Raw genomic sequence first — 72,089 nt, 5'->3', positions numbered from 1 at the left:
TATTTCTCGGGCTTGGTACCTCGGAATTCAATTCCGGGCATACGCCCAAGTCCCATATTTTTCGACGGACCCTTCAGGATCGTCAAATCACGGGTCCGGGTCCATTTACCCAAAATATTGATCGAAGTCAACTTAAATTTAATTTTAAAGGCAAAATTAGCATTTTTATCAAATTTTCACATAAAAGCATTCCGGATATACGCCCGGACTGCGCACGCAAATTGAGGTGAGATAAAAGGAGATTTTTAAGGCCTCAGAACACAGAATTGACTTGTAAATCAGGTGATGACCTTTTGGGTCATCGCAGGGGTTGGCATAGGTGAATCTCTTGACGTCGCGGCATAAAATCGAGGTACCAAAATCAAGGCTATCGGGGATATCATGATGGAGGATAACATAGAGACCGTGCAAGGCTAACATGACAAATAGCTACCTTGGGTCAATTCTTGTCAACGTCGTCAGATCGAAGTCACTAGTTCTTCTCTTTGCTCAAAAGGGAAAAGGGCTTCGCGTGGACCCCAGGATGTTAACGAGCCTTACAAGAATTATAGCAATATCCACTAAGCCCGCTTTTGCTTAATACCCCGATGGCAGATGAAAAATGAGAAACAACACTTGTTCAAATGATCGCGCATCAGCAAAGGATCAAAAGGCACTACAATAGGAGGACCAACCTCCGACATTTCGGAGTCGGGGACTTAGTTCTACAAAGAGTCACCCTCTCTGTTAAGGTACGATTTTATCCTTTTGTCCATTTGACTTTGAAGCTAACTCATTACAGATTTTGAATTAATGGCATATGATCTCGGAGGCATCATTTTCTACATAAAGGCCCTAGGTTTTAAAGCATGTGTTGCACTCTTTTTCCCTTAGTCCAGATTTCGTCCCAAATGGGTTTTATCGGTAAGGTTTTTAATGAGGCAACAATTATGTGCTACATAAGGAAAACTCAACAGTATCCAAGGCTTCTTTTCAATCAACCTCGAATACTGAGGGGCATCACCCTCGGAAGCTATATTTTTTGAAAAATACTTCACGCCTAAGAGGGCCTCGATAGGAGAACTTTGTAATAAGCCAAACAGTCAAATGAACTGTGTCCACATAGAATAGTCGAGCCCCGATGACAAAACATGTACGCATATAGCGACTATTTGAAGAAGCATTCTGGTTATATAAAAAACACTTTGTATCTCAAAGAAGTTTACTATCATACGAGCTATACACTTATAATCCTATGGGAAGCGGCCCAAGGGCCAAAGCACCCCGAAATACTCGGGGATTGTCACTGACAGTCAATACATCTGAGTCATTGAAAACTCGGACTCATAAGACCTCAAAAGGGCACCCACTCGAAACAAAGACCAAGGCCAATATACTCGGGGACTAACTTTTCGAACAAGTTCGGAAAAGTTATTAGGAAAAAGTCCAAGTGACGTACCCGGAGGCTACGACCACACTAAAGACTATGGTCATACAAAGGCTACGACCAAAATAATGTGGCTCGGCGACGTCCGACTTCTACTATAAATTACAGGCCTTCAACTATTGAAAAACCGGTTAAATCAGGCTACCCTCGGAAAAAGCAAAATATAAAGGGCTTAGATAAATTCAGCCCTAAAAAATTTGAGGGCCTCAATAAATCCAAGGGCTTCGATAAAATCGACCTTCGGAAATACCTCAAGAGGTATTCAATTATGTTTATAAAAACAAATAGCTAATAAGGTCCCAATACGCCAAACCTTCGAAAAAACCCAACGGGTACCAAAAACACATGCTATGGCATAACTAAATTTTCACTAAGTTTTTTAGCTGAAATGAGAGAAAAATTACATTGCCATTTTAAAGTCCGAAATGGCCCAACTTAAAGAGCCTAAGGGCCAATTTTAAAAAGGAGTCTAAGAGCCAATATATAAGAGCCCAAGGGCCAACTTCGAAAGGCTTAAGGGCCAAAAACTTATAGTTCGAGACTCCGCTCTCATTTCGATCCAGATTCAACGTTCACAATATCCCGAGCTCACATCGGATCGGTTTAAACTTAGCTCGAAGATTAACATACTTATCGATAAAGATCTAAGGGTTTTTAATACCCCGAACCCCAGACCAATCCTCGGACTAACATTCAAACGAAGTCTTCCATAAATAAAGGCAATGTTAAATCTAGCACAAACCAAAGATGAGATAAAAAGTTCCCCTCATATTTCCAAAAGATGATAACACGAGATATGTACACAAGGGAGGCTTACAAAGAAACAAAATAAAGTAACCTAAAACTACTTCGAGGTAGCATCTTTGGCAGTTGCACCTTCAGGAGTCGCATCTTCAAAAGCATCATCCTCGGGGACTTCATCTCCGTCTCTTTCACTCCCATAGCCACTGGCTGAATCATCCTCATCGAAAAGCAAAGCGGTAACCTCTTCTTCCAAAATCTTTGCCATCTCAATATCGACTGAAAGATTGAAGCTGCGAGCATGTACCTCCTCGAGGGTTATCCTCCAAGATTGCCGCCTAGCATGTTCAAGTGTGCTTGATAGCTTATCCTCTATCGTAGAAGAGATCTACTTTACCCGAACATTAGCTGCTTCGGCATCGGCTCAATACGAAGTCATAATTGCTTCAACATCAGATTTGGCCTTGACTAGTTCAGCAATAGATCTGGCTTTAAGCTCCTCGATCTCGAGGCCCCGAGCTAGGCTCTCCTCCTTCACATCTCGAAGCTGGCATTCGAGTGAAGCTAGCTGCTCTCTCAGAGTTTCCTTCTCAAAAGCGAGATTGTCCATACCTTGTCTCCACCGAGGGTCTCGGCCTCTTTCATCTTAAGCTCCTCCTGAAGTTGCGCCTCCAAGTTGTCCTTCTGATGAAACTGCAAAATTAAAAAGTGTCAATCGCCAAAACAAACTAGTGCATAACAAACCTTCGAGAGCTGTGTTACCTTCTCAACATAATCGACACGTCCTTGGCATGCCTGCGACAACTCAACTCGTAGATCATATATCTCCATCTCTTTCTTAGCATAGAGTTTTTTGACAACATCCCTCTCCTACGAAATCTTCTTAAGCTCACCCTTGCATCGAGCAAGATCGGTTCAGGACTTGGAAAATGTCCTTTTATGGAGCACCACAGTCTTCATAAAGAGGGAGGAAAGATAGATTCAGAACAGCTAAAACAAAGGCACATGCATAAAAACAGAAAACTCACTTGTTTAAAGAGTTTACGAGCCTCATCAAAAATGAAAGAAGCATCTGGGTCGGGGCCATCTTCAAGCCCTGCGAGACATTCTCGAAAGATGTCATGCCCTTCATGGCTTGCTTCTACTTTAGAAGACCTCATATTCTGAGCCTCTTGGATTTGTCCCTCGGAGAACTCGGGGCCAGGAGGTGAATCATCCACGTTGATTACCCTAAGTGATCCACTCGGGGCATTCTCTTTTATTTAAAGAGGCTCGGGATAAGATCGTTTGGCCTCGCCCTCCAAATGGCCTCCTTGGCGAGGTACCTTTTTTCTGCACGATGGCTCGGGAACTTTGTTTGAACTCCCTTCGTAGATTTCTTCGGCTCTGGAATGAGACACATCAACCATCACCAGCTCGATGGGCTTCGAAGCACCGACATTTTTTCTTTCACGGGTTACTAGTAGGCAATTGTCGTCTTCTTCTTCATCCTGATCCAGAAGGCGTTGAGCCATTTTTGGAGATAAGGCCGTTGCATCAACCTTAGGCCTTTGAGCCACGATCTTCTTTGGCTTCGGGGGATTTTCAGATGACTCTCATCTTCATTTTCTTTCTTTAGAAGACTTCAGAACCTCTACTTCATCAGCCGGGGCCAGCCACAAATCAACGACGTCTCCAAGACCTACATGAAATCGAGGTAAGTTTCCCATGACAGAAGCATAAGAAAACAAACAAAAGAACTCACCGTGGTTTTTGGCCTCCCATCGACCCTTGGCTAGATCTCGCCAACAACGCTCCGAATAAGAGTAGGTAGAGGCCAGCTTTTGAACCCAGCTCTCTGGGTCCGGGACCCCACCGGGAAACCAAGCCGCGGTTGCACCATCGTAAATGGATTAGACTAATGAAAAATATAAAGCCGGGAAAAGAAAAGAAAGCAGGATATAAACCTGTTATGTACTCACGTTTCATGTTCCACTATTTGGGGAACAACATCCAACTAGCAGGAATTAGATCGTAGGTCCTGACTCGGACGAACCAACTCATCCAGCCACGGTCTTTGTCCTCATCGATACTAGAGAAGAGAGATTTTAAGGATTGGCGTTGCAATTTTATCAAACCCCCACGATAAAGTCGGGGACTGTACAGTCTGATCAGATGATCGAGGGTAAAAGACATCCCCTCAACTTGGCTCGAAAAGAACCTGATTAAGTAAACGATTTGCTAGAAGGAGGGGTAGATCTGGCCTAGTATCACTCGATATCAATTGGCAAAAGTCAAGAATAACTGAATCTATAGGACCTTGAGCCGGAATTGCAGTACCCAACGTAAATGGGTAGGTATATACGCTCAAGTACCCTGCTTTGTATGTAGTGATATCCTCATTGGAGGAAGGAATCACTATTTCTTTATTATCCCACTTGCAATCCTTCTTTACCTGCCTGAGCTCGGCCTTGGTCACCAAACAAACATATCGAGACATGGGCTCACATCGGCATAGTGTTGATACAGGTTTCTCGATTTTGAAATCGAATGTTATTTCGCACGGCGGGAGATGCACTCCTTAATATGAGGGGGCACTACCATTTTGCTCTTGGTCGATCGAGAAGATGAAGAAGCTTTTTCTTTCTGGAAAACTGGTTTGGAGGTTTTAGCCATCGTAATGCAGAAGCTCCAAGAAAATGAAGAGTGTTGATAGTGAAGAGAAGTGAGAGTTCAAGGAAATTGAAAAAACCTAATGAGACTATGAGAATAATATAAGAATAAAGTTTGTAAGGTTGTGAAAGTTGTCTATTTTTAGGGGTCATTTAAGCGTACCGAGGAAGCCAAAAGGCCGACCGTCAGCCGCCTCTAATTAATGTTTTTGGGAATCGCACAAAAAGCAACTTTTTAGTCACTTCAACCGCTGATGTTATGATATTGGCATCAGGACCAAGGCATCAAGGATTAATTTGTCAAAAATCATAAAGGGCAGCCTATAAGTTGAGTTCGAGCAGGGTATCCACTCAATTACTAAGCCTAAGGGCTATCCGAGTTTGAGGAATTTCTCACTCGAAAACTGTGAAAAGGCCTAAGGGCTATCCTTATTACAAGTTCGAGCAAATGCTCGCTCGACTGTAAAAGCCCAAGGGCTACCCGAGTTGGAGAGGTTTTCTCACTCGGGGACTGCAAAGAGATCTAAGGATTAACTTCATCTCGAGATCTTGCTATCACCTAACTCGAGCTCGAGAATCGCGACGTTCCAAGTTCACATTTAAGCTCATCTCGAGGATTAACAAGAACCTCGAGGGGTATTGTATTGATCAATTAAAAACCTAAGAGTTTGTTATGTCCTAAGCTCGGTATTTGGGCTAGTCATTGAAATCATAAAATCGAGTCTTTTACGAATAAAGATAGAATAAAATTCAGCATGGGCCGAAAGGGATACAAAAGGATCCTTTTATACTTCCAAGAAATGATTACAAATCATAACAACGACACCCACGAAGGATACTTATACAGGAAAAAGAAGCAAACAACAAAAGCCAAAGAACCTAATTCACTTTTAAGACCACGACCTCGAGAGCATCGTCTCCGGAAATCCTCTTCTCAGGGGCACCGTTTCTGATCTTTGGAAACGTTTGGCAAAAGACCCTCGATAAATGTAGTTATATCTCTAGCAGTCAAGATTGAGCATTCCGTTGAAGTTTTGGGCCACAATACATTAAGAAAGAACAATCAAAAGGAAAAAATCAAAAGGGGTTGCAAGATGCACGGGCAACAGTCCAAGAGTGTTCATCCTCGGAACTCTGTTCCGGTGTGGGATGCAAAAGTTAGTAGATGATATTTCTAGCTCATTCCATGGAAAGCAAAATGAATGAAGCGCCACACCAGGTTGAAGTTAAGAGAGATGAGCAGCAGTATAAAGTTCAAATATCTTCTGATACGGGAAGGATTTGGTGCCCTTCTCTCGTTGTCTCGAGCCAAAGCTTTGAAAAAGGAAGCCTTGGCGTAACTGGAAAGTTGCTGCCATGCGACCTTGTGGTCACAGATTTGAACCATAGAAATAGGTTATTAGAGGAAGAGGTAAAGAAGGGAAAGGACTAAAAGTAGATGAAGAAGGAATAAGTGTAGTTTTTGTTAGCCAAGTAACCCTTTATTTATAGAAAGCCGACGACGGGACCGGCGGCGCAAGTGGCCGACAAAAGCTGAAACGTATTTGATGTTTTGGGGAAGCATGCTGACATGAAATTTTTGATCACTTCAAGCGCCTACGTCACGAGCATGACATCATCACGAGAGGTTCGGAAAAATCGAGGTTCAAATCGTTTCTTATCATCTTATTCTAAGAAACTCGGGGATTATCTGTATACGGTAAAAATCGGAGAGCTCGATTTTGGAGATTTGGTTACACTCCGAGTTCGTGTTCGGGAAGCTCGGAATAAAAATCAAACCGTGCCCGGATAAGCGCACCTCGAGAAGCAAATTGAGGACCCGTCATGATCTGCCTCAAGGACAGTACAATTTCGAGGGCACTCAAGAAAGAGCGGAAATTTCTCAAGGACACGTGGGTCAAGGCATAAATTATAGGATAAACTCCGTATGAAATAGTACAAATCCGTACTAGGTTGTTATACAACTGTACCAATAGAATTCTTTGCCATAATTGGAAATGTACCATATTAGGATTTTCCCTTCCTATATAAAGGGGACCCCAATCATTTGTAAGTATCATCTCATTCTCTACAATAGAACATTCTGCTCTGTTTTTCTTGTTTATCGTGCTCAACAATTGTTCTTCAGCTTTATTATCTTTACTTCATTGTTCATACTTTATTGGCTCTTAGCTCACCTCGAGGTCCCCGAGATAATCGAGCTCGAGGTCTCCATTGCTCTAACTACACTGATTTTGTTCGTCAATTCTTCTTACTTAAACTTAATATTACTTGTATATTTACTGGTATTAGAATAAATCACATATCTTTAAAACCACAGATTTTCTTTAATTGTTACTCACATTTTTCGAGGTAAACAATATATATATATATATATATATATATATATATATATATATATATATATATATATATATATATATATATATATATATATATATATATGAGTTGAACCTCTCTTTGGCTAGCATTAGTATTTATCTTTTTTGTCAATTTTTTGGCTTTTTACCTTTTTTCCCTGATAAAAAAAACTTAAATATCATATTTGTCACTAACGAAATGAACTTTCCTAAGAACCATTACAATCTATTAGCATTTACTAATAATAGTTAAGAGAAGGGACTGTGAATTTACTACTTTTTCTGAAACGTTGCAGACGATTTCAAGAATACTATAAAATTATCGTGCAAATTAGCATTTAATACTCCTCCTTAAATGTTGCTCATCAGACGGTTTCAACAATACTACAAAATAATGTAGCAAATTGAAGTTACTCTTGCTCACAAATATGTTTTTGTCTTCTATGAAAAGCGGAAGAAAGAATCATGCATGATTTAAATGTCTGTTGCCAATAGGAAATTAAGTTATGATAGATATTGTGCTTTACATCAACTCTGGTTTCTCTATCCCTGAATATTCAAGGTAAGAGGTGTGTCTTTGTACATGATTGCTTTATATTTTACACTTTTCATTCCGAAAAGAACGCATGCTTATAGAAGTTCAACCAACAAATATAATTTCGAAACTATTAGTAAAAATTAAATGCTATCTTTTTAGTTAAAGGTAAAAATGTTTTAAAAATATTTTGGAAAAAAATAATGAAAAGAAGATTATTTTTTATTTCCTCAAATAGAAGCAGTGCCTTTCTTTTTGGGAAAGAGTAGTATCTGTTCTTAAAAAAATTATTCTTATTTCTTAAAATTAAATTTTACTAGTCTTACGTTATGCGCGTTGCGCGTGTACACTATCTCAATGAGTAAAAGACTTTTTAAAAAGCATATATGTAAGCACGTAATTTTTACCATATATCTAAAATACCCCTAAAATAGTCCAAATTAATTTTAATTACTTTTATAGGATTTTATGAATTTTTCTCTATTTTTATTTTTGTTGGTTTCACATGTATTTGCATTGTTTCATGCATATTTGGAGATATTTTAAATCAAATGTCAAAAAATACTTTTATTTTTATTTTTGTTGCATTTTGGCACTTTAATTGTATTTTTTGGATTTAATTACATCGTTAGATGCATGGTTAATGCATGAAAATCATAAAAATGCTTTGGTCATTCTTGTTTTTGCATTCTTAGGTTCAATTGATTAGTTAATTGATTAATTGCTAGGTAAAATAGATAATTAGGTTGGTTTCGCAAAGTTTAGGTTCAAATTAGAGTAGTATGATAAGTGGCTAAGATTGAAAGAGAATTAACTAATTAAGAAAGATAATGAATTGGGTCGGCCTATGTTACATTCAAATTGGGCCTAGAAATTCGACAGCCCAATTGCCTTCAAAACCATCTGCCCCAAATCTACACCTGATCCAGCTTTAATAATCCAAAACGGCATCGTTTGGTCAAAAGAGGTCAACACTTGATCTTAGCCATTCATTTTCTATGATCCAATGGGCCAGAACTGTGCTCTCCTTCTCTTAAAATTGTCTGAACCCGAACCCCATACCCCCAAACACCTTCTCAAACCCTCTCCTCTCATCTCTCTCAATCTCCTCCAAGAACCGCCGTCGGAAATCGCGGCGGGCAGTCTCCAAATCTATCCAAAATATCACCATATAGTCTCCTTCTCCTCCTCATTCATAATCTACCATTGATTTCCCCTAAAACGCACTCGATCTTCGTGGTTAGTAGATCTAAGAATCTACTAACCCTAAAAATAATCCCTTTTCGATTTTCCCTACATCCAGTCCTGCTAAGATCGAAACCTATATCAATTAATTTTCCTCGGTGTGAACTACTGATGGGCGGTACTTTCAGCCCGTTTCCGCTCATCGGAACTCCGGTCAACTATCCGTTAACTCACTAGAATTATAATGACCATTCCTCTTCATCTTACATTCAATTCTATTGTCGTCCAGGTCATTATCGTTACATGTAGCACTAGATCTGCTTTTAAGCATGAACCGCTGCTCGTGTAATGATATCGACTACTGACCGGATTCTTTGAAGCTGATAATGATATCTCCAAGGGGTAATCTCTTTCTCTTCTTATCTCTCTATAGTGGCTCACTGTTTGTTGGTTTAACCTTAGTTAATTGTTAACTTTGAATTATGTTGAATTATTACTTATTTAGGTTAATAGTTAAATGAATGTTCTAGTTAGTATAATTGTATGTTGATTTGTTTTGAAGTTTAGTATTATTTATTTTGAGTGTAATTGATTTTGGAACTCAATTGAGTGTGTCCATTTGATTTAGCTTGAAATTGGGCCTGTTTTGTGTGATAGATAGGCCTACTAGGTCAATTAGTCTGTTTTATCTAATAAAAATTGGAGGCCTTTGGATCAGAGCCACACGACCCAAGCCCAGAATCAGGTTTTGTCCTAAAATGGTAGTTTAGGAGGTTCTAGCTTGAAAGACTTCTTCACGTGACTAATGAGGATGTTTCTAGAAGATAGAATAAAGGGACTAACCTGCAAAAGAGAAATGAAAAGAGGTCAGGTATGAAGGGACTTAGGCAGTAAAAACAAGAAAGAGAAGGGAGTAAAAAGAAAGAAAATAACTGAAAGGAATCTCTAAATTTCTATAAAAACAGTACACTCCCTCACACATACTTCGCTCATCTCTACTCCTCTCACATATACGCACTTGGACACTTATAGAAAGCAGCCTGGAATTTCAAAATTCAAATCCACACTTGATGAACAAAAGCTCCAAAAAACCAAAACAAAAACAATAAAAAAAGGGATTTGGAAGTTGTTTTTAATTTCACTCTATTGCTATATAATTTCTGGGATCTTCAAGCTGTTTCTGGAGTGGAAATTGAAGTTGTTTTGCTGATTCTGTTGTTGTTTGCTTGAAGCTGTTAGCTGAGCTTCACTTGCTCCTGTTTTTTCCTTTTTTGGCTTATCTTAGTGCTTTCCTCGTTTGCCTCATTTTAAGTATGTGAGTCTAACTCTTTATGTTTGGGAATGTTAATGATTCTCCCTACACTACGTTTCATTTACGATGTATCAATTGCCTCAAAAATATAGTTAAGCCTAGTTCCTTGAATAGTTGTAGAACTTCTATTCTCTAGCTTCATAACTCGTTCATGACTTTCATTCTGAACGTTGTGAGATCAGTTCGTATTCAATATAGACTTGGGTTTGTTGTCCCTAAGTCTCAGTATATCTTACTCAGCATGTCATAAATAGTTGAAGTTTCAGTATTCGTAATCAGTTCAAGAATACGTGTCTCATTCTAGTCCTATTCAGTATTCTAGTATTAACTCAGTATTCCAGTATTATGTAACTTAGTGTGATCCAGTATTCCAGTATCATGTAACTCAGCGTGATTCAGTATTTCACTATTATGTATTGCAGTATGATTCTCAATTCCTAATTTTAAATCCCTAAATGTCGAACATCTGTATTTGGGCCTGAGGTCGCAATTTATGCTTTATGCATCTTTAGGCCTGAGGCCACAGTTTATGCTTTATGCATATTTGGTCCTGAGGCTGCAGTTTATGCTTTATGGATTTTGGACCTGAGGTCGTAGTTAGTATACGTATACTTGGGCCCGAGGCCACAGTTTGTGCACACACATATATATATATATATTGGGTCCGAGGCTGCAGTTTAATATTCAGATAAACATGTTGTTCATCATTTAGAAGAGAGAATATTCATATCCTTACTTCCTTTCAGTTCAATTATTAGTTACCATTTCAGTTTTCAGTTATCATATCAGTTACCAATTATCAGTTCAATTATCAGTCCAATTATTAGTTATTAGTTATCATTTCAGTGATCAATTATCAATTCTCAGTTATCAGCTTAGTTTCAGTTTCAACATTTTTAATTCTTTCTTTCAGTTGATTTACATACCAGTACAATTCAAATGTACTGATGTCCCTTTTGCCCGGGGCCTGCATTTCATGATGCAGGTAATGATTTACAGGTTGATGATTCAGAGCGCTAGGATTCTCGTACCAGCTATTTGGTGATCCCCAGTTCTTTCGGGGCATTATCATTACTATAGTCTTTAATTTATAGACAGTCAGTGTTTACAGTACTTTATTAGAAGCTTCATAACTAGAGTAACAGTTAGACAGAGTTGCATACTTTTCACGTTAAGCTATGTTGGCTACAAATATATTTTAAAAATGTAATAATATTTCTGCACTTTGATTTATATCATTCAGACTTTCAGTATATCAGCATGTGTTAGTTTATCTTCTACATTTAGTATGTTATGATATCACATGTTAATTTAGCCAGCCAGTTGGTTCGCTCGGTCACATGTAGTCAGGCATCGAGTGCCGTGTTACGTTCAAGCCCAGGTTCGGGGCGTGACAATGAAACATGCAACCATTCAAATACATGATTGAAGCGTTTAACTGCTAGATGTATTGCATCCCAATGTGCAGTTTCCTATATGTTAAATGCTTTGAATAATAATTCTGTTGCGTGTGCCCATTAGTCAGGCTTTGTTTAAGTGGTTGGTTTTGTTGGTATTTTGGCTTCCTATCCATACTTCATCGGATCAAAAGGAAAGATTCCTATGACTTTCAAATAATTTGCCTATTATTAACCTCGAGGATAGCTCGACACAGGCTGTTGCATCACCAGAGTCATCTACGACTGAAGAAAATAGAATGCTACGCATATGTATGCTAGAAATGTGGGATGCATGGTCTAGCGAGAGGGAACCGCTGAGTGCCATCCCTGGATTTCCCGAGTTTATCCCTAGACCAGGCAAGGATACTAACGTCCCTATGTCCAACCCGTTCATCCCATGTGGGTACCCACCAATGCCGACTAATAGTCCTGAAATGCCTTCTGTGGTTCGCCCCCAGGCGCTAGTTTCAAGGGCACCGCTAGTAATGTTCTCCGCAGCATCGGTCTTCATTGTATTACAACCAACTACCCAAGCCATATGTCGAGCCTCTATGTCACGACCCATTCTATTATAGGCCATGATGGCGTCCAACACCGTCGCTAGGCAAGCCAACAGTGAACAATCTCGTGATTTCCCTTTTTAATAGGTTTCCAAGTAAAATAAACTTTCCTTAGTTTAAAAGATTTCAAAAATCATAGATTTAAAATAATTAAAATGAAAGCAACATAGTGCAATCATAATCATAGAAATAAACCAAAACCACAAGTCTACTAGTGTGTGATAAGACCCGGTATCACAAGTGTGTGTGCAACTAGTAGAATATACAAAAGAAAACTACTCTAATGTCTGAAATATAATAGATAGAAAAATATGCAAAAGGAAGACTCTGGCTGCTGCAGAATGGGCTCGGAAGGCAGCTCACCATGTAGTCTCGTAGGAGTGATCAAGTGTGCGTGCCAGACTGATATCCAGATGCACCTACCTCAGATCCTGCACATTTAAGTGCAGAAGTGTAGTGTGAGTACATAAACAACATGTACCCAGTAAGTATCCAGTCTAATCTCGAAGAAGTAGTGACGAGGGGTCGACTCTGACACTTACTATGGGCTAATAATAAAATGTTAAAAATTATAGCTAAGCATGAATTTACATAAATATAGCTGAAAACTCCATAACAATAAATAATAAACAATCCTCTCGATAATAGTAAATTCCAAGTTTATTTTCATCATTTAACAATTTATATATCAAGCCAATGAACCAATATCAATTATAAATAGTTCCAAAGATTCATTATATGCAATTATGCCAAGGTCGTATGACCCGATCCAACATAAAAAATATTTAAACAGTACACTGCCGAGGGTCGAACGGCACAAACTATAGATGCATCTATCTGCTACCGAGGCGTTCGACCCGCTCCACAAAAGGAAATAATTTAACGAAACACAAATTCTCAATAACAGTCAAGTGTCCCATTAACAACATCAAGTAAGTGAAATTTAACCTTTTACTTCTTTTATTAAATTTCAATATGACTTAAGCAATTAAGTTAACAAATAGAGTGCAAACATTTGTAAATATAGCATGATATGGGTTCTAGACTACCCGGATAATAACATAATTAGTAGCTACGTATGTATTCTCGTCACCTCGTGCGTACGTAGCCACCAAAAATAGGAGCACATATTAATCAATTCACCTATGGGGTTAATTCCCTCTTACAATAGTAGAAAAGAGACTTACCTCGTCTCAAAGTGTACTTTCCGGTCCAAGATTGTGTTCAAACCCTCAATTCGGTGCCGAACAATCCAAAACTAATCAAATGATATATAAATTAATCAATACATGTTCAAAAGTTTGCATTCCTACTATTAAAGTGATTATCCAACCCCAAATGTAGGATTCCTAAAATTCACCCCCGGGCCACGTGCCCGAATTCTGGAAATTTTCGAAGAAAGTTGTTACCCATAACCCCATGAACTCACATATATGATTTTCACTAAATTCCATAATAAATTTCGTGGTTAAATCTTATTTTTATCAAAACCCTAGGGTTTTTTTCTAACTCTTAAATTTCACAAATTTACATGTTAAAATCTATCCATAATCTATGTTTTAAACTAATATTGTGTAGAAGTTACTTATCTCAATGTTCTAGGTGAAAACCCCTTTCAAGAAGCTCCAAAATCGCCCCAAAAATGAGAGAAATGAGTTAGAAATGGCTTAAGTCCCGTATTAAATGTACCGTTCTGCCCAGCAATTTGCGCTTTTGCGGCTCAATAGCTGAATCTCCGACTCTGCATCTGCAAAAAGGCCTCGTAGATGCAATCCTTCCCCTCAGCCGACTCCCTTGCTTCTGTGACCAGCGGCTCACTTCTGCGGTGCGTGCGTCGCACCTGCGATCCCAGTCTGCTCCTACGATGGCCTTCTTCGCACCTGTGGCACCGCATGTGTGACACTTGCCCCGCTTCTGCGGTCACTGGGCAGCCCACGATGGGCTGCTTTTGCGATAAAAGGCTCGCTTTTGCTAGCTCGCACCTACGACTGTCCAAACGCAGGTGCAATTACACCAACAGCTGGGAGCTTCAGCTATTGCTCCCAATTTCCAACTTGGTCTGAGCCTCGTCCTATTAACACCTGGGGCCTCGCCCGAACATACCAACAAATTTAAAATCATAAACGAACTCGCTTGAACTCTCGGAATGCACAAAACAACATCAAAACTAATAATCACACCCCAAACCAATTGGATCAAAAATATGAACTTTAAGTTCTTTAGTTTACCCCCAATGCGCCGAAACGTACTTAAACTACTCGGAATGACACCAAATTTGGCGTGCAAGTATTAAATCACCATACAGAACTATTCCCAGTCTTAGAATCTCATTTGGACCTCGATATCACCAAAACCTACTCCAAATCAAATTTAAAGAACTTTAAAACCTTCAAAGAACCAACTTTCACTATTAGACGCTGAAACGCTCCTGGGTCATCCGAAACCCGATTCGAGCATATGCCCAAGTCCGAAATCATCATATGAACCTATTGGAACCGTCAAATCTCAATTTCAAGGTTGTTTAATCAAAATGTTGACCAAAGTCAAACTTAGCCTTTTAAGGCCAAACCATGGAACCAAGTGTTCCGGTTTCAACCCGAACTCTTTCAAATCCCGAACTAACCATCCTCACAAGTCATAAAATAGTAAAAGCATGTATAGAATGTCTTATTTAGGGGAACAGGGTTCTAGAAAGTAAAACGACTGGTCATGTAACGACCCGACCGATCATTTTGAGCTTTTTCACTTTGCTCGCCAGTTCTCGGGCATGACTTGCCCTGTGTGATGGATTATGACTTATGTAAATTGTTAGTATTGGTTTTCAGGGTAATCGGAATGAATTTGGAAGAACAATTCTCAGATAAGAATTTTTATGATCTGGTTAGCTCCGTTAGGTGATTTGGGACTTAGGAGCGTGATCAGAATGCATTTTGGAGTTTCGTGGAAGGTTTAGGTTTGAATTGACGAAATTGAGATTTTGGCGTTTTCCGGTTGATAGGTGAGATTTTGATATTGGAGTCGGAATGGAATTCTGGAAGTTGCAGCAGCTCCGTTGTGTCATTTTTGACGTGTGTGTAACATTTCAGGTCATTCGGACGAGGTTTGGTAGACTTTTTGATCGAAAGCGGAATTTGAAAGTTCTTGAAATTCTTAGGCTTGAATCCAATGTGATTTTGGTGTTTTGATATTGGTTTGAGCGTTCTGAAGGTTGGAACAAGTTTGAACGAGGTTATGGGATATGTTGGCATGTTTGGTTGAGGTCCTGAGGGCCTCGGGTGAGTTTCGGATGGTTCAACGGATCAATTTTGGATTTTGGACTTGGCAGTTTTTGCTGGTTTTGTTGCAGACGATTTGTTCTTCGTGTTCGCGGTCATGGACCCGTATTCGCGAAGGGTATTTTCTGAGGCGGCAAATTTTGCCTTTGCGTTCGCGTTTTGGGTGTCGCGTTCGCGATGTTGTGATGTTTTGATTCTATGCGTTCGCGAGGCCTTTGTCGCGTTCACGTAGAGTGAGTGGGAGCAACTTGGGTCCCTGCCTTTTGTGCTTCGCCTTCGCGCAAGGCGGTCGCGTTCGCGATGGTTTGGAAAGAGGACGCTTTGCATTCACGAGCTGGAGGTCGTGTTCGCGTAAGGAAAATTTATGGTCAGCGGATTTTTGTGCTTCGCGAACGCAAGGATTTGATCGCGTTCGCGAAGAAGGTTTTTGATGCTTGGGTAGAATGTTTAAATAGCCATTATCCGCGATTTTGGGGCTAACTTTCACCATTTTTGGGCGATTTTGGAGCTTTTTGAGAGGTTTGAAGAGGGATTCAAGAGATAACACCTGGAGGTAAGATTTTTGAACTCAATACTCGATCCTATGTTGATTCTTACTTGTTTAATCATAAAATATGTGAAAAATTAAAGCCTAAAATTGGGGAATTAGGGCTTGAATTTGGAGAGTGTAAATTGGGAATTTTAAGGGGCAATTGAGGTTCGATTTTGATGTTCTTGGTATGTATAAACTCGTGAGAGGATGAGGATTCTATTGATGTGACTTTTATCGGATTCCAACACGTGGGTCCGGGGGTCGGGTTTGACCAATTTCGGAATTTTTAATGTAAATTGGATATTTTCGAGTGGGCTTTGTTCCCTTAGCATATTTTAATAGTTATGTACTGATTGTGGCTAGATTTGGAGCATCTGAAGGTTGATTTGTGAAGGAAAAGGCATCGTGGGCTAGAGTTTGGACCGGATCGAGGTGACTAATGATTGTAAATGATGTCCTGAGGGTATGAAACCCCGGATTGCACATCGTTGTGCTATATTGAGGTGACACACACACTAGATGACGAGTGTGGGGTCGTGCACTGTTGGGGATTGTGACCTAGTCCATCCCGAATGAGTTGTTTTGTCGCGTATTTGATTGAAAACTGTTTGCTATCATCTTGTTTTGGGCGGAATGCCATATTTGGGCCTAGTGCCAACTATTTGGACCCTTATGGGATTTTTACTGATATTTCCTCAATGTTTTTACTTTAAACTTGTACTCAGTCATGCTATATCCTACTGTTTTCATAACTCATCTATGTTTACTCTGTTTTAACACATTAAATGATATTTCAAATATTATTTTGGGCTGAGCATCATGTTTTACTGTTGCCCGAGTGGCTTATGTGATTTTGACTGAGTAAAGCCGAGGGCCTGTATTGTGAGGATACTTTTAGGTCGGGCTGCACGCTGCAGCGGTGATACAGTGATTATGATTATGAGGCCGATGGCCTGAGTTTTGTATGCCACGAGGTGGCTTGTTGAAATGAGGTCGAGAGCCTAGTGATGATGACACGAGATGACTTGATATTGCGCTTGGGCCATAAGGGGCCCCTCCAGGAGTCTGCACACCCTCAGTGAGCGCGGGTACCCATTGTGATGTGAGATTTAGCCCGAGGGGCTGGTGTTGTTCCATGTTGTTACCCGAGGGGCTGTTTCTGTTGGTATTTGTGCCCACGTGGCGAATTTTCTATGCTTATCTGTTCTAGTTGCTTGCATTTAATTGCTTAACTGTTAAAAAGGTTTTTTTAAAGAAGTTTAAACTGAGGTAAGATTCTTTAAGAGATTTCACAGCTTCATTGCTTTTCCTATTGGTTTTGTACTGCTTCTATACAACATGTTGATGTACTGTTTGTGATTTCTTATCGCTCATTCCTTATTTATGATTATTACTCACTGAGTTGGAGTACTCACTTTACTCCCTGCACCTTGTGTGCAAATTCAGGTATTTCTACACCCGGTATCGGGCACTGGTTGAGTAGAGGCAGAGTCATTCGAGTTTAGTAAGGTAGCTGCCCGATGTCCGCAACACTATTTTTCTCCCTCTTAATGTCATTAGACCGTATTTAGTATATTTCTAGAATTTACGTTGTATTTTAGACCTTGGTAGATGCTCGTGACTTGTGACACCTTGATGTCGGGCTGTATCTATTTCCGCACTGTTCATTTAAACTTACATTATGCAATATCTGATTAATTAAAAAGGCCTAAATAGACTTATTAAAATTATTGAAATGAATTTGCGAATTGTGTCGGCTGGCCTTGTCTTCACGAGGGGCGCCATCACGACCGGGTCCGGTTTGGGGTCATGATAGGTCGGGACGTTATATTCTCCACCTCTTAAACAAACGTTCGTCCTCGAATGAGTTTAGAATCATACCTGGAGTGCTGAATAAGTGTAGATATCTGCTCTGCATGTCCTCCTCAGACTCCCAGGTCGCCTCATCGACTTGTTGACCCTTTCATTGAACCTTTACCATGGAAATCCTTTTGGATATCAACTGGCGAACCTGCCTATCAACAATGGCAACTGACTCCTCCTCATAACCTAGGTTCTCATCTAACTGAATTGTGCTGAAGTCTAACACATGTGACAAGTCGGCATGATACCTCCGGAGCATAGACACGTGGAAAACCAGATGAACTCCTGATAGACTGGGAGGTAAAAAATCTCATAAGAAACCTCCCCAACTAGTCTCAACACCTCAAATGGGCCTATAAACCTTGGGCTCAACTTGCCCTTCTTCCCGAACCTCATGATTCCCTTCATCGGCGAGACTTTCAAGAGAACCTTCTCGTCCACCATAAATGATAAATCACGTGCCTTCTGGTCCACATAACTCTTCTGTCTGGACTGTGAGGCATATGCTCTGATACCATGTAGTCACTATGTAGTCACGGCCCAATTCTATTATAGGCCATGATGGCGCCCAGCACCGTCGCTAGGCAAACCAACAGTGAACAATCTCGTGATTTCCCTTTTTAATAGGTTTCCAAGTAAAATAAACTTTCCTTAATTTAAAAGATTTCCGAAATCACATATTTAAAATAATTAAAACGAAAGAAACTGAGTGCAATCATAATCATCGAAATAAACCAAAACCACAAGTCTACTAGCGTGTGCCAAGACATGGTGTCACAAGTGTATGAGTTACTAGTGGAATATACAAAAGGATACTACTCTATTGTGTGAAATGTAATAGACAGAAAATATGATAAAGGAAGATTGCGGATGCTACAGAACGGGCTCGGAAGGCAGTTCATCGTGTAGTCTCGTAGGAGTGATCGAGTGTGCGCGCCAGACTGATATCCAGATGCACCTGCCTCAGATCTTGCATGTTAAGTGCAGAAGTGTAGTGTGAGTACATAAAAAATATGTACCCAGTAAGTATCCCGTCTAATCTCGAAGAAGTAGTGACGAGGGGTCGACTATGCCACTTACTATGGGCTAAGCATGAATTTACATAAATATAGCTGAAAACTCCATATAGGAAATAATAAACAATCCTCTCGCTAATAGTAAATTCCAAGTTTATTTCCATCATTTAACAATTTATATATCAAGCCAATAAACCAATGATCAAATATAAATAGTTCCAAAGATTCATTATACTCAATTATGCCGAGGTCGTACAGCCTGATCCAACATAAAAAATATTTAAACAGTGCACTATCGAGGGTCGAACGGCACGAACCATAGATGCATCTATCTTCTACCGAGGTGTTCGGCCCGCTCTACAAAAGGAAATACTTTAAAGAAACAAAAATTCTCAATAACAGTCAAATGCCCCGTTAACAACTTCAAGTAAGTGAAATTTAACCTTTTGTGATTCTTTTATCTAATTTCAATATGGCTTAAGCAATTAAGTTAACAAGTAGGGTGCGAACATTTGTAAATGTAGCATGATATGGGTCCTAGACTACCCGGATAATAGCATAATTAGTAGCTATGTATGGACTCTCAACACCTCGTCCATACGTAGCCCCCATAAATAGGAGCATATATTCATCAATTCACCTATGAGGTTAATTCCCTCTTACAAGGTTAGAAAAAGGACTTACTATTACGACCCAAACCGATGTGCCACGACGGGCGCCCGGTACCTTACTCAACCGAGTACCAATTTAATGTATCTTTCTTATTACATCATCATATACACGTGACATACGGGCCTAATAGGCCAACATGATCACATATAAACTCAAAACATAGGCTGACAAGGCCATACAATCTTTTACGTACATGACATCTGTCTACAAGGCTCTAAGGATACATAATTTTCATAAAGGTCGGGACAGAGCCCTGTCATACCAAACAATACACATCTAAATCATACTGACCAAACAAGCAACTCCGGAACAAATGGAGTGCACCAACATCTTCCGCTGAGCTGATCGCCTACTTGGAGGACTCTCAGCCTATCTATCGATACCTGCAGGCATAAAATGCAGTGTCCCCAGGCAAAAGGGACGCCAGTACAAATAATGTACCTAGTATGTAAGGAATCAAAATCAGTAAATAATAGACATGAGATAAACATGGAGTAAAAGACTCGAAATGTACGTCTGCATAACTCTGTGATTCATTTTATTTTTATAATATCATGCATATGCATATAAATGTCATACCATGCATATGTATATGTGTTCATAACATTATTAAGCCTCTCAGGGCATTCCATCATATCATTTCGGCCACTGTGGGCAAATCGTCAATGTATACCAGCTGATCAGGTGGTAGTGCGTATACAACGCCGTAACATTTTCCCATATCCCATATATATATAATATACGCGTATATAATGCCATCTGGTTATGGGTAAATATACATGTATAAATGCATGAAATGCATATGAAATACGTTACAAGATTTTTCGGAATATCATAAAATCAATATGCCTTTCGGATAAACCTTATCAAATGAGACCCATGGACAGAAGATATAATAATAATTCACATGGAAAATCAATAATATAGACACCCTTAGTATTTTTATGAATAGAGTGATTTATGAAAGTTGTGCATTTGCTCGTTTCATTTGTGTCGTATAGATCATGCCAAAAAGAAAGAAGGGATAGCCTTAACATACCTGATTCAGTTCTCCAGAAAATTCCTCTAACACACGACAATCGCGATAAAACACGTGACGGAAAGACCGGAGTAGGAAAAATCCATATGATGTTCTTGAGAAAGATTGCATCGTACTCCTATAGAATCGCAAGATCCCGTTGCTAATCTTGTATGGAATTTGTTGAAGCTCATTCGTCACTTAGTGAATATGACCATATTCATCTCACGCATAATCTCACCCAACATTGCTGGTTCATCCATTCATATTCTTTCAAGTTACATTATTATTAAAGAGGCCAAGCAAAGGATAATTCCTTATGACTTATGACTCATCAAAGGTGCCACTTATGACTCATCATACATATTATGCCTATACGTGTAAATTCCTATAACCAAGCAAAGGATAATTCCTATAACCAAGTGGTCCCACTTTGACCAAGCAAAGGATAATTCCTATACGTGCAAACAAATGCCTTATGACTCATCAATGCATCTTTATCTACTTAATCATAATTATCCCCATAATTAATCAATTGTCCACATAATTAAGAATTATCTCAAATTACTTAAAATACTACTCACTTTTAGCACACCTTATACACTTTACTATTTTTGTCATGTGGTACCTTGTATGACACTAGCACACCTTTAAAGGATATTCTTATGTCGTCCATTTTATTATCGCCAGAATGCAATATGAAATTCTCATGATGTCAACCATTATCAAATCACTCAGTCCCTAATCCATGTTTAGTTTATCTTGTTTACCAGCCCATACTGATTTCTATTACTCTAGGGTCTAGCTTTTTATCTTGGTTATCGCGTTAGAGTCACAGACTTATTTTTCGAAATGAGGATATGACTTTATGGCCTATACTCTTTTGTTGTCTCAAGGCCCGGATCCTCTCGTCTTTTCCTTCACTTGACTATATACTCTGTAATATTGTTATTCATATTATTTTTTGATCCACCGTTATCACTCATTTATCACACCTTACTCATAATGCTTCATTTACTCTCTTCTTATTTTCCACTAATATTTATGTCTATCACTTTATTTTGAAAATACGAACAAGACATTCCTTTTCTTTTAGCTCCCTTTGCTTCATCTACTAGATCTTGGGGTTGCCTAGCATTCTCGCTCTACTAGGGGCAGGAGCCATACTAAGATAATATTTATCCTTTTCAGGCTTCCAGTGCCTATCTTTGTAGAACTCATATCTAACTGTACTATTTTAGAGTGCACCATCTAGGTGTCTCACAAGGAGATCCATTACCACGTTTGCACTATCCTTCGGAAATGTCAACTAACTCTACCAATCCATCCCCTATTTTGGGTTACTCTAACCTTAGCCAGATCCTAATAGCCCGTCCTTCTCTTAAACTATATCTGTTAGCTCTCATAGGGCATAACTGAGATCAGTGTGGCCGATTGTATGTACATCTGTAACTATTGAAGATAATTCAAAATGCTTATATCTCCCTTCCTGAATGGTAAATAATGATAATCTTTATTAACTGGGTACCCCGTACCCTTCTTCACCTTACTTCTTTTACTTACTGAAACTTGTGTCTTCCTTCCGATTCTGTTAATCCTTTTTACTGTAAGAGTGGATAAGTATTCTTGCCTTAGAGATCCTTACCAAAGAGCTTACACATCTTAGTATACACATGATCTGCTGAATACCTCATATTTATCCATCATGAGCATGATGCAAAAATTGAGTTCCTCTGACTCAACTCTTCCACATCTATATCTCTTACCAACTATCTTTCTAGATGTAGGTATCATCTTATTACGAATAGAATTTAGGAATTTGAATTCCTACGACTGAGCTCTACCATATGATCTAGAGTAAGAAGAAAGAGTGACAATGCTAAATGCCCTATAGTGTCACGACCCTAAACCCGGACCCGGTTGTGATGGCGCCTCTCGTGAAGACAAGGCCAGCCGACACTACCCATTTCAGTATTTAACAGTTAAGCATTAAGAAACAGTCTAAGCAGGATCAAATAAACGAAGGATTAAACAGTTAATAGCATAATTCGCGAAAAATAACCCAACATAGCCCGGTACCGGGGTGTCACTAATCATGAGCATCTAAATAATCCGGAATACTCCAAATCAAACTACAGAGTTTAATGCAGAAACTAAGAACATGGGGAAGTAAGATAGGGAAGAGCTCCGGGCTGCAAACGCCAACAGCTACCTAGAGACTCTTCGGATCCGCGTGAGCCGGAAATGATCAGCCCTCGGGAGCAAGACCAGATACGCCTGAATCTGTACACCAGGTGCAGGGAGTAAAGTGAGTACTCCAACTCAGTGAGTAATAATCATAAATAAAGACTGAAAGTAGGAAATCACGTAAGGCACAAAAGCATGCTATAATGAAGCAGTAAAACCATTAAAACAGTAAACCAGTGAAAGATAGGTAAAAATCCTCTAACTCAAATTTAACTTCATGAAAAGCCTTTTTCAACAATTAAGTATGGTAATTGACAGGAAATTAAGAAAAACAAAAAATATAAAGGTTCGCCCCCGGGCACAGTATCAATAAATCCGCCCCTCGGGCAACATCTCAGAACAATACCAGCCCATCAGGCTCAATCTCAGAACAGTACTAGCCCCTCGGGCTCCAATCTCATATCACAATGGGTACCCGCGCTCACTGGGGATGTGCAGATTCCTGGAGGGGCCCCTTACTTCCCAAGTGCAATATCAAGCCATCTCGTGGCATCATCACTAGGCCCTCGGCCTCATATCAATCAAGCCATCTCGTGGCGTACGTATCTCAGGCCCTCCACCTCATAATCAGTATCAAATGTTTCCTCACAACATAGTCCCCCGGCCTTACTCAGTCAAAATCCACACAAGCTACTCGGGCAATAGTACAACATGATTCTCAGCCCAAAAATATCATTTAAAAGATCATGTAAGTGTTAAAATAGAGTAAACATGGCTGAGTACGAAAACAGTGAAATTAACATGACTGAGTTCAAGTATAAAGTCAAAACAGTGAGGAAATACTAGTAAAAATCCCCGAAGGGTTCAAATATTTGGCACAAGACCAAATATGGCATTCGGCCCAAATCATCATGATAGCAAATAGATTTCAGTCAAATACGCGATAAAATAGTCATTCGGGACGGACTAAGTCACAATCCCTAACAGTGCACAACCCCACGCTCGTCATCAAGCGTGTGCGTCACCTCAATATAGCACAGCGATGTGCAAGTCCAGGGTTTCATACCCTCAGAGCATCATTTACAATCATTACTCACCTCGAACCGATCAAATCTCTAGCTCATGATGCCTTTGCCCCTCGAATCGGCCTCCACTCGCGTTGAATCTAACCAAAATCAGAACGAGAACGTCAAAATATGCTACGGGAATGAAACCCAAGCGAAAACAATCAATTTACAACATAAATCCCGAAATTACCAAAATCCGACCCTGGGCCCACATCTTAGAATTCGATAATTTTTACATCAATAGATTCCTTGTCTCCCCACGAATTCATATATATCAAAAGTTCTGAAATCCGACCTCAAATGGTCCTTCAAATCCTCAGTCAAAGGTCTAAGTTTACATGCCCTAGTTCTTCAATTTTTTTGGCTTAATTTCCATGATTATTTAGGTGAAATTCACATTAGAATCAAGTTTTAACTCCAAGAATCTTACCTCCAAGTGATTCCTCTTGAATCCCCTTCAAAAAGCTCCAAAAATAACCAACAATGGAAGAAATAAACTCCAAAATTGCGGACAAGACGAGTATTTAAACATTATGCCCAGGCCTTAATTCCTTCTCCGCAAATGCGGTCAAAGCCTCGTGTTCACGAAGCATAAATTGACTTTGACTAAAAATCCTCTTACACGAACGCGATATACCCATCGCGAATACGATGGTTCCTCAGACTTACTCTTCGCGAACGCACTCCCTCTCTCGCGAACGCGATGAACAACTCGACCTCAAACCCAGCTGACCAATTTCCTCTATGCGAATGCGCTTCCCTTCTCGCTAACGCGATGCACGAACATCCAGCCCTTCGCGAACGCATAGCTTTCCTCGCGAACACGAAGGCTTAAATTCCACCTTCCTCAACTGATCCTTCGTGAATGCGAGGGTCCACTCGCCAACGCGAAGAGTAAAATACTTGCAACAGCTGAAACCAAAATTTGCAATTTTCTTCAACTTAAAATGATCCATTCAACCCTCCGAAACTCACCCGAGGCCCCCGGGACCTCAACCAAAGGCACCAACATATCTGAAAACCTTATTCAAACTTGTACAAATCTTCAAAACACCTCAAACAACATCAAATCAACCAAAACACATCGGATTCAAGGTTAAGTTTCCAAAATCTTCCGAATTTCGCTTTTGATCAAGAACCCAACCAAACCATGTCCGAATGATCTGAAATTTTGCACAAACATCCCAAATGACACAACGGAACTATTGCAACTCTCATAATTCTATTCCAACCCCTATATCAAAATCTCATCTACCAAACGGAAATTGCCAAAATATCAACTTCGCCAATTCAAGCCTAAATCTACTCTAAACCTCCAAAACTCATTCCGATCATGATACTAAGTCCAAATCACCTCCCGAAGCTATCCGAACCATCAGAACTTACATCCGAGCCGTCTAACACATAAGTAAACATCCGGTGGACTTTTTCCACCACTTTTCTCACGACACCACTTTTCTCACGACCCAAACTAATGGGCCGCGATGGGAACCCGGTACCTTACTCAACCGAGTACCAACGTAACGTATCTTTTTTATTACATCATCATATACATGCGACATACGGGCCTAATAGGCCACATGATCATTTATAAACTCAAAACATAGGCCGACAAGGTCATACAATCTTGTAAGTACATGACATCTGTCTACAAGTCTCTAAGGATACATAATTGTCATAAAGGTCGAGATAGAGCCCCGCCATACCAAACAATACACATCTAAATCATATTGACCAAACAAGCAACTTCAGAACAAATGGAGTGCACCAACATCTTCCGCTAAGCTGATCGCCTACTTGGAGGACTCTCAACCTGTCTATTGAGACCTGTAGGCATGAAATGTAGCGTCCCCAGGCAAAAGGAACTTTAATACAAATAATGTACCGATCATGTAAGGAATGAAAATCAGTAAATAACAGACATGAGAGAAACATGGAGTAAAAGACTCGACATGTACGTCTGCATAGCTATGTGAATCATTTCATTTTTATAATGTCATGCATATGCGTATAAATATCATACCATGCATAGGTATATGTGTTCATAACATCATCAAGCCTCTGAGGGTATCCCATCATATCATTTTGGCCACTGTGGGCAAATTATCAACGTATACTAGCTGATCAGGTGGTGGTGCATATATAACGCCGTAACCTTTTCCTATATCCCACATACATATAATATACACATATATAATGTCATCTGGTCATGGGTCAATGTACATGTATAAATGCATGAAATGCATATGAAATACGTTACAAGATTTTTCGCAATATCATAAAATCAATATGCCTTTCGGATAAACCTTATCAAATGAGACCCATGAATAAAAGATATAATAATAATTCACATGGGGAATCAAGAATATAGACACCCTTAGTATTTCTATGAATAGAGTGATTTATGAAAGTTGTATATTTTTCTCATTTCGTGTCGTATAGATCATGCCAAAAAAAGAGAAGGGATAGCCTTAACGTACCTGAGCCAATTCTCTTGACAATCTTTCTAACACACGTCAATTGCAACAACACGTAATGACGGATCGGAGTAGGAAAAAATCCGCATGATATTCTTGAGAAAGATTATACCGTGCTTTCTTAGAATTACATCCCACGCATATTCAGATCTTGTATGGAATTTGTTGAAGCTCATCCGTCACTTAGTGAATATGACCATCTTCATCTCACGCATAATCTCACCCAACGTTGCTAGTTCATCCATTCATATTCTTTCAAGTTACATTATTATTAAAGAGGCTAAGCAAAGGATAATTCCATATGACTTATGGCTCATCAAAGGTGCCAGTTATGACTCATCATATATATTATGCCTATACGTGTAAATTCCTATAATCAAGCAAAGGATAATTCCTATAACCAAGTGGTGCTACTTTGACCAAGCAAAGGATAATTCCTATTACCAAGTGGTGCCACTTTGACCAAGTAAAGGATAATTCCTATATGTGTAAACTAATGCCTTATGACTCATCAATACATCTTTATCCACTTAATCATAATTATCCCCACAATTAATCAGTTGTCCACTTAATTAAGAATTATCTCAAATTACTTAAAATATTACTCACTTTTAACACACCTCATACACCTTACTATCATAGTCATGTGGTACCTTGTATGGCCCTATGTTACACCCCTAAGTTTAACAATATTGACTCCGTTATATAAATTTGATATGGTATTTTGAGTGGAACTTTTTATTTTGGTAAAGAAAAAATAGTTTGAAAAATATGATTTTATATAGTTATTAATATTACTACTTTCGAATATGCTTTAAATTTTACACATATATAATATGAGAAAGTTTATGATATTTTCTTTATTATAAAGATAGAAATTATTTTCTCACAAGAAAAGAAGGTTATTTTTTTTTACCATTTTAAGAATTAAGCGTACGAGAATTTTTACTCTTTATATGAGATTAGGAAAATTATAAGTTGAGAAAATATATGTAATTTTACGTGAATGTTTTAATGAAATAATAGCGTATGTATTTATTTTATATGGTACCACATGACCACGATAGTAGGGTATATATATAAAGTATGTTAAAAGTGGATAATATTTTAAACAATTTGAGATAGTTCTTAATTATGTGGGTAATTGGTTAATTATCGGGTATCGGAATATTACCGAATTAACTAATTGGTTAGTGGATAAAGGCTTAAAATCCCCCTCCACTTGACAACCATATGATATTTGATGACTCTTAAACTAAAACTTGCAAGATGGCAAAATTCCTTGGCATTAGTCTTTAAGCCATAAATATATCAACATCCTAGCTGTGAATATCTACTAGCTATGTTTTGACTCATTTTATGGATCCTACATTTTACTTAACCTTTAAAATTCATTTATCTTTCTTCTTTTCGGATTTGAAATATTTATTGTAAGAAAATTGTCAGAAAAACTAACTCTTTTAGAAATAGTGAATTGCAGAAGGTAATTAGTTGCAAAATAAAATTTAAACAAGTCATTTTCTATTTTAGAATTTTCCGAGAATCTCTTCATGGTGCACAATTTAAGGAGAAGGCCTTAGATGCTAAATAGATAACTAAAGAAAGGAATAGATTTCTACCAGGAATTATGAACTTTCATGCTAGTCTTTTGCTACCTCTCTCTCATTCTATGCTTGTTGCTTCTTTTTGACTATTTGTAATTAACAATAAAAAATCTTTTTCAACTTTTGTAACCGACCCCTTGCTCCCTATAGATTGTATTGTTCCTTTTCAGTCTGTTTCGAAATGCATTCCGCTTTCTAAATTGAAAATATTGTTCCTTAATTTAAAATTTATTCCAATTGAATTTACAAAATGCTATCCATTTAACTTAAAATCAAAATCTTGCTTCTTACCCTATTTATCAACTTTTAAAAATTTCACAATTTTAAAAGTTAAAATCCACATAAGTTTAGCATCACTATAGAGCCTTTCTCAAAGTGTCAATACAAATCTCCTTGATTATAAAGAGATTTATATGGAGATCATTTTATTATTATACCATCTCAACTTATGAGAAAAATTACTTCAGCTCTATACTTTGCTTCAGTTTCTCTATAATACTACATGATTTCAACTTTTCTCCTTGCATAACATAGAATATGGACAATGGGAGTATAATTCCAAGCCCTTTAGGGGGGGGGGGGTAAGCTGTGCACTTGATATCATCGTGAGTTATTTCAAATTTTCTATTGGCTAAAAGAAAATTTATCGGGATGGTAGAGGGTCGACCTCATTATCTGCCGAGTTTCGAACCATACGCCTCTGACCCTTGGGGATTTCTCAGTTCATTTACCAAAAATAAATTATTATTAGGATGCGACTATGCCTGCATAAGTTTGTTGATGCTGGTAGACATACCAGAAATTGTCTTTCAAATATTTGATGTTTGTTTGGTTTCAATTTCGTATAGCTTTACAGAGGGAAATTTATTAACCAAATGAAACTAAAGAAGATATGTACCTTGAGTTATGGAGAGCCGTGGTCATCCTCTAGGCCTCTTAACTGAGTGTCCCATTTTTCTCCACAACTAGCACTTTGAGATTATAATTTCTGGCTGGAGACCTTAAATAAGCAATGAATGTCAAGTAGTAATCAAATAAAGAACTTCAGGTATGTTAAGGCTATCCCTTCTTTCCATTTTGTCATGAACTATATGATACAACGAAGCGAGCAAGCACGCAAGTTTCAGAAATGATTCTATTCTTAGAAGTATTAAGTTTGCCTATGTTCCTGATTCCCCATATATCCTGCTACCATATTGTCTATTCATGGATCTCATAACATTCCAAGAGATCATATTGACTTACTTTATTATGCATTGCGTTCATTTATACATGTGCATTTACCCATGACTCAGACGACGTTATATATGTGTGTATATATATATATATATATATATATATATATATATATATGAATATAGGATATGGGAAAGGTTATGGCGTTATATACGTACCACCACCTGAACAGCTGGTATACGTTGATGATTTTCCACAGTGGCCGAGATGATATGATGGGTTGCCCTTAGAGGCTTTATGATGTTATGTACGTACAAACCTATGCATTGCATGCCATTTATATGCCATTTATATGCATATGCATGATAATATAACTCTTTCACGATTTCCAGTTTGGGGAGTGTGTGCTACACTCCATGTTTCTTCTATGTCCTTAATTAAATGTTAACTTACTGTTATGTTTCAATTTCACCTTACATACTCGGTACATTATTCGTACTGACGTTCTTTTGTTGAGGACGCTGCATTCATGCCTGCAGGTATTGACAATCAGTTTGACGAGGCCTTATAGTAGACATGGTTAACATTCAGTGAAGGATCAGTAAGACTCCATTTCATTCGGAGTGCAGCCATATCTATAAGTCATTATGTCAGAGTTTTGCTACAGACTTAAGGGTAGGCCAGTACCCTGTCCCATTTTATGTCAAATAATCTTTGAGGCTTTGTAGACACAGTTTTATTATGTACAGTATGTCAGAGGCCTTGACGGCCCATATGTATTCATGTTTTGTGAACGATGGTTCACTGATATAATAGTTGCCCACTTACAATTTTACATTACGAGTTATGGTCATGTTGGCCCATGATAGTTATAAAAGGAATAAATGAGTTACAGAGTGGTTCGCTCGGGTTAGTGCGGCACCGGGAGCCAGCCACGCCTCCCAAGGTTGGGGCGTGACAAAGTGGTATCAGAGCGGGTCGTGTCCTAGGGAGTGTACAAAGCCGTTCCTAATAGAGTCTCACTTATGGGTGTGTTGCGCGCCACATTTATAATTGAGAGGCTATAGGGCATTTAGGAAATATTACCCTTCTTTTGTTTCCAGATCGTGCCATAGAACTGAGTCGTAAAAAGTCAGTATGAAGTTTACGTCGGGTTTTGTATGCACTAGAGGTGCAGTTATCACAGTAAAACTTTAAGGCGTAATTTCCACCTACTATAACCCAAATAAAGGAATTAGATTTCGCAAAAATTATAAAGAGTTCATATAGAATCACTCAGATTTCTCAAACATTTTCATAAGCTATAAGATACATCAATTGTCGCTAATACAATTTGGTTTAAAGTAAATACTAGTATCAAGATTTTAGGCAGCCAATATTTCTCAATACGAGCAAGTCTATGTAAGTGAACCACCAAAACATGAGCACTCCCCATGTCATTTTTTAATATTTTTCTCCACCTTCCATAAACCAACTTGTTAATTAATCTTTCCCAACCTTATTGAAGATACGAGATACTCAACTACAAAAGGTTGTGAATAGTCAATACTTCATATATATTTTGGGTTTTATTTTAGTTTACAGAGGAGACCCTAGTAAAAATTTTGCAAATCTCTAAGAGTTAACATTCGAGAACAAATGTTCTAAAGGGGGAAATGTGACGACCCGGCCAGTCGTCTCATGAGTTACCACTCCGTTTCCCCCATTTATGCTTATTATTATTTTTTATCAGTTTTATATGTGATCGGATTGGTTGGCTCGGGTTCGAAAAGGTTTTGAGAAGGTTTGAGACACTTAGTCTCTTTTGAGGAAGCTTAAGTTGGAAAAGTCAACCAATGTTGACTTATGTGTTAGAGGGCTCGGATGTGAGTTTCGATGGTTCAGATAGCTTAGGGAGGTGATTTGGGACTTAGGAGCGTGATCAGAATGTGTTTTGGAGGCCTGGAGTAGATTTAGGCTTGAATTGACGAAATTGGATTTTTGGCGTTTTCCGGTTGGTAGGTGAGATTTTGATATAGGGGTCGTAATGGAATTCTGGGAGTTGCAGTAGTTTCGTTGGGTAATTTGGGATGTGTGTACAAAATTTCAGGTCATTTGGACGTGGTTTGGTATACTTTTGATCAAAAGCGTAATTCGGAAGATTTTGAAAACTTAGGCTTGAATCTAATGTGTTTTGGTTGATTCGATGTTGTTTGGGGTATTTTGAAGATTGGTACGAGTTTGAATAAGGTTATGGGGTATGTTTGTGCTTTTGGTTGAGGTCCTGGGGGCATCGGGGTGATTTCAGATGGTTAACGGAGAGTTGGAAATTTGGTTTGGCAGCTGAAGTGTGGAATTTGCTGTCATAACCGCACCTACGGCTAGGGGACCGCAGGTGCGGTCTCGCAGAAGCGAGGTTTTAGCCATAGAAGCTGAAAGGGCCTGGGAAGGCAGAAACCGCAGAAGCGGTAGAATAACTGCACCTACGATGGCGCAGATGCGGATGGGCATCACGGATGCGGAAGTGGGGGTTTATGTGAAAAACCGTAGAAACGGCATCTTGGACCGCAACAGCGGTACCACAGAAGCGGTAAAATGGATGCAGATGTGAAATGCTTGGGCCAGAAGATATAAATTATTTCCTTCGCGATTTTTGAGCTATTCCCCTATTTTTTAAGTCGGGTTTTGGAGATTTTTGGGCGATTTGAAGAAGGATTTCAAGGGAACTTCATTGAGGTAAGGATTTTGGACCTAAAATTTGTTCCTATAGTATTATTTCATGTATTAGAGCTATAATTAATGGAATTTAAGGATCAAAGTTTGGGGAAATTAGGCTTGGTATTGGAGACCTAGACTTGGGGATTCGAGGGACCATTTGTGGTTGGATTTTGGTACTTTTGATATGTATGAACTCGTGGGGAGATAAGGAACCTATTGATATGAATTTTATCGAATTACAAGATGTGGACCCAGGGGTCGGGTTTTGGTAATTTCGGGATTTATGTTGTACATTGATTATTTTCGCTTGAGCTTCGTTCTCTTAGCATATTTTGACATCGTGATTCTAATTTTGGATAGATTCGATGAGAGTGGTGGCCGATTCGAGGGGAAAATACATCACGGGCTAGAGTTTGGACCGGATTGAGGTGAGTAATGATTGTAAATGTTGTCCCGAGGGTATGAAACCCCAGATTGCACATCGTTGTTCTATATTGAGGTGACACACACGCTAGATGACGAGCGTGGGGTCGTGCACTGTTGGGGATTGTGACTTAGTCCGTCCCGAATGACTATTTTACTGCATATTTGACTGAAAACTGATATCATCATGTTTTAGGCCTCGTGCCAACTATTTGAACCCTTAGGGGGTTTATACTCATATTTCCTCACTATTTTGACTTATACTTGAACTCAGTCATGCTATATTCTACTGTTTTCATAACTCAGCTATGTTTACTCGGTTTTAACACTTAAATGATATTCTAGGCTGAGCATCATGTTTTACTGTTGCCCGAGTGGCTTGTGAGATTCTGACTGAGTATGGCCGAGGGCCTATGTTATGAGGAAACACTGATTATGATTATGAGGCCAAGGGCCTGAGATTTGTACGCCATGAGGTGGCTTGTTGATTTGAGGCCGAGAGCCTAGTGATGATGCCACGAGATGGCTTGATATTGTGCTTGGACTGTAAGGGGCCCCTCCCGAAGTCTGCACACCCCAGTGGGTGCGGGTACCCATTGTGATGTGAGATATAGCCCGAGGGGCTGGTGTTGTTCTATGATATTGCCCAAGGGGTGGATTTTGTTGACATTGCGCCCGAGGGCGATCCTTTATGTGTTTATCTTTCCTAGTTGCCGGTCATTTACCTACTTAATTGTTAAAAGGTCATTTCATGAAGTTTAAACTGAGCTAAAATGACTTTACATATCTTCACTGATTCACTATTTTTATTGGCTTTTACTGCTTCATTATAGCCCGTAATGTGCCATAAGTGATTTCATTTTTCTCAGTCTTTATTTATGATTATTACTCATTGAGTTGGAGTACTCACTTTACTCCCTGCACCCCATGTGCAGATTCAGGCGCTGCTGATCCTGCTTGCGAGGGTTGAGAGCTCCTGGTAGATTTCAGAGTTTATGAGGTAGCTGCTCGGCGTCCGCAACCCCGTGCTTCTCCCCCTTTATCTCATTTCCTTTCTCTTGTTAGTGATTATGTAATAGCTTTGTAGATGCTTCAGAATTGTAGTATATTGATAGATGCTCATGACTAGTGACACCCCGATGTCGGGCTGTGCTGGTTTTATTTTCTGCAACTGTACTATTTACCTTATCTATTTGGGATATTTATTATGTTTAAGACTTACTTACATTATCTTAATTGCTTAAAAATGAATCGGGAATGTGTCGGCTGACCTTGTCTTCACGAGAGGCGCCATCACGACCGGGTTCGTGTTTAGGGTCATGACAAGTTGGTATCAGAGCCTAGGTTACATAGGTCTCATGAATCATGGGCAGGTTTAGTAGAGTCTCGCGGATCGGTACGGAGACATCTGTATTTATCCTTGAGAGGTTGCAAAACTGTTAGGAAAAACTTCATATTATTGAAATTCTTGTCGTGCGAATTTGTTGATCCGAGTACTAAACTTTTATTATTCTATTCTCTCACAGATTGTGAGGACACGCGCTACCGGTCAGGATGGACGACCACCAGTACCATCAGCTGTGGCCACTAGAGGCTGAGGACGCAGTCGTGGTCGCAGTAGGGGCAGGGGTGTGGCCCGCACAGCAGCTAAGGCAGCACCTGCAGATCCACCAACCGCCCCAGTTCAGGATCAGGTCCTAGTTGTGGACGCTCCAGCAACACCAGCTCAGGCGCCATCTATGCCCATTGTGATTCTGGGTCTTCAGGAGGCCTTGGCTCAGATTCTATCAGTATGCACTGGCCTAGCTCAGGAGGTTTCAGTTACCACAATCGCAGCTACTTCTCAGGCCGGGGGAGGCACTCAAACTCCTGCCGCTCGCACACCTGAGCAGGTCGTGCAGGGGCTTCACACACCGGGGGCGCATCCAGCCCAGCCTGTTGCAGCTGCTCAGGAATATGTAGTTCCTGCCATGCTAGAGGACGAGTAACGTAGATTGGAGAGGTTTGGTAGACATCAGCCTCCGAACTTTAGTGGTGCAGAGGAAGAGGATGCCCAGGGTTTCTTGGATAAGTGTCAGAGGATGCTTCGTACAACGGGTATTTTAGAGACCAGCGGGGTCACTTTTACTACTTATCAGTTTTCTGGAGCTGCCTTCACTTGGTGGGAGACTTTTGAGAGGCATAGGCCTGTTGGTGCAGCACCCCTTACCTAGCAACAGTTCTCTATTCTCTTTCTGGAGAAGTATGTGCTGCAGTCTTGCAAAGAGGAGCTGCGCAGGCAGTTTGAGTGGTTGCGTCAGAGAGAGATGACTATGACGCCGTATGAGATGAGGTTCTACGAGTTAGCTCGTCATGCAATTTTTTTGGTTCCGACAGATAGAGAGAGGATTAGGAGGTTTGTTGATGGCCTCACTTATCAGCTTCGTATTCTCATGACCAGGGAGAGGGTGATTGGTGTGACTTTTGAGGAGGTTTTAGACATTGCTAGTGAGATTGAGTCAGTTTGTCGCCAGGAGCGAGAGGAGAGGGAGGCCAAGAGGCCTCGATGATCTGGTAGTTATGGTGGTGCTCCTTCGAGAGGTTAGTTTCAGCACGGTAGAGGCCGTCCGTTCAGGCATGCTCAGCCAGCTCGCCTAGGTTATCGTGGGGCGTCATCGGGTCATGGTTCTCACAGTTCTCATCAGGGCCAGTCATCACTTAGTGTCCTTCCAGCTCAGAGTTCGTCCCGTGCTCTATCAGTTCAGGGCTCTTCTATGCCAGGTGAATCTGCTAGCCATTCCGGTGCTAGGGGTTCCCTTCAGTACCCGTCTCCAGCACCCGGGAGTTGCTATGAGTGTAGAGAGATGGTTCATATGTGGAGGTAGTGTCCTCGTTGTTTTGCGGGTTCATCTCAGTAGAGGAGTCAGATGTCACGACCCTAATCCCGAACCTGATCGTGATGGCGCCTCTCGCGAAGATAAGGCCAACCAATTAAACCTAATTCACTTTTTAAAACAGTTTAACAAGATAAAAACAGTCTAAACATGATTTAATGATAATAGATAGCGGAAATACAACCCAACACAGCCCTAACCGGGGTGTCACAAGTCACGAGCATCTACTAGGGTATAAATACAACTGAAAGTCTGAAGTGTACAAATACCGACTAATGAAATAAAGAGAGAGAAAAGCGGTGCTGCGAATGTCGGCAACTACCCTGCTAAACTCCGATGATTTTGCATCCGACTAGCCAATACCCGCTACCGGGTTCAGAAATACCTGAATCTGCATAAAAGTGCAGGGAGTAAAGTGAGTACTCCAACTCAGTGAGTAATAATCATAACTAAAGTCTGTAAGGTAAGAAATCACGTAAAGCATATCAGGATGCTGTATAGAAGTAGTTCAAATCCAGTAAGAAAGCAGTGAAGCTGTAAAATCTCTTAAAACATCTTGGCTCAGTTTGAAACTTCTTCGAAAATGACTTTTTCAACAGTTATGCAAAGGAATACAAAACAATTAGTGTAGATAAGCACAGAAATCCGCCTCTTAGGCACATATACACAATTTAAACAGGTAAATGGCAGGCAAATAAGAAAAGATAAGCACATAAGGTTCTCCCCTCGGGCACAATGTCATCAAATCTGCCCCTCGGGTAATGTCTCAGAACAGTACCAGCCCCTCGGGCTCAATATCAGAACAATACCAGCCCCTTGGGCTTAATATCACATCATAATGGATACTCGCGCTCATTGGGGGTGTACAGACTCCGGAGGGGCCCCTTCGGCCCAAGCGCAATATCAAGCCATCTCGTGGCATCAAATCTAGGCCCTCGGCCTCATATCAATCAACAAGCCACCTCGTGCCGTACATATCTCAGGCCCTTGGCCTCATAATCAAATTAGTATCTCACTACTGCGGCGTGCAGCCCGATACAAAAGTATCCTCACAATACAGGCCCTCAGCCTTACTCAGTCAAAAATCATATAAGCCACTCGGACAATAGTAAAACATGATGCTCAGCCCAAAATGTTATTTGAAATATAATTTCAAGTGTTAAAGCAAAATAAACTTGGTTGAGTTTTGAAAATAGTGGAAAATAACATGACTGAGTTCAAGTATAAAATCAAAACAGTGAGGAAATATCAACAACAATCCCCGAAGGGTTCAAATAGCTGGCACTAGGCCCAAATATGGCATTCATCCCAAATAATGATGATAGCAATTAGTTTTCAGTCAAATATGCGGCAAAATCATCAATCGGGATGGACCAAGTCACAATCCCCAATAGTACACGACTCCACACTCATCTTTAAGCGTGTGCCTCACCTTAATATAGCACTACGATGTGCAATCCGGGGTTTCAAACCTTCAGAGCATCATTTACAATCATTACTCACCTCGAACCGGCTAAATCTCTAGCTCGTGACGCCTTTGCCCTTTGAATCAGCCTCCATGCACGTCGAATCTATCCAAAATCAGAACGAGTATGTCAAAATATGCTAAGGGAACAAAGCCCAAGCGAAAACAATCAACAAAGGGCACATCCCGAAATTACCAAAACTCGAACCCCCGGCCCACTTCTCGAAACTCGAAATATTTTAAATCAATAGATTCCTTATCTTCCCACGAGTCTATGCAATTCAAGAATACCAAAATCGGAGTTCAAATGACCCCTCATAAGGCCTCTTAACTCAAGCCCTAATCCTCCATTTTTAGCCCTTTAATTCATTTAATTTCACCCTTAATATATGAAATACTACCATAGAAATGTGTTTTAGGTCCAAAATCCTTACCTTAACAAGGTTCCCTTGAAATCCCTCTTCCAAAAGCTCTCAAGCCGAAGTAAAAAATGGTGAATAACTCAAACTCTCGAAATAAAATGACTTATATGTTCTGCCCAGGCCTTTCTGCATCTGCGGTCTACCCTCCGCATCTGTGGAAATCACTTATGGGACCATAATCCGCATTTGCGACTCCACAGATGCGGCTATCCTGATCGCTTCTGCGGTCCCTGCCAAATTCCTCCTCGTCCACTTATACGGCCATTCCAACGCATATGCGGTGCCGCACCTGCGGTCCCCAAACCGCAGGTGCAAAAATACCAGAAGCAGCAATATCAGCTGCTACAACACAATTCCAAATTTCTCCGCTAACCATCCGGAAACTCACCGGAGGCCCTCGGGACCTCAACCAAACATGACAACATATCCCGTAACATCATTCAAACTTGTTCCAACCTTCGGAACACACCAAACAACATCAAATGCCAAATTTGCATCGGATTCAAGCCTAAGAATCCCAAAATCTTCTAGATTATGCTTTAGATTAAAAACCCAACCAAACCACGTCCGAATGACCTGAAATTTTACACACACATCCCAAATGACACAACGAAGCTACTGCAACTCTCGAAATTCCATTTCGAACTCTATATCAAAATCTCACCTATCAACAGGAAAATGCCGAAATCTCAATTTCGCCAATTCAAGCCTAAACCTTCTACGGACTTCCAAAATGCATTCCGATCACGCTTCTAAGTCCCAAATCACCTAATGGAGCTAACCAAATCAGAAAATTCCAATCCGAGATCACATACAAACAAGTTAAATATTGGTCAAACCTTTCAAATCTCAAGCTTCAAACTAGGAACTGTTCTTCCAAGTTTATTCCGATTATCCTGAAAACCAAAACCAACGATTTACATAAGTCATATTACATTACACGGGGCAAGTCATGCCCGAGAACTGGCGAGCGAAATGCAAAAGCTCAAAATGACCGGTCGGGTTGTTACATCCCCCTACTTAAACATACGTTCGTCCTCAAACGTGTCCAGAGTTGTTCCAAAAGCCAACCAATTGCTGAATAGCCTCACCATGCACATACCCAGGGGTAATCGCACGTCACCCTATCTCACATAGGTTCGATAACATAATATAACTGAAATTTCACAATCCATCCTAGTCCATAAACCATAGAACCACATTTCCACTTCTAAAATCATCAACACGATCAGAATCTCACATTTATACTGTGAATAAGTCCGAACAAGCTGTAACAAACCATACATGCTATATTCGGTGCAATCACATGATATACCACATAACTCAACACTTGTAGTGATAAGTTCTAACCACATCAGCTGCACACAACATCCGCTTACCGATAGAAAAACTCTTATCAACTAAAGTCTCATTCCAACACTTTCATATACTGCCAATGATCACTAAGACACGCGACAAGCCATAACTATTTCCCAGATCAACCATTCATGAAGCCACTTCTTCCTTGGCAAATACCACAACAAATTTCTGAACTGAAGCTCGATACTATCCTTCCAACATGTTGAAATCACATTCGTTCGTATTTATTAATGATCCCAATGATCTCCTCTAATCCAACACATTACTCTGGTGACATGACACATCAATACAGGCCTAAGCCACAACTTGCATGATACATGTACCAATACGCAATAGTTCAAACATACTCAAATCATGAAAATAACTCAAAGAGCTGTTCCTCAAGCTCACCAGTACCACCACAACACAAGGCTGAGAACCCGTCTCACATCATAGGAACAGAACACACGAATCTAACCCGCAAGGTCATACCTCCACATAACTTCGGTGCGATGTGCGATCCTATCCAACACTGCTCCATCACCTTAGCGCAATAGTCTAGAATGACACCACACAAAGACAAACAATCTGGACCCAATATCACATCCAAAATCTAACATACCAAGCAACAAAAGATCTACTCGGGTCTCCAAATCCCGATAGTCACTAAACAGTGTCGATACACACGACTCACAACCACCACATAACCTGAATATGGGCACTTCTTGTCTCCAACTCCATATGGTCCATGAAGCAACATATCTGGTCCCAGTCCCACCGTTCGAATGCATACCACACCTCAAATACCCAACCATTCCACGAGAGATAATCTAGAATTCCTCTGTGCCACTAAGCAAACTCGAATATCAACAGTCGATCTAACAAGAAAATGCTGCAATACTACCGAAGTATCATCAACTTAATCACATTGCCCTTTTTGAAATATATGCCCTTGTCAAATCACCCCAAATTATCAATACCATTTCCTTAATCATCCGAAGACCCTTTTTCTAATTATCTGAAGCTCGTTCCTCTAATTGTCTGAAACTGCCCGCCGCCTAAGAGTTGTGACCTTCCTTTCAAAATCGAACCACAAACTTACACACGCGATTCTCAATCCTTCACAACATACAACATAACCCGTACTATCATAGGATAACCATGAGAACTTCATATCTCTTCCGAACCACAAGCAACTATGCATTCCACTAGCCAAGAACTTCCCACTGATCCCATCTAGAAGAGAACCACTATACATCCCATACTCCTCACGCCAATAGGAAAAATATACCTCTCTAACTGTGGTGGAAACCATCTAGAACTCCCCGAATCCCTTTTGCACAACACTAACTCATCAGGACTGAATCCTTCTAACTCAACCGACCTAAGCATGTCACTAAAACCAAAAAGAATTGCCGAGAAACACCTCCAGAGACTCGTTACCTCGTAAACACCCAAGGAACTAATCATATCCTTACCATACCAATTTGTCCTACTACTACGCTATCCCATATATCCGAGTTTCCCTCTGATATACCATCATCTTGGCACTTCTTCTTGCTACAACGCCACAATTCCTCAACCCAGACTCACCACGAGAGACCCACACACAAAACCACACCGTCCAAGACTCATAAGCCGCTGAATACTCTCTTAAATATTCCTAAAAGCACCACATTCAAAATACTTTACTCTGAGAAAAATTCTTGCGAATCTAAATCTGTTACCTTTACCTTCCTGATACTGATACATAGAATCCCATAATTAATATAGAAAATACCACAAGTCTTGACATCTTCCAATGAAAACTCAATTTCTAACCAAATATACAACCTTAAAATTCCCTATTTTACATGTAGAATCTTGAACACATTAGAACCATTCTCGAGAGTCATTCACTCTATTCAAATTGCAATTAGCCAGACCAAACGAACAGAACCACCCGTGCCTCAATAGCACTCTGACACCGCTGAGTGTAACCTCATCTTAGAACAACCAGGCCACTTCCTATTCTATGCACCGTGCATCTATTACCAACAACTCAAGACATTCCGTGATTCTCATACCCTATGTAGCATAATATAACCTATGTCAAAATTTTCCTTTACTCGAGCCATCCTCGGTCTGATTCACCAGCACGCCTCAAACTGGAACCAACATAGCACCTAACCGTGCAATCGCCTAATCAATAGCAGACTCCCCCACTTGGCTCGAAGCCATAGATCAACACACACTCAATAACTCATAACGATTATACTCTATTGATGCCATGATACCATAGTGAGATTAAACTCAAATCTTTTATAAGCTTGTGAAAACACAAATCATCTAGAATTTTAACTCTTCTGCAAATCTTGCATTCCACTCTCACAACAGTTACACCCACTCTCTAAGCGACCCAATTTAAATTGCAACACATATCTTTCACTCGCATATGAGATCTTCTAACAGACACATAAGGATCACACAATCTCAAAACACTTCGCAGGAGACAACCCACCTGCTTTGCCTCTAACTAACATTTCTGTATACCTTCCACCGTCATAAACTATGCGCAGTCACTTAGTCTTCCTAAGTCTGAACTCATACCGCAACATGAAATTTACTTAACTCACAACTGGGAAACATGAAAAGATCCTTCACATGCCCATAACTCGGGGCTATACCTCGAATCAAGATGGAATTCAAGCACCTAATTTTTTTCTATCCTCTAGCAGACCCTTCTCGTCGTCTCCAAATCATATGGATTCATCTCGTAGTACTAGCATACTCATCACATAGTTATCTAACCGTCACTCCCACTAGTAGGGACACTACCGAACATATGAGTTCAAAAACACTTGTTCACATAATTAGCACCTTGGTGCTCAAGATATAGGCAAAGATCCGGCCTCAAGTCCTCTAGACTAGCCCAACATCAACTCACAGAGATCACATCTCGCCCCTCGATCAAGGAATCACAAGCCATCAAGGCACATCTGATACTAAGCGCTCATGTGCGCATACGAATGCATGGAAGGAATTCAAGAGCTACTTTTCAAGCTGAATCAAGGACGCACGATTAGAATTCAAGAATGTGAAGTTTTCCTAAAGGTTTTGCAGCGTCTCGAGGATAAATACAGACGTCTCTATACCAATCCGCGAGACTTTACTAAACCCGTTCATGACTCGTAAGACCTATGTAACCTAGGCTCTGATACAAACTTGTCACGACCCTAATATCGAACCCGGTCGTGATGGCGCCTCTCGCAAAGACAAGGCCAGCCAATTAAACCCAATTCACTTTTTAAAATAGTTTAACAATATAAAAGCAGTCTAAACATGATTTAATGATAATAGATAGCAGAAATACAACCCAACATAGCCCTAACCGGGGTGTCACAAGTCACGAGCATCTACTAGGGTATAAATACAACTGAAAGTCTGAAGTGTACAAATACAGACTAATGAAATGAAGAGAGAGAAAAGCATTGCTACAAACGTCGACAACTACCCTGCTAAACTCTGATGATTCTGCATCCGACCAGCCAATACCCACTACCGTGTTCAGAAATACCTGAATCTGCACACAAGGTGCAGGGAATAAAGTGAGTACTCCAACTCAGTGAGTAATAATCATAACTAAAGTCTGAATGGTAAGAAATCACGTAAAGCATATCAAGATGCTGTATAGAAGCAGTTCAAATCCAGTAAGAAAGCAGTGAAGCTGTAAAATCTCTTAAAACATCTTAGCTCAGTTTGAAACTTATTTGAAAATTTTTCAACAGTTATGCAAATGAATGCAAAACAATTAGTGCAGATAAGCACAAAAATCCGCCCCTCGGGTACAAATACCCAATTTAAACAGGTAAATGGCAGGCAAATAAGAAAAGATAAACACATAAGGTTCTCCCCTCGAGCACAATGTCATCAAATATACTCCTTGGACAATGTCTCAGAACAGTACCAGCCCCTCGGGCTTAATCTCAGAACAATACCAACCCCTCCGGGATCAATCTCACATCACAATGGGTATCCGCGCTCACTAGGGGTGTACAGACTCCGGAGGGGCCCCTTACGCCCAAAGCGCAATATCAAGCCATCTCGTGGCATCAAATCTAGGACCTCGGCCTCATATCAAATTAGTATCTCACTACTGCAACGTGCAGCCCAATCCAAAAGTATCCTCACAATATAGGCCCTAGGCCTTACTTAGTCAAAAATCACATAAGCCACTCAGGCAATAATAAAACATGATGCTCAGCCAAAAATGTTATTTGAAATATCATTTCAAGTGTTAAAGCAAAATAAACTTGGCTGAGTTTTGAAAACAGTGGAAAATAACATAACTAAGTTCAAGTATAAAATCAAAATAGTGAGGAAATATCAACAACAATCCCCGAAGGGTTCAAATAGCTGGCACTAGGCCCAAATATGGCATTCATCCCAAATAATGATGATAGCAATTAGTTTTCAGTCAAATACGCGGTAAAATCATCAATCGGGACGGACCAAGTAACAATCTTCAATAGTACACGACCTCACGCTCGTCGTCAAGCATGTGCCTCACTTCAATATAGCACTACGATGTGCAATCCGGGGTTTCAAACCATCAAAGCATCATTTACAATCATTACTCACCTCGAACCGGCTAAATCTCTAGCTCGCGACACCTTTGCCCCTCGAATCAGCCTCTATGCGCATCAAATCTATCAAAAATTAGAACGAGTACGTCAAAATATGCTAAGGGAACAAAGCCAAGCGAAAACAATCAACAAAGGGCACAAATCCCAAAATTACCAAAACTCGAGCCCCGGGACCACTTATCGAAACTCAAATTTTTTATATCAATAGATTCCTTATATTTCCAGGAGTCTATGCATATCAAGAATACCAAAATCGGAGTTTAAATGACCCCTCAAATCCTCAATTTAAGGCCTATTAACTCAAACCCAAATCCTCCATTTTTAGCCCTATAATTCATTTAATTTCACCCTTAATCTATGAAATAATACCATATAAATGTGTTTTAGGTCCAAAATCCTTACCTTAACAAGGTTCCCTTGAAATCCTTCTTCCAAATCGTCCAAAAGCTCTCAAGCCGAAGTAAAAAATGGTGGAATAACTCAAACTCGCGAAATAAAATGACTTATATGTTCTGCCTAGACCTTTACGCATCTATGGCATTTTAACCGCATCTGTGGTTCCGCATTTTCGGTCAACCCTCCGCATCTGCGGAGATCACTTAAGGGACCATAGTCCGCATCTACGATACAAACTCCGCATCTGCGACTCCGCAGATGCGGCTATCCTGACTGCTTTTGCGGTCCCTGCAAAATTCCTCCTCATCCGTTTCTATGGCCATTCCAACGTATATACGGTGCCGCACCTGTGGTCCCCAAACCACAGGTGCGAAAATACCAGAAGCAGCAATATCAGTTGCTGCAACACAATTCCAAATTTCTCCGCTAACCATCTGAAATCACCCTGAGGCCCTCGGGACCTCAACCAAACATGCCAACATATCCCATAACATCATTCAAACTTTTTCCAACCTTCGAAACACACCAAACAGCATCAAAATGCCAAATTTGCATCGGATTCAAGCCTAAGAATCCCAAAATCTTCTAGATTACACTTTAGATCAAAAACCCAACCAAACCACGTCCGAATGACCTAAAATTTAACACACACATCCCAAATGACACAACGAAGCTACTGAAACTCTCGAAATTCCATTCCGACCTCTATATCAGATACAAACAAGTCAAATATTGGTCAATCCTTTCAAATTTCAAAATTCAAACTGGGAACTGTTCTTCCAAGTTTATTCCGATTATCCTGAAAACCAAAACCAACGATTTATATAAGTCATGTTACATTACACAGGGCAAGTCATGCCCGAGAACTAGGGGTGGAGGTCCGTCAGCTAGGGGTCGCCCCAGAGGGGGAGGTCGATCAGGTGGCGATCAGGCCCATTTCTATGCACTTCTAGCTAGACCTGATGCTATTACTTCCGATGCCGTCATTACATGTATTATTTTAGTCTACCACAGATATGCCTCTATATTATTTGATCCCAATTCCACCTTTTCTTATGTGTCATCATACTTTGCTCGTTATGTAGGTACGCCCCGTGAGCCTCTTGTTTCATCTGTTCATGTATCTACCCTGGTGGGCGATACTGTTGTTGTAGATCGTATGTACCGGTCATGTGTGGTGACTATTGGGGGTATGGATACCCGAGTGGATCTTCTATTATTGTGTATGGCAGATTTCGATGTCATTTTGGGCATGAATTGGCCATTTCTGTGTCGTGCTATTCTGGGCTGTCATGCTAAGACAGTCACATTGGCTATACCGGGTGTGCCACGGATTGAGTGGCGAGGTTTGACTGATTATGTTCCCAATAAGGTAATTTTGTTCTTGAAGGCCCAACGTATGGTTGGGAAGGGTTGCCTTTTGTATCTAGCCTTTGTGAGGGATGTCAGTGCATAGACTCCCAGTATTGATTCTGTTCCAGTTGTGAGGGATTTTCCCGATGTGTTTCCTACAGACTTGCCGGGCATGCCATCAGACAAGGATATTAATTTTGGTATTGAACTGGTACCGGGCACTTAGCCCATTTCTATTCCTCCGTATCATATGGCGCCAAGAAAGTTGAAGGAGTTAAATGAGCAGCTTCAGGAACTCCTTAATAAGGGGTTCATTTGGCCTAGTGTGTCGCCTTGGGGTGTACTGGTTCTATTTGTGAAGAAGAAGGATTGCACTATGAGGATGTGCATTGATTATAGGCAGTTGAACAAGGTAACAAATAAGAACAAGTATCCTTTGCTTCGCATTGATGATTTATTCGACCAGTTCAAGGAGCGCGAGTGTTCTCCAAGATATCTCTATTCAGGTTATCACCAGTTGAAGATCAGGGACTCGAATATTCTTAAGACAGCTTTCAGGACCCGATATAGTCATTATGAGTTCTTGGTGATGTCTTTTGGGCTGACCAATGCCCCAACAACGTTCATGCAATTGATGAACAACGTGTTCCGGCCTTATCTCGACTCGTTTGTCATAGTCTTCATTGATGATATTCTGGTTTATTCGCGTAGTCAGGAGGAGCATGCAGAGCATTTGAGGGTTGTGTTGTAGAGATTGAGGGAGGAGAAGCTTTATGCAAAGTTCTCCAAGTGTGAGTTTTGGCTCAGTTCAGTGGCTTTCTTGGGGCACGTGGTATCCAACGAGGGTATTCAGGTTGATCCGAAGAAGATATAGGCAGTTTAGAGTTGGCCCAGACTGTCCTCGGCCACATAGATTCATAACTTTCTTGGTTTGGCAGGCTATTATCACTGGTTTGTTCAGGGATTCTCATCTATCGCATTGCTCTTGACCAAGTTGACTCAGAAGGGTGCTTCATTTGTATGGTCAGATGAGTGTGAGGAGAGCTTTCAGAAGCTCAAGACAGCCTTGACCACAGCTCTAGTGTTAGTTTGAAATTAGCTTCAGGTTAATATACCGTGTATTGTGATGCTTCGAGAGTTAATATTGGGTGTGTTTTGATGTAGGAGGATAGAGTTATTGCTTATGCTTCTTGTCAGTTGAAGCCCCATGAGAAGAACTACTCTGTTCATGATTTGGAGTTAGCTGCCATTGTTCACGCGTTGAAGATTTGGAGGCATTACTTGTATAGTGTGTCTTGTGAGGTGTTTACTGATCATCGTAGCCTCCAACACTTGTTCAAGCAGAAGGATCTCAATTTGAGGCAGCGGAGATGGTTGGAGTTGCTAAAGGATTATGATATCACTATATTGTACCATCCGAGGAAGGCCAATATGGTGACCGATGCTTTGAGCCAAAAGGCGGTGAGTATGGGGAGTTTGGCTTATATTCCAGTTAGGGAGAGACCTCTTGCAGTTGATGTTCAGGCATTGACCAATCGGTTTGTGAGGTTGGATATTTCAGAGCTCAGTCGGGTATTGGCTTGTGTGATTTCTCGGACTTCCTTATATGATCGCATCAGAGAGCGCCAGTATGATGATCCTCATTTGCTTGTCCTTAAAGATAGAGTTCAACACGATGATGCCAGAGATGTGACTATTGGTGATGATGGGGTGTTGAGGATGCAGGGCCGGGTATATGTGCCCAATGTGGATGGGCTTCAGGAGTTGATTCTGGAGAAGGCCCATAGCTCACGGTATTCCATTCATCTGGGTGCCGCGAAGATGTATCAGGATCTGAGACAATATTATTGGTGGAGGAGAATGAAGAAAAACATTGTGGGATTTGTAGCTCGGTGTCTCAATTGTCAGCAGGTGAAATATGAGCACCAGAGACCGGATGACTTGCTTTAGCAGATGGATATTCAGACTGGAAGTGGAAGAGGATCACTATCGATTTTGTAGTTGGACTTCCACGGACTTTGAAGAAGTTGATGCTATTTGGGTGATTGTGGATCGGCTGACCAAGTCCGCACACTTCATTCCTGTGTGTACTACCTATTCTTCAGAGTGGTTGGCGGGGATCTATATTCATGAGATTGTTCGTTTTCATAGTGTTCCGATTTCCATCATTTCAGATAGAGGTACTCAGTTTACTTTGTAGTTTTGGAGAGCCGTGCAAAGAGAGTTAGGTACGTAGGTTGAGTTGAGCATAGCTTTTCACCCTCAGACGGACGGGCAGTTCGAGCGCACTATTCAGATATTGGAGAACATGTTGCATGCTTGTGTCATTAATTTCAGAGGGTCATGGGATCACTTTCTACCGCTTGCAGAGTTTGCTTATAATAACAACTACCAACCAAGTACTCAAATGGCTCCATATGAGGCTTTGTATGAGAGGCGATATAGATCTCTAATTGGTTGGTTTGAGCCGGGTGAGGCTAGGCTATTGGGGACAGACTTGGTGTAGGATGCTTAGACAAGGTGAAGGTGATTCAGGAGAGGCTTCGTACAACGTAGTCGAGACAAAAGAGTTATGCTGACAGGAAGGTTCGGGATGTGTCCTACATGGTTGGTGAGAAGGTTCTGTTGAAGGTTTCACCCATGAAGGGTGTTATGAGATTTGGGAAAAAGGGTAAATTGAGTCCTCGGTTCATTGGGCCTTTTGAGGTGCTTCGGAGGATTGGGGAGGTGGCTTATGAGCTTGCTTTGACACCCAGCTTGTCGAGTGTGCATCCGGTATTTCATGTTTCTATGCTTCGGAAGTATATTGGTGATCCGTCTCATGTTTTAGATTTCAGCATGGTTCAGTTGGATGATGATTTGACCTATGATTTGGAGCCAATGGCTATTTTGGAGTATCAGGTTCGAAAGTTGAGATCAAAAGATATAACTTCAGTGAAAGTGCAGTGGAGAGGTCGGCCAGTAGAAGAGGCTACCTGGGAGATCGAGGGGAGATACGGAGCAGATATCCTCACCTGTTTGAGGCTTCAGGTATGTTTCTTGACTCGTTCGAGGACGAACGTCTGTTTAAGAGGGGGATGATGTGACAACCCGATCAGTCGTCTCATGAGTTACCGCTTCGTTTCCCCCATTTTTGCTTCTTATTTCTTTGTTTATCGGTTTTATATGTGATCGGGTTGGTTGGCTCGGGTTCGGAAAGGTTTTGAGAAGGTTTGAAACACTTAGTCTCTTTTGAGGAAGCTTAAGTTGGAAAAGTCAATTGGATGTTGACTTATGTGTTAGAGGGCTCGGATGTGAGTTTTGATGGTTCGAATAGCTTCGGGAGGTTATTTGGGACTTAGGAGCATGATCAAAATGTGTTTTGGAGGTTCGGAGTAGATTTAGGCTTGAATTGGTGAAATTGGATTTTTGGCATTTTTCGGTTGGTAGGTGAGATTTTCATATAGGGGTCGGAATGGAATTCCGGGAGTTGTAGTAGTTCCATTGGGTCATTTGGAATATGTGTGCAAAATTTCAGGTTATTCGGTTGTGTTTTGGTTGATTCGATGTTGTTTGGGGTATTTTGAAGATTGGTACGAGTTTGAATAAGATTATGAGATATGTTTGTGCTTTTGGTTGAGGTCCCGGGGGCCTCGGGGTGATTTCGGATGGTTGTAGGAGAGTTGGAAATTTGATTTGATAGTTGAAATGTGGAATTTTCTGTCATAACCACACTTGTGGTTAGGGGACCGCAGGTGCGGTCTCGCAGAAGCAGAAAGGCCCTAGGAAGGCAGAAACCGCAGAAGCGGTAGAATAACTGCACCTGTGATAGCGCAGGTACGGATGGGCATCGCAGATGCGGAAGTGGGGGTTTATGTGAAAAATCGCAGAATCGGCGTCTTGGACCGCAAAAGTGGTAAAATGGCCGCAGATGCGAAATGCCTGGGCCAGAAGGTATAAATTATTTCCTTCGGGACTTTTAAGCTATTCCACCATTTTTAAGTCAGTTTTTGAAGCTTTTTGGGCGATTTGAGGAAGGATTTCAAGGGAACTTCATTGAGGTAAGGATTTTGGACCTAAAACTCATTCCTATGGTTTTATTTCACGGATTAGAGCTATAATAAATGGAATTTAAGGATCAAAGTTTGGGGAAACTAGGGCTTGGTATTGGAGACCTAGACTTGGGGATTTGAGGGACCATTTGTGGTCGAATTTTGGTACTTTTGATATGTATGAACTCGTGGGGAGATAAGGAACCTATTGATGTGAATTTTATCGAATTCCGAGCCGTGGGCCCGAGGGTTAGGTTTTGGTAATTTTGGGATTTATGTTGTAAATTGATTATTTTTGCTTGGGCTTCATTCCCATAGCATATTTTAACATCATGATTCTGATTTTGGATAGATTCGATGCGAGTGGAGGCCGATTCGAGGGGCAAAGGAGTCGCGGGCTAGAGTTTTGACCGGATTGAGGTGAGTAATAATTGTAGATGTTGTCCTGAGGGTATGAACCCCGGATTGCACATCGTTGTGCTTTATTGAGGTGATGCACACACTAGATGACGAGCGTAGGGTCATGCACTGTTGGGGATTGTGACTTAGTCCGTTCCGAATGACTATTTTACCGCGTATTTAACTGAAAACTATTTGCTATCATCATGTTTTTGGCTGAATGCCATATTTGGGCCTCGTGCCAACTATTTGAACCCTTAGGGGATTTTTACTGATATTTCCTCACTATTTTGACTTTATACTTGAACTCAGTCATGCTATATTCTACTGTTTTCATAACTCAGCCATGTTTACTCTGTTTTAACACTTAAATGATATTCTGGGCTGAGCATCATGTTTTACTGTTTCTCGAGTGGCTTGTGAGATTCTGACTGAGTAAGGCCGAGGGCCTATGTTGTGAGGAAACACTGACTATGATTGTGAGGCCGAGGGCCTGAGATTTGTACGCCACTAGGTGGCTTGTTGATGTGAGGCCGAGAGCCTAGTGATGATGTCATGAGATGACTTGATATTGCGCTTGGGCTGTAAAGGGCCCCTCCAGGAGTCTGCACACTCCAGTGAGCGCGAGTACCCATTGTGATGTGAGATATAGCCCGAGGGGCTGGTGTTGTTCTATGATATTGCCTGAGGGGCGGATTTTGTTGACATTGCGCCCGAGGGGCGATCCTTTATGTGTTTATCTTTCCTAGTTGCCTGTCATTTACCTGCTTAATTGTTAAAATGGCGTTTCATGAAGTTTAAACTGAACTAAAATGACTTTACATATCTTCACTGATTCACTATTTTTACTGGCTTTTACTGTTTCATTATAGCCCGTAATGTGCCGTACATGATTTCATATTTCTCAATCTTTATTTATGATTATTACTCATTGAGTTGGAGTACTCACTTTACTCCCTGCATCCCGTGTGCAAATTCAGGCACTACTGATCCTGCTTGCGAGGGTTGAGAGCTCCCGGCAGCTTTCGGAGTTCACGAGGTAGCTGCTCGGCGTCCGCAGACTCGTGCTTCTCCCCCTTTATCTCATTTCCTTTCTCTTGTTAGTGATTCTGTAACAGCTTTGTAGACGCTTCAGACTTGTAGTATATTAATAGATTCTCATGACTAGTGACACTCCGATGTCGGGCTGTGTTGGTTTTACTCTCCGCAACTGTACTGTTCACCTTATCTATTTGGGATATTTATTATGTTTAAGACTTACTTGCATTATATTAACTGCTTAAAAATGAATTGGGAATGTGTCGGCTGGCCTTGTCTTCATGAGAGGTGCCATCACGATCGGATTCTGGTTTAGGGTCGTGACAGGAAAGGATGTTACACCCCGTAAGTTTAACAACATTGACTCCGTTATATAAATTTGATATGGTATTTTGAGTGGAACTTTTCATTTTGGTAAAGAAAAAATGGTTTGAAAAATATGATTTTATATAGTTATTTATATTACTACTTTCGAATATGCTTTAAATTTTACACATATATAATATGGGAAAGTTTATGAGATTTTCTTTATTATAAAGATAGAAATTATTTTCTCACATGAAAAGAAGGTTATCTTTTTACCATTTTAAGAATTAAGCGTACTGAATTTTTTATTCTTTATATGAGATTAGGAAAATTTTAAGTTGAGAAAATATATGTAATTTTACGTGCATGTTTTAATGAAATAATAGCATATGTATTTATTTTATATGGGACCACATGACCATGATAGTAGGGTATATATATAAAGTATGTTAAAAGTGGGTAGTATTTTAAGCAATTTGAGATAATTCTTAATTATGTGGATAATTGGTTAATTATCGGGTATCGGGATATTACCAAATTAACTAATTGGTTAGTGGATAAAGACTTAAAATCCCCCTCCACGTGGCATCCATATAATATTCATTTGATGACTCTTATACTAAAACTTGCAAGATGACACAATTCCTTGGCATTAGTCTTTAAGCCATAAATATATCAACGATCTTAGCTGTGAATATCTAACGGCTATGTTTTGACTCACTTTATGGATCCTACATTTTACTTAATCTTTAAAATTCATTTGGCTTTTTTCTTTTCGGATTTGAAATATTTATTGTAAGAAAATTGTTAGAAAAACTAACTCTTTCAGAAATAGTGAATTACAGAAGGTAATTAGTTGCAAAATAAAATTTAAACAAGTCCTTTTCCATTTTAGAATTTTCTGAGAATCTCTTCATGCTGCACAGTTTAAGGAGAAGGCCTTAGATGCTAAATAGATAACTAAAGAGAGAGGAATAGATTTTTACCCGGAAGTATGAACTTTCATGCTAGTCTTTTCCTACCTCTCTCTCATTTTATGTTTGCTGCTTCTTTTTAACTATTTGTAATTAACAATAAAAAAATCTCTTTCAACTTTTGTAACCGACCCCTTTCTCCCTATAGATTGTATTGTTCCCTTTCTATCTGTTTCAAAATGCATTCCGCTTTCTAAATTGAAAATATTGTTCCTTAATTTAAAATTTATTCCAATTGAATTTACAAAATGCTTTCCATTTAACTTAAAATCAAAATCTTGCTTCTTTCCCTATTTATCAACTTTTGAAAATTTCACAATTTTAAAAGTTAAAATCCACATAAGTCTAGCATCTCTATAGAGCCTTTGTCAAAGTGTCAATACAACTCTCCTTGATTACAAAAAGAGTTATATGGAGATCATTTTATTATTATACCATCTCAACTTATGAGAAAAATTATTTCAACTCTATACTTGGCTTCAGTTTCTCTATAGCAGTATATGATTTCAACTTTTCTCCTTGCATAGCATAGAATTTGGACAATGGGAGTATGATTCCAAGCCCTTTAGGAGGGGGAAATAATCTGTGTACTTGATATCATCGTGAGTTATTTTAAATTTTCTATTGGCTAAAAGAAAATTTTATCGGGATGGTAGATGGTCGGGCTTATTATCCGCCGAGTTTCGAACCATACGCCTCTGGCCCTTGGGGATTTCTCGGTTCATTTATCAAAAAAAAATTATTATTAGGATATGGCTATGCCTGCATAAGTTTGTTGATGCTGGTAGACATACCAGAAATTGTCTTTCAAATATTTGATGTTTGTTTGGATTCAATTTCGTATAGCTTAACAGAGGGAAATTTATTAACCAAATCAAACTAAAGAAGATATGTACCTTGGGTTATGGAGAGCCGTGGTCGTCCTCTAGGCTTCTTTACTGAGTGTCCCCTTTTTCTCCACAACAAGCACTTTGAGAATATAATTTTTGGCCGGAGACCTTAAACAAGCAATGAATGTCAAGCAGTAATCACATTAGGAACTTTAGGTATGTTAAATCTATCCCTTCTTTCCATTTTGGCATGATCCATATGATACAATGAAACGAGCAAGCACACAAGTTTCAGAATTGATTCTATTCTTAGAAATATTAAGGTTGCCTATGTTCCTGATTCCCCATATGTCCTGCTACCATATTGTCTATTCATGGATCTCATAACATTCCAAGAGATCATATTGACTTACTTCATTATGTGTTGCATTCATTTATACATGTGCATTTATCCATAACTCGGACGGCGTTATATACGCGTATATATATGTATATGGGATATGGGAAAGGTTATGGCGTTATATACGCACCACTACCTGATCAGCTGGTATACATTGATGATTTGCCCACTGTGGTCGAGATTATATGATGGGATGCCCAGGCTTTATGATGGTATGTATGTAGAGACCTATGCATTACATGATATTTATATGCATATGCATGATACTATAAATATTTCATGATTTACAGAGTTATCCAGACTTACAGGCTGAGTCCTTTACTCCATGTATCTTCCATATCCTTAATTAAATGTTGACTTACTATTATGTTTAAGTTCCACCTTACATACTCGATACATTATTTGTACTAACGTCCTTTTGTTGGGGACACTGCATTCATGCCTGCAGGTATAGACAATCACTTTGACGAGCCCTCAGAGTAGACGAGGTTAGCATTCAGCGAAGGATCGGTAAGACTCCATCTCATTCGGAGTGCAACCGTGTCTATAAGTCATCATATCAGAGTTTTGCTACAGACTTATATGTAGGACGGTACCCTATCCCATTTTATATCAAATAATCTTAGAGGCTTTGTAGACACAGGTTTATTATGTACAGTATGTCAGAGGCCTTGACAACCCATATGTATTCATGTTTTATGAATGATGGTTCACTGATATAACATTTGCCCACTTACAATTATACATTACGAGTTGTGGTCATGCTGGCCCATGATAGTTACAAAAGGAATAAATGAGTTACAGAGTGATTCGCTCGGGTCAGTGCGGCACCGGGTGCCAGCCATGCCTCCCAAGGTTGGGGCATGACAAAGTGGTATCAGAGCGGGTCGTGTCCTAAGGAGTCTACAAAGCCATTCCTAGTAGAGTCTCACTTATGGGTGTATTGTGCGCCACATTTATAATTGAGAGGCTATAGGGTATTTAGGAAATGTTACCCTTCTTTTGTTTCCAAATCGTTCCATAGAGCTGAGTCGTACGAAGTCAGTATGAAGCTTTCGCTAGATTTTTCAACAAATAAAAGCGAACATAGGAAAAACATGAAAAACAAAATAAAATAGTTGATACGCTCAAATTATACTTTAATTAAATAGTGTAAGGTGGTCGGTGTCAAATATAATAACCCAACAAGGTTGGGGTCGAATCCCACAGGGAATAGGTGTGAAAAGGTTACTCAAATAGTGTGTTACTTGACTAAAGTCGTAATCCTATTGGGTTAATGGTGACAATAGTATGAAATGGTTTTGGTTTGAAGAAATCACTAATTGTAATGTTGAGAGTGTAAATAATTTGATTAAAAAAACCAAGGTTGTGTCCCCTTCAATGAAGTGTAATGCTATCGGTGTTAATATGATATATTTCTAATAGAAGGTTCTTTTGATATGCAGATGATTTCTAAATGACTACCCAATATTTTCCAATAGTTGGGTAGTGTTTCCTCTATATGATTTTTCTAAATATAAAAGAGTTGCAATTAAGAACAATCAATATATGCCAAATAAAATGTACTTATTCCTAAGCGATTCTATTAAACAAGGTTTAAAGCCTTGAGTCTTTGATATTTACTTCTACCAAATTCTAACCCACTTTCCCAAGCAAAGTAAGAATTTAATGACACTTGTTAATGTTTGCAACCACCAACAATAAATGAAGAATGAGAAGTAAATAAATATCAACCAACCATTATACATATTTTCAATGTTAAACACCCATTAACATAATACCCATTTAGGGTCCACAACATTAGTTTAAAGTTAGCTACACATACTAAAATACAAAAGGATGAGAATATTTAAGGCCATAAAGCTTACAACGTGCAAGATTCTTCCTTCAAAAGCTTCCAAAAGAGAGGAGTAATAAAGATTTAGAATGTAGCTCCCAAAATCTGACCAGATGCCCCCATAAAACCCCAAAAAATCTATTTATAGTGGGTCAAAACTCGGGACAAAAATCGAACAAAAATACCCTTTCTGGTTAAATATGCGACCGCATATCTATCGCATAACAAAGATGCGATTCGCATTCCTGACATAGCCATCGTATTTTCCAACCCCAGTTTCCAGGCCTTCATCGCATTCACGTTTTGCGGTCCGTATTGCAGATATGCGATCGCATTTTGCATCGCATTTTCCACCTTTAGCAACCTTCATGACGAGTTTGCGGTCCATTATGCGGCTCACAAACAGGCTATGCGATCGCAGATTGGACGACATTTCTTGCACTAGACTTTGCCCAACAATCTGTTGTGGTTTGCGATTCCCTTGATCATTGTGCGGCCCGCATGTTGGATTTGCGGTCCGCATTTCTACATTTGCGATGCATTTTGCTCCTTTTTTGTCTTTTTGTGGCTTTTTGATTCCATTTCCATGCTCTTAAGTCCTTAAACCTCATAAACTACAAAAACACTAAAATTACATAAGTATAAAAGATAATTGCATCTAAAACAAGCTAAAATCTATGCAATTTGTATTAAATGTGCCGAAATTCTCCAGCACATCAATACCCCCAACTTAAACTCTTGCTTGTCCTCAAGCAGCTAAAATGACACTATCCTATTCTAGACTCCATCTAAAAGATATGAAATAATAGTGACTGTGGACAGTGTTTGTTGTTAGTACTATAAGCATGCATTTTCGAGTGTTTTACCCTTCATGAACCATCATTATTTACAAAGAAACTAATCAACTTGTGAAACTTTGAGCCTCAACCAATTTGACAAAATGTTACCCTCAGCTGAGTGCACTTGCATTTGACTCAAACACTCACTTTTGTCCAACCTCACAATTCATGTGCCCTTACTAGAAAGAAAGTCTCAAAATCACAATATTTACAATGACAAAAAAAGGGACGAATTCACAAATACACTCACTCTCAAAAGAGTTTCAAGTGTTACAACATACCATACCATAGGCTTGCCCTTATTTTAATTCATCGCTTTATTCTAAGAACGCTCGGCTGGAGATCTCATAAGAACTTTTTAAGCTTGTAATGTAGGTTTAGGGAAGGGTCAAATAGCATTTGGGTACAAGTGACTACACCCTCATTGAACACTACTCACATTTTTCTTTCTTGTTGCTCTTTTTTTCTTTTCAAACCACATAGCCCTCATTAGCTTCTACGTTTCCAACATTTTAGCCACCTTGACTACTTCTTTAATTCTCTTCAAGACTCCATATGCATATATTTACACTTCTCTTTTTTCTTCTTCTTTTCTCTTGCAAAATTTGCTTTTTGGAGCATGAGTAGTTTCACACCTTGAGGTACACTTTCCTACACTCATTGCACAACCTTGCCAATTTCCGGTTTGACACCACACCCCCAACTTAAGCTTTTAGCCTCATTCTCAATGTTCAAGTAAGGACGAATTCAAAAGAGGGACTTATTTTACAAAAAGGGAAATGTTTTTAATGAGGTAGCCAAAGAGAAGGTTAAAGGCTCAAGTGGGGTGACTAGTGATACTATCTGTACAAAAGGGCGGCTTGAAAGGCTAACTGGTTTTCCAAAAATCACAAAGACGGCCTAAGGTCATTTCTCCAACCAAATGTAATTATTATATGCATCGAAAAACCAACCGAGCAAGTTCTAGATGGCAGAAGTAAACACAAGAATTATTTACACAAAGACTCACATACATGGCACACGAACTGTTTGGCTCACATAGTTTTAAGCCCTTGAGTCAACAGTTGGCAACTCAAAACTTTCATCATATTTACAATTATAACTCTAGGTAGACATGGAGTCAAAGAGCGAGCCTCAAGTTCACACAGTTGATCTTTTTTTTATCTTAATGGAAGGGTATAAGCTATATACAGGCACACATGCTTGAAACTAAACAATTACACCAAACCAGTCAAAATGTTTCATTCTACTACTTGGTTCTACTATTACACCCTTGGAAAAGAACCCGGCGAAGAAAAATCAAGGGGAATTCATTGCTAATTACTAAAGATGGACATGTAACTATCTACTTGTTTTGTTATTTTTTTATATACAAAGATAACTTATGTACTAAAACCACAAAACACCAATATATACAGAATCACAGAACACAAATAAATACAGAAGTTTGCTTATATAGCACGAAAACATAAACATGTACAACAATTGCCAATTTCACAAAAAATATATACAAGGCTCTTCTTCAACTAATGCTGCTCGGTGGGCCGGGCCTGAACCGGACCGGACCGGGCCCGCGGTCCTAACGGGCCTGGTGGGCCTGGTGGGCCGGTCCTGGGTGGGCCGGTCTTGGTGGGCCTCTGAGCCCGTCACGGGCTGGTCTCCATGGTTGAGCCCACGAGCCCGGGACCGTTTGGCCCGGGACCGGCAGGCGGGCCTGGGCCGGTCCTGGCGGGCCTGGCGGGCCCAACGGCTATTTTAAAAAAAAAAAAAAAAAAAAAAAAAAAATCAAACGGCCATATTTAAAATCTAGCCGTTTGGGCTGAAAATATGACCGTTTTTTAAGTTAAAAAAATGGCCATTTGGCCCCCAAACTTTATTTTAACCCCAAACTTTATATAATTACACTTTTCCCCATTTCTCAACTATAAATACCCCCTCATTCTTTCATTTTTATTCACCAATTCATCAATATCTCTCAATATCTCTCAATCTCTCTCAATCTCTCTACTACAATTACTTAATTTATTGTTGAAATTTCGTGAAAAATTGTGAAGTTGTTGAATTGAAGTTTTCAAGTGTTCAACGATTTTCAATTTTCAAGAAGTTGTTCGGCAATCCGGTAAACTCGTTTCAACTCTTACGTTTTTATAATATATTTTTGTGTGGTTTAGTTTGCATAATTATAATTAATATGGCATTTACTTTGAAAAAAATGTTTGGTAAAGGAAAAGATAAAACCGGTGAAAGTAGTGGCCAACCAACTACCCTTCCCCCGGCTCCCCGACCTAGAAAAGATAAGCAAGTTGAAAGTAGTCGCCAACCTAGACGTCCTCCTCCTTCCGTAATTCTTGATAGTGATCACCCTTGTTTTCAATTTACCGATAGTGAATTTTATCATAATGTTGCACCAGGTGATAGATTAGATGATGAAATTATGAATGCTCTTTATCCTAATGAAACCATCTTAGAAAATAATGAGGAAAATGAGGATGATGATGAAACTCAAGCACCGGATTTAGATGATACACCTACTAGTCCTCTTAATAACCCAAGTGATGCACCGGTCGACCCACCTGTAGAAACTCCTACTTTTAATAGAGAACCTGCTAAACGCTTAGAAACATCATTAGTTTGGAATTTTTTTACTCAAGTAAGAGAAAAAAATAAGGCTAAGTGTAAAACTTGTGGGAAATTAATGTCGCATAAATATGTAGGAGACCGTAGCGGCACAGGTAGTTTGACTAGGCACATAAAAACACACCCTAGAGATAAGGCTAGATTTTTTCAAATGAAAGCGCATCTAGAGGGGACAAGTGTAGATTCTGCGATTAACCCTAGTACAGGTTCAAATCTAGTTCAACCAGGAATTAACACTGTCACTGGAGGTATTTTATATTACGATCCAAATAGAGATCGTGAAGAATTAGCAAAGATGATTACTGTTATGTGCTTACCTTATACTTTTGCTTCTAATCCTAATTGGGTTCATTATATTAGAAGAGTGTTTAATCCTACTTATAAAGGTTGGCCTCGCGCAACAGTTAAGAGTGATATTTATAAATTCAAACATGAATATGAACAATATTTGCGTTATTTATTTACTCATATACCTAATCGGATTTCTATTACTACTGATATTGGTAGAAGTGGTAATGATTGTGATTACCTAACTGTTACAAGTCATTGGATAGATGAAGAATGGATAATGCAAAAACGCATAATTGCATATAGAATAATTAATTCGCGTCACACAGGTAAATTTATAGCTAACACTGTTGCAGATATTTGTAGATATTTTTGCTTTAGCGATAAAATAATGGCAATTTCAATGGATAATGCTTCTAGTAACACCAGTGCTATAGGCATGCTTACAACAACACTAAATCCTGCATTTACTAATATTTTCCATGTTAGATGTATTTGTCATATTTATCATTTAATTGTCGGTGATGGTATGCGAATATTAAACATAGAAATTGAAAAGGTTAGAATGGCTCTTAATTGGCTTTTTTATTCAAACCGTAGAAGTAGACTTAGAGAGTATTTTAAAAAATGTGATGAATATGGCCTTAGAGAAAGAAAGGTTCCTAAACCTTGCCCGACTAGATGGAATTGTATGTACGAAAGTTTAGTAGTAGCATATGAATATAGAAACCCAATTAATGCAACGTTTAATTCTCGGGTAGGTGGTGAAGATGATGATGAAATGCTTACCACTCAAGATTGGACTAATGTTAAAATTCTTTTAGATTTTTTAGAACATTTTCAAATTGCAACAAATGCATTTTCTGGGCAATATTATCCTACTATTTCAAACTGTTTAGTTTATATTGCAGCACTATCTGATTTGTTTGTTGAATTTAGTGAGGGTGGGGATATTTATGAACTTGCTATAAATGAAATGAAACAAAAGTTTAAAAAATATTTTTTTCCTATCCCTCCTATTTATGGTCTTGCTGCAATGCTAAATCCTACAATGAAATTGGGAGGTCCTCATTTTTGGTATTCAAATATTTATAAGGCTTTAGATCTTTCAAATGAGGAAATTGCGACACTTGCAGATGCAAAAGCTTCAATTAAGATTAACGCTCAAACAGTTTATAATGCTTATCAACTTGCCTTAGAGCATGCTAGGCCAACTATTCCAACCCCTACTTCGTCTAGCTCACAATCCTCTAAAAGAGTTGCGGGCTTAAAAGCTCTTAAATCTTGGACGGAGTTCAGGGGGTCTCAAGGTGAAAATTATGATGAAACTTCACATCTAAATGAGCTTCAAGTTTATTTGTCTCAGGGACTTGAAAAGGAGAATCCAGACGGCTCTTTTGATCTTTTGGAATGGTGGAAGGCAAGGGAAAAACATTTTCCTGTTCTTGCAAGGATGGCTCGGGATATTTTATCAATTCAAGCTTCAACTGTTGCATCAGAGAGCGCTTTCAGTCAAGCAAGACTGCAAATAGGTGATCATAGAGCGTCTATGAGGGATAGCTTGGAAAAATCAGTATTGTTTAGAGATTGGATCCGCTCGGAAAGAAGAAACTTTGGAATTGCAGAAGCACAACCGGCGATAGATGAAGCTTATGAAGAAATGATAGCGGAACTTACGGAGGATTCGGCTTCGCCCGGAAGTGGTGATGAACAAGCTTCTTTTCCACCACCACCAACGCAACCTCCTCCGAACCTTGAAGGATTTATGAGATTTGTTAGAGATAATACATAGAATAATATGTAACTTGTATTTTGGCACATCTTCCTTAGTTTTTTTCCTTCTAATGGTGGTATTAGTACCTTGTTGTGCTCATTCCATTGGGGGAAGGATGACTAAGAAAGATATGTCATTTTTTGGTAATAAAATTTATTGCTTCTACCCATGAGCTTCTTTTCGCAATATTTCTTTGTCTATACTTAGAATTATTTATATGCTACAATATATACATAATATACAATATATATACTACAAGAAAATATATTTATAAGATACAATATATACATAAGATACAATATATATACTACAAGAAAATATATAAGAGAATATATATACATAAGATACAATATAATATACTACAAGAAAATATATTATGCTACAATATATACATAATATACAATATATATACTACAAGAAAATATATAAGAGAATATATATACATAAGATACAATATAATATACTACAAGAAAATATATTATGCTACAATATATACATAATATACAATATATATACTACAAGAAAATATATTTATAAGCTACAATATATACATAAGATACAATATATATACTACAAGAAAATATATAAGAGAATATATATACATAAGATACAATATAATATACTACAAGCAAATATATAAGAGAATATATATACATAAGATACAATATAATATACTACAAGCAAATATATTATGCTACAATATATACATAATATACAATATATATACTACAAGAAAATATATTTATAAGCTACAATATATACATAATATACAATATATATACTACAAGAAAATATATAAGAGAATATATATACATAAGATACAATATATATACTACAAGAAAATATATTATGCTACAATATATACATAATATACAATATATATACTACAAGAAAATATATAAGAGAATATATATACATAAGATACAATATAATATACTACAAGAAAATATATTATGCTACAATATATACATAATATACAATATATATACTACAAGAAAATATATAAGAGAATATATATACATAAGATACAATATAATATACTACAAGAAAATATATTATGCTACAATATATACATAATATACAATATATATACTACAAGAAAATATATTTATAAGCTACAATATATACATAAGATACAATATATATACTACAAGAAAATATATAAGAGAATATATATACATAAGATACAATATAATATACTACAAGCAAATATATAAGAGAATATATATACATAAGATACAATATAATATACTACAAGCAAATATATTATGCTACAATATATACATAATATACAATATATATACTACAAGAAAATATATTTATAAGCTACAATATATACATAATATACAATATATATACTACAAGAAAATATATAAGAGAATATATATACATAAGATACAATATATATACTACAAGAAAATATATTATGCTACAATATATACATAATATACAATATATATACTACAAGAAAATATATAAGAGAATATATATACATAAGATACAATATAATATACTACAAGAAAATATATTATGCTACAATATATACATAATATACAATATATATACTACAAGAAAATATATTTATAAGCTACAATATATACATAAGATACAATATATATACTAAAAGAAAATATATAAGAGAATATATATACATAAGATACAATATAATATCAAGAAGTGATATTTATGCATGACAATTTAGTGTTTTACTATTGTTTTGTTATTTTCTTTTTCGTCAAGCACTTTAATAATTAGATATACATATATACTACATATTAATATAGCCATGATACTACAAGAAATTGTCTTTAAAAAAAAAAAAAAAAACCCGCTAGGCCCGCGAAGCCCACGAGCCCGGCCCGTTAAGCACAGGACCATGTGGGCTTAGGCCCGTCACGGGCCGGTTCCACCCATTAGGCCCACGAAGACCGGGACCGCCAGGCCCGGGACCGCCAGAGCCCGGGACCACGAAGCCCGGGACCGCGAGGCCCGGCCCGTTAGGCCCACTAAGGCCCGGGCCCGGGACAAAATACAGCCCTACCCCCAACTAAAAAGCATGCATTGTCCCCAATGCATATGAATGTAAAACAGAGTTTAGGGGCTCCCTGAGGCGCACTAAGCGCTATGGGAGTCAGAAGCCGGCTGAATGATGGTGGGGTCACCCTTTGATGCTGAAGTTGGGACCGATAAGATCTCGGCCTGAGGAGTGACCTCCACTGATGGAGGAGGGATCTCTGGCTGACCCAAAACTGGAGCTGGGGCTTGTGAGCTGCTAGCACCGCCTGCTGATGGCTGAGTGGTTGATGGATCTGCAGGAGCGACCATATCTGCTTGCGAATGTGCTATCGCCACCTGAAGTGTTGCTTGTTCTTCATCCTCAACTGTAGAGGCAACAATCTATTTGCCCTTCTCCTGCGGGGCATCATCCTCTATGGACCATGAATCCTCCTCCTCCTCTCCCTCGTCTGCCTCCTCACCCTCGGACTCTATAGAGTGCCCGGAATCCTCCTCAGAAGGAATATCAATACGTGCAGGGGGTACTGGAGGCTGGGAAGCCCCGACAGTCTGAGGTACACTGTTTGTCATTAGTGTGGAGAAGTCAATATACAGGCCAAGTACTACTGTGTCTGATCCCTGCTCACCTTCCTTGGGCAGGAATGATGATAGATCGAACTCCAGAGACTGCATCTTGTGGAGTTCAGTCTTCATAGTGGAAACTTCCTCCCGGAGCTTTGGCAAGTCACTAACCTCACCTCGCTCTATCTTCTCAACCCGCATCTCAAGCTGTGTCAAGCGATCCCCATAAGATGTATGCTACTGTTGGAGAGTCGTCACTGAGGACTGGATAGGAGTCACGGCTTTCTTAATGAGGGTAGGGAGATTCTTCAGAAGCTGGTCTACCTTAGCATTGGCATGTTGCGCTTAGAGACTTAGCCTCGAGATAGCTGGCAGTGCAGTAGAAGGCTGAGCAATGGTGGACTGAGAGGTAGGCTGTGAAGTGGAAGTGGATGCAATTGTAGCCTGAGGAGACACAAGAATCTAGGAATCTGCGGGCTCTACATCAATAAGAGTCTGAGTCTGAACCTCTAGGGGGACAACAACATCACAAATGCGCGTGATATCAATATCCTTCAGCGCCTTCCCTATCTTGTCAATGTGTGGCATGGTAGGGACTTTCACAACCTTACAAAGGGCTGTGATCAAACAGGGGAATGGAAGTGAAGTAGATGTCTGCTTTGCCCGGATCCCTAGCTCTCGGAAGACAAAGTCACCCACATCAATCTTGATTCCCGCCATAATGCATGCAATGAGAAGAGCTTTCTCAATGCTTATGTCAGTCTCATTTCTGGATGGTATCAGTCGAGAGGTAACGAAGCTAAGCCAAAATCTACCCTCTCGTGTGAGATCCTCCTTGTATATTTTGTGCACAGGGTTGATCCAAGCAGGGGTCCCCTTGGCTATCACAGAAGCTATCCAACTACGCTCATTATCCTGGTTTGCCCATTTGGCGGCATACTCAGCTACGCCCAGGCTCCAGTCAGGGAAATAAAACTCATTGATGGTCTCACTTCTACGGAACATGCTCTTCCCCCGAATTAATACAGTGTCACAAAAAACCCTATTGCGCTTGTGGTGAGCAATCTTGGAGGCTCCATATGAGGCATAAAACTCATGTATAAGAGTTCCATTATAGTCATCAGGCAGCTCAGTGAAGCACTCCCACTTTCTTGCTTTGATGTTCTCCCATATGTGGGGGTACTGCTCTTGTAGCCCATTCAAACTCAGTTGTTTTTCGGCCAGGATCTTCCGTTTGGTTAGCCCTTCTCTATATAGCTCCCTAGACCCTTCAGACTCAAACCTGAGCTGGAAGTCATCTCCTCGTTTTCTTCTTGACTCAGCTTTAGGTCAACTTCGGGCAAGGTCTCCTCCTCATCAGACTGGGAGGGAAGTGCAACAGTGGGGTCCGGTCGCGAACGTTTTGATTGTTGAGTTTGACGACTGGAGGTCTGGGCAGAGGCTGTATGTTTCTTGGGACCCATATCGGCACAGAAATGAAACGTGGGCAACATGGTAGGCAACAATGAAAAGAAAATAGAAACTCAAGAAAAATTTAAGAATGCAACAGGTTATGCGGTCACATAACCACTATGCGGACCGCAAACTTGTCGCAAACTCTCAGGCTATTCAAATGATCTAAGTATACGATGGGTTATGAGATCGCATAACCATAACATTATGCTGTAAAACTGGGTAGTCTGTCTTAGTATGCGGTGACTTTGCGGTCCGCATATCAATTATGTGATCGCAAAGTCACCGCATTTTGTCATCTTCTTCAGCCAGCTAGGGTTTGCTTTTGCAGCAAAAATGTGAACCGCATTTTGATTATGCGAGCCACAAAACTCATCGCTCCCAACGATTGAACTTAACCCTCAACAATGGCGGACCTAATTTTTGCTACCCAGCATCCCAAAACACACTACTTAACCAAAATCTCATTACGAATATATATCTAACTACAAAACACAAACAAGAAGAAAAAGGAAACAGGAAACAAAAACAGGAGAAACAAAAACAAATGTGAAACTAAAGCTTGCAAGGATGAAATTGGGACAAGAAAAACATACCAGTGACGGGTTTATGAGCACACTTGGGAGATGATTTTGCAGATGCTGCTTTACGTTCTTGATTCACTAACCGTTTTGCCCTCTCAATTCTTTGTTTTTTTCTTTTTGTTTTGTTTTGTTTCTTTCTGTTAATAATAAAAAAAAATCTTTTTGTTTTGAATGGCATGAGTGTTGAAAATATGCAAAGGACGTACCTGAGAGAATTGCAATGGGTAAGTCACCGCATAACACATTATACAACCGCATGTGTTATGCAGTGGATTCAATTGAGTTACTAGAGGACCAAAAATGCAGTGCACTATGCGATTGCATAGTAGAAATGTGGCCCGCAAAGTGCACCACCTTGTCGCATTCTTATCACCAATTTTTGCCAAACTCACTGCCTGGGTTTGCGACAACAATGCGGTCTGCATAGTGAAAATACGACCGCATATGTGTAGAAAACTTCCCAAGGTAATTTTTCTTCCCTTTCTCATGCAATCTTACCCAGTGTCATGATCTTTTGAATTCCCTGCACACTAACACACACTTTAAACTGCTCAATTAAATCTAACTAACAAAAATTAAAATTTAAAGAATTAAAAGGTTGTTACCACACACGGGTTGCCTCCCCTGAAGCGCTTGATTTAATGTCGCGGCACGACGAAGTTGTGGTTTCTTTGGATTCACTCATTGGTTGGGCATGGACCATCTTTGAGAGCCAACTGCTCAACCAAGTGTTTTTCTCCATTTGTGCCAAAATAGTGCTTGACTCGCTGACTGTTCACTTTGAAGGTTCGGAGTCCATCCTCCGATTCTATTTCCATAGCTCTAAAAGGAGAGACATTGACCACCTTGAACGGATCAGACCATTTCGATTTGAGCTTGCCCGGAAACAATTTGAGCCTTGAATTAAAGAGAAAAACCAAGTCACCCGACTTGAACTCCCTCTTCAAGATCTTTTTGTCGTGGACGAACTTCATCCTTTCTTTATACACAACTGCACTTTCATATGCATGGAAACAGAATTCCTCCATTTCATTGAGTTGTGTTATCCTCAAATTTGCAGCTTCAACCCAGTCCAAGTTCAACTTAATCAGAGCCCACATGGCTTTGTGTTCCAGCTCTACGGGTAGATGACAAGCTTTGCCGAAGACTAAATGATAAGGAGAAGTGCCAATAGGATTTTTGTATGCCGTGCGGTATGCCCACAATGCGTCATCTAGCTTCCTTAACCAATCGATCCTGTTTGCATTAACAGTTTTTGCTAGAATGCTCTTTATCTTCCGGTTGGAAACCTCAACGTGAACACCTGATTGGGGATGATAAGGTGTGGCCACCTTATGCTTGATGCCATATTTCTATAGTAGCCTCGTGAAAGACTTGTTACAGAAATGAGACCCACCATCACTAAGAATGACTCTAGGAGTGCCAAACCGAGTGAATATGTTTTTCTTTAAGAATGAGGTCACACTTCTTTCCTCGTTGTTTGGTAAGGCAATTGCTTCAACCCATTTGGACACATAGTCCATAGCCACCAAGATATATTTCATCCCACAAGAGCTTACAAAGGTACCCATAAAATCAATTCCCCACACGTCGAAGATTTCTATCTCCATCACAAAGTGCATTGGCATTTCATGCCTCTTGGAGATTGATCCTTGCCTTTTGCATTGGTCACAAGCCTTGACCATTTGATTGGCATCATGGTAGATAGACGACCAATAATAACCACATTCAAGAACCTTAGCTGCCATTCGATTTCCCCCATGGTGACCCCTAACCGGTGAGTCGTGGCATGCCTTTAGAATTGGCATAATCTCTTCTTCTGGAACACACCTTCTGATGATGTTGTCAGCACAAACACGGAACAAGAATGGTTCTTCTCAATAGTATTGCCGACAGTCTCTCAAAAACTTCTTCTTTTGATAGGATTCCAATCTATCCGGAATAAGGTCACTAACCAAATAGTTAGCAATATCGGCATACCAAGGAGCAAAAGTGCTAGATAGTGCCAATATGTGTTCATCGCAGAATGCATCATTGATTTCAAGATCTCCCTTTGGTCTCCTTGCCTCTTCAAGCCTTGATAAATGATCCGCTACTTGATTTTGAGTTCCCTTGCGATCCTTGACTTCGAAGTCAAATTCTTGCAACAACAAGACCCACCAAATTAACCTAGGCTTTACATCCTTCTTTCCCATGAGATAGCAAAGATTAGTATGATCTGTGTACACTATCACCTTGGATCCTAACAAATAAGCCCGGAACTTCTCAAAGGCATAGACAATGGCAAGAAGTTCTTGCTCAGTCACCGTGTAATTCATTTGCGCTCCATTGAGTATCTTGCTTGCATAATAGACCGGGTGGAGAACCTTGTTGTGACGTTGGCCAAGAATTTCTCCAATAACTGCACCATTAGCGTCACACATGAGCTTGAAAGGAAGAGACCAATCGGGTGTGATAATAATATGTGCCGTGGTGAGCCTTTGCTTCAATTCCTCAAAGGCTTTGAGGAATTTCTTTTCAAACACAAATTTTGCATCTTTCTCAAGGAGTTTTCACATAGGATTTGCAATCTTGGAAAAATCCTTGATGAAACGCCTATAGAATCCGGCATGCCCCAAGAAACTTCGGACACCTTTAACAGAAATAGGTGGAGGGAGTTTGGAAATGATCTCGATCTTTGCCCGATCAACCTCTATGCCATGTTTTGAAATTTTATGCCCCAATACAATGCCTTCATCCACCATGAAGTGGCATTTCTCCCAGTTGAGCACACGGTTGGTCTCCTCACATCTCTTAAGCACTTATCTGAGATTGTTGATACAATGCTCAAAAGAGTCACCTACCACCGAAAAGTCGTCCATGAAAACCTCTAGAAAATCCTCCACCATATCGGAGAAGATGGACATCATGCATCTTTGAAAAGTAGCTGGAGCGTTGCATAAATCAAACGGCATCCGACTAAAGGCAAAAGTTCCATAAGGACAAGTGAATATTGTCTTCTCTTGATCCTCCAATGCGATGTTGATTTGATTGTAACTGGAATATCCATCAAGAAAGAAATAGAATGACCTTCCCGCTAGCTGATCAAGCATTTGATCAATAAAAGGCATAGGGAAATGGTCTTTGCATGTGGCACTGTTGAGCTTCCGATAATCCATACACACCCTCCATCCTGTGACCGTTCTTGTTGGGATGAGCTCATTTTTATCATTTTCAATCATAGTCATGCCTCCCTTTTCGGCACACATTGCACCGGGCTCACCCAAGAACTATCGGCAATGGGGTAGGCTACCCCAGCATCCAACCACTTGATGATTTCTTTCTTTACTACCTCATGCATGGACAGGTTCAACCGTCGTTGATGTTCCACTCTTGGTTTTGTCTCACTCTCCAATTGGATCTTGTGTTCGCAAATTCCGGGGGGAATCCCTCGGATGTCCGCAATTGTCCATCCAATAGATTGTCTATGCTCCTTCAAGACTTCCAACAATTGTTCTACCTGCACATCATTCAACAAAGAGGAAACGATTACCGTTAAAGTATCATTTGAGCCAAGAAATTTATACCTCAAGTGTGGTGGAAGTGGTTTGAGCTCTAATTGTGGTGGCTCAATAATAGAAGGCTTTGCGGGAGGAGTGGCTCTATTCTCCAAGTCGAGAGAGAGCTTTGCGGGAGCATAAGTGTAGGACCCAAGCCCCTCCAATGCATTTACCAATTCCATATATCCTTCCATATCTTCACCACCAAAGTTCACCAAAATAGCCGCTAATGCCTCACCAAGGCATTGTTCTTCCATCTTCATTTCAACCGCGTCTTCCACTTCATCAACAACATCAATCACCGAGATGCTCTCATATTCATGTGGTAGTTTCATACCCTTGCTTGCTTGGAATGTAACCTTTTCATTATTCACACGAAATTTGATCTCATTCCGTTCCGAATCCATTAGTGCTCTTCCTGTGGCTAGGAATGGTCTCCCCAAAATGATAGGGATCTCTTTGTCAACCGCACAATTAAGGATTACGAAATCGGTGGGTAAATGAAACTTTCCCACTTTAACGAGCAAATCATCAACAATTCCTACCGGTCTCTTTATGGAACGATCGGCCATTTGCAATCTCATACTTATGGGCCTTGGCATACCTGACCCTGCTTGCTTGTAAATGGCAAGAGGCATCAAGTTGATGCTAGCCCCATTATCACAAAGGGATCTTGAAAAATCATGTGCCCCAATAGTACAAGGAATGGTGAAAGCTCCCGGGTCTTCTTTCTTGTGAACAGTAGATTTTGCAATGATGGAACTAACTCGGTGAGTCACATTCACCACTTCATTTTTGGTGGTTCTCTTCTTGGTAATCAAATCTTTCAAATATTTAGCAAAACCCGGCATCTCTTGAATTGCTTCCACAAATGGAATATTCACCAACAATTGCTTGAGAATGTCATAGAACTTTTCGAGTTTGCTATCATCAAACTTCCTAGCAAGTCTTTGAGGAAATGGAGGAGGAGGTCTAGGAATAAGTGGTAGAGTTTTTGGTGTTTCTTTTACCTTTTCCTTTATCTCTTCCCGGTTTTCTTGTTGCACTTTCAACTCCTCTAGAACCTTTTCAATTTCAACAACACTTGGCTCTTCAACCTCAACTTCATGTTCGAACTCTTCAACTTCAACCACTTGTTCACTCCCTCCTTGTAGTAACTTCCCACTCTGAGTAGTAATTGCCATGATATGAGAAGTTGGACCACCCCCGCTACCCTTTGGGTTCGCAATTGTGTCATTTGGAAGTATCCCTTTTTGCTTCAGATTTTGTTACCTAGAGAGGTCTCTCATTTGCATCTCCAATTTTGAAATCACTTGAGGAACCTTGATTTGAATATTTCCCCTTTGGAGGAACATACAGGTTTGAACTCCGATTTGAGAAGTTGTAGTTGTTATTCCAATTTCTTTGATTTGAGCCACCTTGGTCATTTCGCCACTGTTGGTTGCCTTGCCCTTGCGAGTGAGGTCTCCATTGATTTTGTTGTCCTTGACCTTGGTATTGTTGCCTTTGATAACCTCCTTGAGAGTTGTTGACATAGTTTGCCTCCTCAAAGTCTTCATTTGATATGGGTTGCACATCTTCCATCATATTTACTTTTTCGTTTGGCTTTCTGTGAACATCTTTGTCAACACATTGACATTTGTGGCTAGCCCTGCAATCACTTGATCCCTCTCTTGGTTTTCCTTGATCATGGTGGTCAAAGAAGGAGATCCATATGCAATTCCACCTGTGGTGTCCTCTGAGTGCCATGCTTGATTATGCTTTGCCATTTTGTCAAGTATTTGTGAGACCCTTGCGAATAATTTGTCCATGAAAGATCCGTCAGCGGCATTCTTGGCTATAGATTGGTTCATAGTATCCAATCCCATGTAGAATTTTTCCAACAAGATAAGAATCCGGAAAATCATGGTTGGGGGACCTCACCAAATATAACTTGAATCGATCCCATGCCTCATGTAGATGCTCTCCCGGTACTTGCTTCAAAAAGAAAATTTTATCCCGGAGCTCAGACTTCTTACTTTGCGGGAACCATTTAGCTAGGAATGCTCGGAAAAGTTCAGGCCAAGAATGAATGGAGTTTGGTGGCATGTTCTGAAGCCATTTCCTTGCATCCCCAGCTAGTGAGTACTTGAAGCACCTCAACCTTAGAGGACATCATCAGAGACGTTGTTCTGCTTATGCATCACACACATACCCAAGAAGTTTCTAATATGTTATTTCGGATCATCATCAGTGGAATTCCTGAAAAACCCCTCCGCTTTGAGCATAAGGATTAAACCATGTTCCACTTTGAAAGTTGCAGCGCCAACGGCCGGAGGTACAATGACATTTGTATCCTCAATGTACTCCTCTACGTCTGCAAAAGTATTTTCTTCCAATTCTGCCTCCATTTCTTCTACATATTCGGCCATGTTTTCCTATCAACACCAAGCAAAACAAGCAAAGTGTGATGGAATAGACTAAGATGTAAAGTAAAGCACACACTAATTAGTAATTTCAAAACCGTATTCCCCGGCAACAACGCCAAAATTTTATACGCTCAAATTACACTTTAATTAAATAGTGTAATGCGGTCGATGTCAAATATAATAACCCAACAAGGTTGGGGTCGAATTCCACAGGGAATAGGCGTGAAAAGGTTACTCAAATAGTGTGTTACTTGACTAAAGTCGTAATCCTATTGGGTTAATGGTGACAAGAGTATGAAATGGTTTTGGTTTGAAGAAATGTTGAGAGTGTAAATAATTTGATTAAAGAAACCAAGATTGTGTCCCCTTCAATGAAGTGTAATGCTATCGGTGTTAATATGATATATTTCTAATGGAAGGTTCTTTTGATATGCAGATGATTTCTAAATGACTACCCAATATTTTACAATAGTTAGGTAGTGTTTCCTCTATATGATTTTTTTTCAAATATAAAAGAGTTGAAATTAAGAACAATCAATATATGCCAAATAAAACGCACTTATTCCTAAACAATTCTATTAAACAAGGTTTAATGTATTGAGTCTTTGATATTTACTTCTACCAAATTCTAACCCACTTTCCCAAGCAAATTAAGAATTTAATGGCACTTGTTAATGTTTGCAACCACCAACAATAAATGAAGAATGAGAAGTAAATAAATATCAGCCAACCATTATACATATATTCAATGTTAAACACCTATTAACATAACACCCATTTAGGGTCCACAACCTTAGTATTTAAATTTAGCTACACATACTAAAATACAAAAGGATGAGAATATTTAAGGCCATAAAGCTTACAAAGTGCAAGATTCTTCCTTCAAAAGCTTCCAGAAAAAAGGAGTAATAAAGCTTTGGAATGTAGCTCCCAAAATCTGACCAGATGCCCCCACAAAATCCCAATAAATCTATTTATAGTGGGTCAAAACTAGAAACAAAAATCGGACAAAAATACCCTTTCCGGTTAAATATGCGACCACATATCTGTAGTATAACAGACATGCGGTTCACATTCTTGACATAGTCATCGCATCTTCCAACCCTAGTTTCCTGGCCTTCATCGCATTCATGTTCTGTGATCCGTATTGCAGATATGCGATCGCATTTCGCGTCGCATTTTCCACCTTCAACAACCTTCATGACGAGTTTGCGGTCCATTATGCGGCTCGCAAACAGGTTATGCGATCGCAGATTGGACTGCATTTCTTGCACTGGACTTTGCCCAACAATCTATTGTGGTTTGCGATTCCCTTGATCATTATGCAGCCCGCATGTTGGATTTGTGATCCGCATTTCTACATTTGCGATGCATTTTGCTCCTTTCTTGTCTTTTTGTGGCTTTTTGATTCCATTTCCATGCTCTTAAGTCCTTAAACCTCATACACCACACAAACACTAAAATTACATAAGTATAAAAGATAATTGC

At 39.6% G+C, this 72,089-nt stretch overlaps 2 protein-coding genes across 2 annotated transcripts; both read right to left on the bottom strand.

The window, feature by feature from the left end:
* Positions 1–65,331: 65,331 nt before the first annotated feature.
* Positions 65,332–66,402, bottom strand: LOC142174414 (uncharacterized). Its single transcript, XM_075240204.1, has 2 exons — positions 66,222–66,402; positions 65,332–65,957 (listed from the first exon to the last, which is right to left on the bottom strand). The coding sequence occupies exons 1-2, from the start codon at positions 66,400–66,402 to the stop codon at positions 65,332–65,334; spliced, it is 807 nt and encodes a 268-aa protein (XP_075096305.1).
* Positions 66,403–66,531: 129 nt separating this feature from the next.
* On the bottom strand, positions 66,532–69,377 carry LOC142174413 (uncharacterized). Its single transcript, XM_075240203.1, has 4 exons — positions 69,038–69,377; positions 67,917–68,920; positions 67,498–67,734; positions 66,532–67,167 (listed from the first exon to the last, which is right to left on the bottom strand). Exons 1-4 carry the CDS (start codon positions 69,375–69,377, stop codon positions 66,532–66,534), a joined length of 2,217 nt encoding a protein of 738 aa, XP_075096304.1.
* Positions 69,378–72,089: the final 2,712 nt, after the last annotated feature.

The sequence above is a fragment of the Nicotiana tabacum genome, chromosome 20 (genome assembly GCF_000715075.1).
Source record: "Nicotiana tabacum cultivar K326 chromosome 20, ASM71507v2, whole genome shotgun sequence".
NCBI classification, from domain to species: Eukaryota; Viridiplantae; Streptophyta; class Magnoliopsida; order Solanales; family Solanaceae; genus Nicotiana; species Nicotiana tabacum.
Note: the sequence above shows the minus strand (reverse complement) of the source record. Positions and strands in the feature narration are given on the sequence as shown.

Bases quoted from the DNA above. Each gene is read 5' to 3' on its own strand.
- LOC142174414 (XM_075240204.1), bottom strand. From the start codon at position 66,402: ATGGCAGCTAAGGTTCTTGAATGTGGTTATTATTGGTCGTCTATCTAC. The intron at 65,958-66,221 runs GTACCTTTGTAA...ATCCCCAATCAG, and splicing joins GTGGGGAATTGATTTTATGG to GTGTTCACGTTGAGGTTTCC.
- LOC142174413 (XM_075240203.1), bottom strand. From the start codon at position 69,377: ATGGCAATTACTACTCAGAGTGGGAAGTTACTACAAGGAGGGAGTGAA. The intron at 68,921-69,037 runs GTTTTGCTAAAT...TTCACAAGAAAG, and splicing joins AGCAATTCAAGAGATGCCGG to AAGACCCGGGAGCTTTCACC. The intron at 67,735-67,916 runs GTGAGCCCGGTG...ATGCTTGATCAG, and splicing joins CCATTGCCGATAGTTCTTGG to CTAGCGGGAAGGTCATTCTA.